This window comes from Sciurus vulgaris (assembly GCF_902686455.1).
Source record: "Sciurus vulgaris genome assembly, chromosome: 4".
In the NCBI taxonomy this organism is placed as follows: Eukaryota; Metazoa; Chordata; class Mammalia; order Rodentia; family Sciuridae; genus Sciurus; species Sciurus vulgaris.
This window is the reverse complement of record NC_136464.1, coordinates 147,864,453-147,936,541: the sequence shown is the minus strand read 5'-3', so window position 1 is coordinate 147,936,541 and position 72,089 is coordinate 147,864,453. Positions and strand designations below refer to the sequence as shown.

The 72,089-nt window shown below is 38.4% G+C and overlaps 2 protein-coding genes across 3 annotated transcripts; one reads left to right on the top strand and one right to left on the bottom strand.

Annotated features, from left to right (window-relative positions):
* Positions 1-25,590: 25,590 nt before the first annotated feature.
* On the bottom strand, positions 25,591-28,635 carry LOC306659844 (dolichyl-diphosphooligosaccharide--protein glycosyltransferase subunit MAGT1). Its single transcript, XM_079137676.1, has one exon. The coding sequence runs from the start codon at positions 28,622-28,624 to the stop codon at positions 27,617-27,619; it is 1,008 nt and encodes a 335-aa protein (XP_078993802.1). The 5' UTR covers positions 28,625-28,635; the 3' UTR covers positions 25,591-27,616.
* Positions 28,636-32,451: 3,816 nt separating this feature from the next.
* Positions 32,452-62,452, top strand: SPRYD7 (SPRY domain containing 7). 2 transcript variants are annotated; one of them, XM_079137684.1, is made up of 5 exons: positions 32,460-32,664; positions 37,657-37,773; positions 40,127-40,293; positions 44,348-44,450; positions 62,107-62,452. In XM_079137684.1, the coding sequence occupies exons 1-5, from the start codon at positions 32,559-32,561 to the stop codon at positions 62,202-62,204; spliced, it is 591 nt and encodes a 196-aa protein (XP_078993810.1). In that variant the 5' UTR covers positions 32,460-32,558; the 3' UTR covers positions 62,205-62,452. The 2 variants fall into 2 exon arrangements, with proteins under 2 accessions (XP_078993811.1, XP_078993810.1); XM_079137685.1 differs by lacking the exon at positions 44,348-44,450 and having other exon boundaries at positions 32,452-32,664.
* The last annotated feature ends 9,637 nt before the right edge of the window (positions 62,453-72,089 follow it).

Sequence of the window (72,089 nt, the reverse complement as noted above, 5' to 3'; positions counted from 1 at the left end):
AGTTCCTCCCTGGTCTGCCCTCTCTCCAACTCCCATTCAAGACCTCTCTGACTCATGCTCACTCCCCTACTGTTCTGTCTGCTCTGGACACCTGAACCTCCTTGCTGTTCCTCCAACATGCTAACCTCACCTTTTCCTTAGGACCTATGCATATGTTGTTCCCTCTGCCCAGAGAGTTCTTCCTCTAGAATCTACTTGACTCATTTCTTCTCCATCAGGTTTCTGCTTAAATGTCACCTTTCTGGGAAGGTCCTCCTGGTCATGCAGATAGTAGCCCCTCATTGTCACTTAACACTCCCTAGTTCCCCTTCCCCATCTTGTTTTCCTCTGTATGATGTGAGTTTCTACGGATTCTTGGATTTTTTTCTCCTCCTACTAGGATGTAGGGTTCTTCACAGAATCTATATGCCAGCATCTAGAAGAATGCCCAGCATACATACAGTAGGCCCTCAGTAAATGTCTGTTGAATGAATGAAGAGTTTGCACTTGGAAATCAGAAGCCAGACCCTATAGGGAAAGTCCTGGAAAGGACTGGGTTTTATTTTACATGTAAAGTCGTTATGGTTTAGATATGAGGTGTCCCCCAAAGCTCATGTGTAAGACAATGCAAGAAAGTTTAGAGGTGAAATGATTATGAAAGCCTTACTAACCTAATCAGTGCATTAATCCCCTCATAGGGATTAAGTGGGTGGTAACTAAGGGCAGGTAGGAGGTGGGTCACTGGGGGCTTGTCTTTGGGGTTTATATTTTGTCCCTGTGAGTGGAGGAGTATCTCTGTCTTTGCTTCCTGGTGCTATGCTCCCAGCTGCTTTCCTCCACCACATGCTTCTGCCATGATGTTCAGCCACTTCAGGCCCCAAGGAATGGAGCCAGCCATCTATGGACTAAGATCTCTAAAACCATGAGCAACAAACTTTTCCTCCTGTAACGTTGTTCTTGTAAATTATTCTGGTCACAGCAGTTAAAAAATGTGAGTAAAGGCACTGGAGAATACATAATCTTATTTACCATTTAAAGATATCATTCTGGCCATTGTGTGGAGAAGGGAAGATTCTATTAAGGGTAAGATTGGCATGGGGAGAAATAAGCCAATCCCAGAAAACAAAGGTTGAATATTCTCTCTGAGATACAGATGCTAACTCACAATGGGGGGTGGGATAGGGAAGAACAGAAGTTCAGTGCTGGCTTCGCAGCACAGGTACTAAAATTAAAACGATACAGAGAAGATTAGCATGTCCCCTGTGCAAGCATGACATGCAAATCCGTGAAGTGTTCCATATTTTTGAGAAACTTTAGATTACATAGAAGGAAATGAGGGGGGATATGAAAGATGATGGAATGAGACAGACATCATTACCATATGTGCACGTATGATTACACGAATGGTATAAATCTACATCGTGTACAACCATAGAAACAAAATGATGTACCCCATTTGTGTACAATGAATCAAAATGTAGTCTGTAAAAAATAAAAAAAATTTTTTAAATAATTAAAAAAAAAAAAAAAGAAGTTCTTTGGATTAGACAAAGGAGAATGAAGGGAAGTGAGGGATAGGAATGAGAAAGACAGTGGAATGAATCAGGCATTACTTTCCTGTGTTCATATATGGATACACGACCAGTGTGACTCCACTTCATGTACAACCAGAAGAATGGGAAGTCGTACTCCATGTATATATGATATGTCCAAATACATTTATTTTACTGTCATATATAATTAAAAAGAACAAAAATTTTAAAAGACTTTTTTTAAAAAAGAGATTGGCATTGGGATGGGGGCGGGGGGCAGTCTGGGGGCCAATGTAACACTGAAGCAATCAAGAAAGAATGAGGAACTGAGTTAGAGTAAAAAAGGGTTAGTCTCCCCAGACCCACCATACTGGGGATAAACCCAAGGGTGCTTTACCACTGAGCTACATCTCCAGCCCTTTTTTATTTTTAATTCTGAGACAGTTTCATTAAATTGCCCAAACTGGCCATGAACTTGCAATCCTCCTGCCTCAGCCTCCTGAATATGTGTGATTACAGGTATGTACTACCACAACCGGCAAAACGTTAAGTTGCAATCATGTATGTGTGAGTGTGTGTGTGTGTGTGTGTGTGTGTGAGAGAGAGAGAGAGAGAGAGAGAGAGAGAGAGAGAGAGAGAGAGAGAGAGAGAGGGAGATGCTGAGGACTGGACCCAGGGGCACTCTACCACTGAGCTACATTCTTAGTCCTTTTTATTTTGAGACAGGGTCTCACTAAGTTGCAGAGCTGGAATTGAACCTGCAATCCTCCTGCCTCAGCCTCTCACCTGGTATGTGCAGTATGTGCCACTGTGCCCAGCAAAAGTTTAGATTTTAAAAATATATTTTAGAATTATAGCTCACAAAACTTGTTAATACAGTGGGTGAGGAATCTAAGAGGAAAAGAGGAATTGAGGATAACTTCCAGGTTTGGAGTCTTAATACTGAATCTTTCTGAATTTGTTTTCTGTTTCATGATTGCTGTGAGAAAAGAGGCAGAGAATGTAAACAGTTCACACAGTGCCAAGCACGTATAAATCCTCAATAATCTTATTATTGCCCCAAAGGGAAATGTGTTTTCCTTGCCTCACTGGTAAATAGGATTACAAAAATATCCACCCCACCAACAGTGAGGGGGGAAAAAAAACTTTTTGTAGAGTATACACTCCCTTCCTAAGGAATGGGTTTTTATTTTTTTTAACAGAATACTTAACAGTAGTTTTGGAACATTTTTCTTGCACACACATAAATAAAAGGATTCCTCACATTTCAAAAGACTTATAAGGCTCTTTTATGTCATGTTTGTCTATTCAGTCCTTAGCAGGAGTAACTAAAAGCTGAAATTACAAACTTTTGCTGATTAAAAATCAATCAAAACATAAGATAAAGGACATCTGAAATAATGATTTTTTTAAAACAGGGATTGACTGCATTTGAATACACCAGAAGCTAAAATACCACGCTGTCCAGTTCAATACAGGACACCTGGCAACCGTGTTTGTAAGTGTAACTCAGCTTTCTGCAAAGCCAACACCCAACCCTTCTTGGCTACATTGACTTGTCCTCATTTCCCCCTGAAAAACTGTTTAAACTTAGTACAGATAACATTCTGCCTCTGTTGCTCAATTAGCAGCTTCTCTCAATAGGTTGTCTGGTTTGGCAAGGGCTTGATTAGAGTAACCCTGTATTTTGAAACTTCCCAATGGCTGCCTCTAGGTAGCATGTGAAAAGCTGTCTGTAGGGAAATTAGCAGCTATTTCAAGTCCTTCAGGGACTTTATTGCTAGCATTTTCTTCTGCCTCACCAGATCTCTCTTATTATTAATGATCTGGGACCCTCAATTGAAAAGCAGACATTTTTCTTTTCAGCCACCAGGATGTTTGGAGAGGGGTCCTTAAATCTGGGATCCCTTTCCCTGATCTTTCCATAATCCTTCAATTCTTTTACTATCTGAGAACCTGCAAAGGCAATCTTCAATTTGAACTAGAGCTGAAAAGAATGTGCCCCATAGGGGAGTCTCTAGCCTGTGTGGCCTCTGCTGCTCAGTTTTCTCTACTTGGAAATCTAGAAGACATCTTGCTTAGCCTAAGAACCAGTAGCCTTCCCAGGGAGCTTGTTGGAAATGCAGACTCTGAGGCAGTATTTTGGCCCTAGTGAATCAGAATCTTCCCTTTAACAAGACCCTAATGTGATTCTACAAGATAGCTTGACTCCTCTGTCCAGGACAAAGCTCATGTCTTGATGGAAGTACCTCTTTAATTTCTTTAAGGATGTATTGCCTCTAATTCCAAAGTGCTACCTCTTCAGCACCTCTCAAGGCTGCTTTAATCTGTCCTAGGATGGTCTCAGAGCTTAGCCTGACTTCCCTGTCCCTGGTCCTCAGTGGGCATCTTTTGAGTCAGGGTTCTCCCCTTTCCATGGCTTACCTGAAGTCAAATTCACCACCCTTGTTCCTCTTTCCCCACAAACCCAGCAGGAAACCAGATACAACGGCTGCCTTCAAATGGCAGAGATCCAGGGGAGGGGAGGGAATGCTGGATGAGGGGGGCCTTGGTTAGTGCAGTAGCACCAGCCAGAAATCTCAGCTACTCAGGCGGCTGAAATAGGAGGATCACAAGTTCGAGGCCAGGCCGGGAAGATTAATAAAAAGGGTTGGGTAGGTCACTCAATGGAGCATGCCGGGGTTCAATCCCCAGTACCACCAAAAAAAGAAAAAAAAAAAAAAGTGATACAGTCTTGGAGAGGGTCTCAAGGAAGTGAGGGCTGGTGGGGGAGATACATTAGAAGAGTTTCAAGCAATTGGTCTATGAGAGTTTGAGGTTATTATTTTCTAAACTTTACAAATTGAGAAATAGTATATATCAGATAATTTTTCAGGACTATGGAAATAGAAGCCTTGTCTGGAATCATAACTTAAGATTTTTTGCTCAGTCTGGTAGTCAGATTGATTAACCACATATTTTTTTTCTTACCCCTCCCCTTTATCATTTACATACAATTAATTTCCCCCAAAAAAAGATATATTAAAACCTTACTCCAAAATTTAAAACAAATCATTGGAATGTTTTCCTTATTTCTTATTAAAAGAGTGTTTTCTTTCTTTCTTTCTTTTCTTTCTTTTTTTTCTCTCTCTCTCTCCCTTTCTTTCTTTCTCTCTCTCTCTCTCTTGCTCTTTTCTTTCTTTCTTTTTTCTTCTCTCTTTCTTTCTTTTTTTTTTCTTTCTCTCTCTCTCTCTCTCTTTCTCTTTCTCACCTTTTCCTTCCCCAGTATTAGGGACTGAACCCACTGGTGCTTTACCACTGAGTGACATCCCCAGCCCTTTTTATTATTATTATTATTATTATTTATTTTTGAGATAAGGTTTCACTCATTTGCCCAGGCTGGTCTCCAATCTGTGATCCTCCTGCCTCAGCTCCCCCAGTAGCTGGGATTACAGGCATGCAGCACCATGCCCAGCCTTTTATTTTATTTTTGCAGTTATAGCACTTTTTGTGTACCAAGCACTGTCCTACAGCCTTTACAAAAATTAACGTTTTACCCTTAAAATAATCCAGTGAAACAAAGCCTGTTATTAACCTCATTTATAGATGAAGAAATGAATGCAGAGAGTTAACTTCCTCAAGTTCACAGAACTAGGAAATGATGAACCAGAATTAAAACCCAGATAGTCTGAATGGGTTAGAGTCATATACTGAGTCACTAGGCTGTGCTGCCTCTCTACAGGGTCTGAAAAAACATACATTTAAACATATACATGCATATTTTTATTATATTAAATATATAAAGTAAATATATTTGCATATGCATAAATTTGTACATATTTTCAAATTTTTATATATTTTGTGTGGTATTGGGGATGAAACCCAGGGCCTTGGGGCTCTACCACTGAGCTACACCCCAGCTCACAAATATTTCTATTTTAAGTATATAAAGACAGAGAGGGAAGAATCTAGTTGCCTTTCTTCCAATGGCCACCTCTCCACATTTTTTGTACAAGCTCAGTTTTGAGAGAAATATTATTTCTCTGTCCATATGTCCTGGTCAAGTCTAAACTAGTTTCGTAAACCTCAGTCTCCTCATCTGAGATAATAGGGTAGTTAGATTAGATGAGCTGGCGCGCCAACTGAATGTAAGGTGCCTTCCAATTTAAAAATTATTAAAATTTCCCGGAAACCAGGCAACATTTTTCATTTTCAGGTTTGACGCTGCAAGTTGCCATGGCTTAGTGTTTTTTAAGCTAACTCTGTACGGTTCTTATGCCTTCCAGGACTAACCATAACTCGGGTTTGCCCGGTGCCACTGACGATATCCTAATGCGTTTGTTCAGGTTTAAATTTAAATTTCCGGCCAGTTTTAATCGGTAGGGTTTGAGGAAACGCTCAAGCCCAGCGCGAGCGGCAAAAGAAACAGCACCGCAGCCACTGATGCAAGCGCGCCCTCTGCCGGCAGCACTGTGCTCCGTCCTCTTGGGCGCACCTATTCTGCTCCCCCGGCACCGCAGACACTTGTGCCCTTCCCTTCCTTCCGCAGTATTCCAACTGAGCAACGTTTGTTTAGTGCTTTCACGAGCTAAGCACAGCGTATTGAGGGCCAGAGATACAAAGATAAATAAAAGCGTCCCAGCCTTAAAGGACCTCACAGTCTAACGAGGCACATCCAAATCAGATCATTGTAATGCCACTTGAGAAGTCTATCACCGGTGCTACCCCCTGAGTCCCCATTAGCTTGCAATCCCAAGTTGCAAGAAACAGCCCAAACCAAACAGCATTGTACAATGCTCTTTTGTTAGGAAAAGAGAATTGGTAACACATGCAAGCATTTTCTCCGGCACAGAAACAGACGACCTGCCTAGAACTGTAGGATGCTCCCTGGAGAACCAAGGACCCCTGGGAATGGTCCTGACAGCCAACCCTCCAGGGCAGCAACAGGAGTTGCTGCAGAGAAAGGTCAGGGTTTCACTGGGAAAAGATAGAAGTTAAGAACAGGGGCCAGGAAGATATCAATTCATTTCAATATTTAGTTAGTAAGTGCATTTAAAATATACAACGAAAGGGGCTGGGTTGGGGTAGAGCAGTTGTCTAGCACGGTAAGCCCCTGGGTTCCATTCTCAGCACCACATAAAAACTAAATAAAGGTATTGTGTCCACCTACAACTAATAAACACACACACACACACACACACAAGGCCTCTGAAACATTTTCACAAGATTCTAACTTATCTTTCCACTCAGTCTTGTTAGATTTTGGTACAATTTTATCTGATCATGTTTTTCAAAATAGGTCAGAGGCCTCCTCAATTTTTAAAATACAAAAATTCTTTCTGCTCCTCTTAAACTTTCTCAGGTTCTGGACACAGGCAGCAACTCTGTGGCTCCTACTTAACTGTCTCGTCTAGCAATGATTTCTTTTCACTTTAGAGAAAATTCTGCTAATAACCCACGATATGAGCCAGAAGGGGAAAAAAAAAAAAAAACTTGTAAGAAGAGGAAGAACATGTTTTGCTTAATTTCTTTTCTAAACAAGTGAGGGGACCAAATAAAGGAAGAGGAGAAATATACTACCCAATGCAGCCATCACTCTGATCAAATTTCTTAGAACCATGGCCTACAGGAATATCTACCTCAGCATCAGAAGGTGGATGCAATTACCAATAGGCCTTTTGATGAATCTCCTCTAAAATGGTTCCTATAAAGGGTGCAGTTCAAAAAAAAAAATATGCAAGAGGAAAGGAAAGGAAGCAGAAAGGGAGAAAAGCCCACAAACCTCATGAGAGAAGAGAAAGCAAAAGATAAAAAGGAAGAGAGGAGAATGCTGGGGAAGTAAAGAGGAATAGGAAACAAATATGGAGTTATGGGGCACCATCATGAACATCTTAAACTTATGATTCAAATTTGGGAAACGCCTATCTTTGAAAAATGCAGGCAATGCAAGAAGTGCAAAAGGTACAAAAATAAAATTAAAAAAATTAAAACCCCACACACAATCACATAGCTACTGAGAAGTGGAAGAGGTCAGGATGAAGGTGGAAGAGTAGGCTGAGAGCACCTAACACCAGAACCTGCATGCTGCTCTGCCCAAGACCAGCCTGGACACGTGGGTGAAACTCAAGTGCTTACAGCCAGAGGCTTAGAGGAAAACCTTAGCCAGGCTTCCTGCCCCTGAAAATCCTTACCTATTTCTCAGCAAATGTAAGACCTATTGCCAAATAAAAAACAAAACTACCAAAAAAAAAGTCACACTTCCCTATTTCATTGAACTGGCCAAAATGAATACAAAATCTATATTTTTACACATATCCAAAATGTTAACAATGTACCTGTAGCAATTTCAAAGTACATTAAGCTTTGTGAAGTAACTTAGCAAAAGTGTGTGTGAAACAAATATACTAACATCACTATAAAAAGCTGACCCAAGATGATTCACTTGTGTGTGTGTGTGTGTGTGTCTGTCTGTCTATTTATACTTACTTGTCCTAATTCATAGAGGTAGCACATGGGAAAAGAAGACAAGGCCACAGAGGAGAGGGGTGGCAGATACATGTCCTAGGTCTATATTAAACAAGACTGAACTTCCATGGGTAGCTTAGAATTTTACATATCTTATAGAGCAGTTCAGACAGTATTTTCTGATACAGTTTTAACCTACACTAGTTAATCCTGAACCTGGTTAACATATAATACCTTATCAATTACAATAAATAATAATAGTGCTTAAGTGATAATTGAATATGTAATTGTTTACGTAACGTGAATATTTACGTAACAGATAAAAATGTGTATTTATATAATATTATTTATGTAATGATTAATACATATGGATAAACAGAATGCCTTCCTTCATATAATTATAAAAGAGCTCTAGCCAGGTTTAGTGGCACATGCCTGAAATCCCAGCCACTTGGGAGGCTGAGACAAGAGAATTACAAGTTCAAGGCCAGCCTGGGAAACTTAACAAGACCCTGTCTCAAAATGAAAAATAAAAAAGGGTTGGGGATACAGATTGTGGGCAAGGCCCTGGGTTCAATTCCCAATACTACAATTAATCAATCAATCAATTAAAACTCTAATACATTGCTTTGTTAATGTTCCTTTATATAATAATTCTTTATGAATTATTAAAATATCAGTTTTGCTTTTAGTCAGATATACCAGGGGTTTTTTGTTTTCTTTTGTTTCAACAGAATCTTCCCTGTGTTCCCCAGGCCAACCTTGAACTCCTAGGCTAAAGTGATCCTCCTGCCTCAGCTTCTTCAGTAACTGGGACTAACTGTGTTCCACTGTGCCCTTGCTGGCCTTTAATCAGAATATCAACTAGAGTCTAGAGTCTAGCATGGTAAGAACTAGTTCAGTCCTTTCTGTATCTCCCATATGTATCATTTTTCTCCCCAGTACTGGGGACTGAAACCACAGGTGCTCTAACACTGACCCACACCCTCTGCCCTTTTTTCTTATTTGGAGACAGAGTTTCACTAAGCTGCCCAGGCTGGCCTTGAACTTGTGATTCTCCTGCTTCAGATCCTGGAGTCACTGGGATTAGTGTGGCCTGGCCCAACTCAGTGTTTTTAAAGAGCTCTCATCAAACTCCTTTCCAAGGGGAAGGAATATGAAGTTTGCTCTTCCTAGGGAGTTAATCCTCTATAGTTAATATAGTCAACTCTTAATTAAAGTTACTTTATTGTTCTGCCTGAGAAACTACCATCAGAGAGACCAAAAATACTCAAAGAAATACTGCATCCTCTCTGCAGACCTACAGAATGTTGAGAACAAGGTGACATCTGTGCAGCCATGTTGTATGAACAAGCCATTTCGGGAAATGGCCCGTAAAACCTCCACCCAGGAAAGGGCGCGCAGGTGCTACCCTCAAGAGCCAATACAGGACAAATAGGACGTACTGGGCTCCCAGGATTTATCAAGGTTGTTAAGAGATATCTGTCCGAGAAATGGGCAGCTGCCCAGAAACCTTATCTATCAAGGACAGGGGAGGGGGCCTAGCCCCGACTCATCTCCTGCATAGTTCACCCCCTCCCTCCTCCCTTCTTCCTCCAGGACCATTCATTTTGGCGGGACCCAACCAAAAGAGAACAAATGTTTAGCTGTTCGAATGTTAACCAATAATGTACAGGTCTTTGTATGTGAATGATTGAAAATTTCTTAAGTAAAGTGCTTTCTCATCCCTCGGGGCCACTCCCCACTCAGCCATGGTAGTGGTCTGAGAGGCTGGTTGCGGTCCAGGCTCGAGCTTGCAATAAAACCTCGTTGTGTGATTTGCATTGCCGTGTGTGTACTTTGACCCTCTGGGGATCGGTCGATATTGAACCCCAATACAGGAGAATCAGAAGGTGGCCTGGTGAGCAAGGAATCATCAGCACAGAGAAGTTTAAAGAATGAAGCTGCAATGTCATTAGGTTAAGAGAGCTTAAGCATCCAGAGTTTAGACAGCCATCGAAGACTCTTACTCCACTGGAGTATTTACATTAGAGCTGGATTTTTCCTGGGACCAGAAAAGTTGGCAGTCCTTTGCAATTAGAGCTAGGAAAAAGGAAGACTCAGACTAAGAGTTCAGCGTCTATAGCCTAGGGAATGGATAGGATTTTGCAGTTTTCTTTTTTGTAAATTGGAGAATTTTTTTCAAGTATAAAACATTTTTCAGGGTTATGGTTGTAGCTCAGTGGTAGAGTGCTTACCTAGCATATGTGAGACACTGGATTCGATCCTCAGAATCACATAAAAATAAGCAAATAAAATAAAGGTATTGTATTCATCTACAACTAAAAAAAATTTTTTTTTAAATATCACACAACACCCAAAAGTTCCTAGGCCTTTCGCATGTGGTCTACAGTATTCAATGTATAACATGCTTCTAACATAACCTCAAAGATGTAGGAACCAGTGTTCTTCGTAGAATTAAGGGAGTTGGAGGTAGTGATTAGGAAGAATAAGGCATGGATGCTTTATAGGGGCAGGAACAAAATTGAGTCTCCAACACCTTCACAGGTCCTGGTTCATAGTGGGCAAAGATAAATATTTGAAAATGAATGAGCAAGTAATAGGTAAGCCAGAAAATCAAAGTAGAAGGGGGGATAAGATAACTAGACTTTAGTAAATAAAATCCTAAGAGATCAGAATTCAGGAAAGTAGACTAAGTATAAAGGGCTCTAGCTCCTGGTGAGCAGAATACAAGTCTAGTCACAGCAGTGGCTGGGACTGAAGGTTTAGCTCAGTGGTAGAATGCTTCTTGGCATGCTGAGGCCCTGAGTTCAACTCCAGAACCAAAAAACAAACAACAAATAAACAATGCTCCCCCCCAGCAAAAAAAATAGACTTGAGGAACTGGAAGGTACCTAATCATAGTGGCATTTACTATCTCAAATGCATTTACTGCTGACCTAGGGTAGCATTACATTTCTGGATACTTTTCCATTTTATTATGAAAATTTACAAACATAGAGCAAAGTTGAAAGAATTTTATAGTGAACACTATATGCCTGCCACCTAGACTCTACCATTAACATTTAATGGATTTTGTTTGTTTGTTTTTGAGAAGGGGTTTCACTATGTTCCCCAGGCTAGACAAACTCCTGGGCTGAAGTGATCCTCCTACCTCAGTCTCTCAAGTCACTGGGATTCCAGGACTACACTACTGTGCTGGTTTTGTTTTGTTTTGTTTTTGATACACTTAAAATTGTACTATGGTGGTACATACCTGTGATCCCAGCAACTTGGGAGGCTGAGGCAAAAGGATCACAAGTTCAAGGCCAGTCTAGGCAACTTAGCAAGACCTTGTCCCAAAATAAAAAATAAAAAGAGCTGGTGATGTGTCTCAGTGGTTAAGCACCGCTGGGTTCAATCCCTAGTACCAAAAAATAAAAAATAAAAATAAAAGTAAAAATAAATTTTTAGAGATCAGATTTTCCCTTAAACAATTCAGTGATTAATTAAACTAAATATTTGTCAATACTTTTATTTTCTTGAAAGTAAAATGTATATTCAATGAAACATACTTTTTTTTTTTTTTTTTTTTGCAGTACTGGGACTTGAACCCAGGGCCTCATGCATGCTAGGCAAGAACTCTACCACTAAGCTATATCCCCAGACATTTTTAATTTTATTTTAAGATAGGGTCTCACTAAGTTATCAAGGCTAGCCTAGAATTTGCTACCCTTCTGCCTTAGCCTCCCAAATAGCAGGTGTGTGCCACCACACTGGGTTGAAATACATAATTTTTTTTTTTTTTTTTTTTTCCTGGTACTGGGGATTGAACCCAGGGGCACTTAACCACTGAGCCACATCCCCAGTCCTTTTTATATTTTATTTTGAGACAGGGTCTCACCAAGTTGCTCAGGACCTTGCTAAGTTGCTGAGGCTGGCTTTTAACTTGTGATTTTCTTGCCTCAGCCTACAGAGCCACAGGAATTACAGGCATGCAACACCACACCCACCAAAATACATAAATCTTAAATGTAAATTCCCAAGTTGCAATAAATGCATACACCTGTGTATTCCAAATTTCTATTTTGTTTTAATTTTTTAGTTGTAGGCAAATACAATACCTTCATTTTATTTTTATGTGGTGCTGAGGATCAAACCCAGGGCATCATGCATGCTAGGCGAGCACTCCACCACTAAGCCACAATCCCAGCCCCCAAATCTCTATTAAGACATAAAATATTATCACTCCATAAACTTTTCATGTGTGTGTGGTGCTGGAGATCGATCCCAGAGCCTTGTGCATGCTGGGCAAGTATTTACCACTGAGCTACATCCCCAGTTTTGTTTTGTTTTGTTTTGTTTAAAAGAGGAAGAAGATATTGGGGATAAACAAAACCCCAGGAGCATCATCTTAAATAACCTCAAATTATTAGATTGAAAAGCGTGATTGAATTGTTGCTATTCTCAAACTTCAGTCTCAAATTAAAAAAAAAAAAAAAAGATGAATATAAACACAACAAAATCTGTTTTCTATCACATCCCATCTCCACTGATACACACACAGAAGGAAAAGTGCTTCATTCGCACTACCATCTTCCATACCACACCTCAACTGCGTGGGTCTGGCTGCTGGGCATTGGTTGCTTTCTGCAATTTTTCTAGTAGTGGGGCAAATGAAATTTTATCATTGTTGCTGCAATACTAAGGATTGAGTCCAGGGGTACGCCACTGAGCTACATCCCCAGCCCTTTTTTAGTTTATTTTGAGACAGGGTCTCACTAAACTGCTGAGGCTGGCCTTGAACTTGGGATCCTCCGGCCTAACTTCCCAAGTCTTTGCTACTATATGGATGGGCCACAGAACCCAGCACAAATTAAATTCTTAAAACCAATAAGCCAATAAGACTTTCCCCCCCTGAAATTGTGTGTTAGAAAGCATTTTTAAATATGTCTTAAGATAATAAAGTATTAGCTGGGAGCAGTGGTATACACCTGTAATCCCAGAGGCACTTGGATCACAAGATCAAGGTCAGCCTGGGCAATTTGATTAGACCATCTCAAAATAAAAAGCAAAGAGGCTGGGGAGAAAAAAAAAAGGCTAGAGATGTAGTTCAGTGTTAGAGCACCCTGGGTTCAATTTTCAAACTGCAAAATACATACATACATACACACATAAATTTAAAAAGATAATAAAATAAATAATTTACATTACCAGATTTGATGTTTATTTAACTGGCAGTTTGATGTGCAGCACTCCAGATGCAGCCCTTAGCTTTGGAACATGGAACTTGACTCACATCCATGGAGTAACTAGACATTGTGATGTCAGTAAAACACTATATTATAATACCCCTATAACATTTTTATTACAGAAATTTTCAATCACATACAAGAAAATGATAATATTGAATTCCTATGTACCTATCATTCAGCCCCAACAATGATCTTAATAAAATGCATTTAAGATTCACCTGGCTAGATGAATTAATAATCTGTTCCTTTTTATTGCTGAGTTGTATTCCATTATAGGACCACCACAGTTTGTTTATCCATCCATACCCTGATTGCTTGTTTGGAGGCAATTTGAATATATATTCATAGGCATGTTTTCATGTGAATGTAAATTTTCACTTCATTTACATAAATCCTAGGAGTAGGATTGTCAAGCCAGAACAGCTCAGTGTATTGGGAGAAAGCTCTCAGTTTGTGGTTTCTCCCTTATTTATGTAATGTGAATAAATATCTATGTAATACACAAACATATTATATATATATAATATTATATAATGAGTAATAATATTGATAGGTAAACACAGAATGTGCTTCTTTATACAATTTTTAAAAAAACTTTAATGTATTGCTTTTTAACACTCCTTTACATAATAATTCTTCACAAACTACTGAAGTATCAGTTTGGCTTTTAACAAGGAGTACCCACTAGATTCTAGAAGGTAAGAACTTATTCAGTCCTCCTTAAATCCTGATAATCTTATGGAAGTTTTCTTGTACATGGCAAGTCACTTCTCTTTCTCTTTCAAGATTCTCCTGGGGCTAGGGTTGTGGCTCAGTAGTAGAGCATTTGCCTAGCACCACATAAAAAAACTAAATAAACAAACAAAATAAAGGTACTGTGTCCATCTGCAACTAAAAATATAAAAAGATTCTCCCTTTGTCTTTGACAGTTTGATTATAACGTGTCTCAGTGTGGGTCTCTTTAGGTTCATCCTGGTTGGAGTCCCATGAGCGTCTTAAATTTGGGGGTCCAATTTCTTCCTTACATATCCCATTTTTTACCATTAAATTTCTTCAAATAAACTCTCTCCTTTCTCCTCTTTCTGCAACTTCCATCAGGAGCTTATTGGTCAGCTTGAAGGTGTCCCAAAACTTCCTTAGGCTTTCTTCATTTTCCATCACTCTTTATGTTATTCTGACTTGATAATTCCAAATGACCTATCTAAGTTCACGGACCTCTCTAGTGAATTTTTCAATTCAGTTATTTCATTCTTCAGGACCAGAATCTGTCTGATCCTTTTCTCTATTTTTTCTCATTGTTGATATTCTCATTTTGTTCATTCATCTTTTTCCTGGTTTTGTTTAATTATTTGTCTGTGTTCTCTGATAGTGTATTGAGCCTCCTAGAGACAGTTATATTAAATTCTTTGTCATTTAATTCATATATCTCCATTTCTTTGTTTTGGGGATTTTGGAGCTTTATTTTTGGTTTGGTTTGGTTTGCTGTTTTGTGTATATTTGAAAAACAGCCACCTCCCCAAGTCTTTAGGAACTGTCTGCAAACATGGGAAAGACCTTCACCAAAGAGCTATAGATTCTGAGATTCCAGATTCTCAAGCCTTTTGGGGGATGCATGCTCTCTGGGCTTATGTGTGTGGTCTCCCAATTAGAGAGGTTTGCTGGTTTCCTTTTCGGGAGCCTGTAATCCCTTGCACCCTCTTTCTCTGCTGTCTGGTACTGTAACATGCCACTGAGCTCTTTGGTTTTCTGCAGCCCCTAGATAGCCAAAGTGTGCTGGTTCTGTCAATGCTTAGGGCTGGATGAGACAAAAACCACTCCCTTGGGCAGTTCCCCAAAAGCTGAAACACACTGGAAGCATGTTTCAGTTTTGTCTTTCCCTCCCAAGGGAGAAGGAATGAGCAGGAAGCTTTTTCCTAATCACACTGAGCTAAACCAGCCTTCGTCTGTGACACTGCCACTTCTCCTGCGCTTCAGTAAGACAGCTCTTTGCAGCCCTCAGACACCCAAACTATTCCCATCAGCACCCTAAGTCAGATGACACAGAAACCAGTCCTTTAGAAAGCATCCTCAAATCCAGAACATTAGACATATGTTTCGCTCTTCTCAGTACCTGAGAGCCCTGGTACCCAGGGCAGTCACCCGTCCCTATTTACTGATTCTGCACCACATCAGGCAGTCCTCCAGGACTGGCAGAGCCTATCTCCCTTTAGGGCTTTCTTATTTACTTACTTAGCACCGGGAATTAAGCCCAGGGGTGCTTTACCACTGAGCTGCAGTCCCAGCCCTTTTTATTTTTTGAGACAGAATCTCTATGTTTCCCAGGCTGGCCTCAAACTTGCAATCCTCCTGCCTCAGCCTCCCAAATTGCTGGGACTACATGCATGTGCCACTGCACCCATTTATTTAGGACTTGTGAGACCATAACTCTGCAATGTCAGTGGGCCCTTCTGACCAGTATCTTTATTTCCCATTAATTTGATGATATCATGCTCTCCTTGATGGTCTTTTTTCCTTTTTCTTTTCTGTTTTGTATCGGGGGTTGAATTAAGGGATGTTCTATCACTGAGCTACATTCCCAGCTCTTTTTATTTTTTTTACTTTGAGACAGGTTTCACCAAGTTGCAGAGGCTGGTCTCAAACTTGCAATCCTCCTGCCTCAAATTCCCATGTAACTGAGATTACAAGCATGTGACATGGTGCCCAGCACCAGTTGGTCTTAAACTCTGCTAGACAAAGGATAGACATTCCTTGTAAATAGGATGGCCCTCATCAATCTGTCGTAGTGCCTCTCCATCCTACTGGTGGCAGTGTGTGGGAGGCAGGGATGTGGTCAATGAAAGAGATAATAGTCTAAGAATACAAAGATTATAGCCTAAAAGTTCAAGAGAAGACACAGAGCTGGGAGCAGTGGCACACACCTGTAATCCCAGTGGCTCAGGAGGCTGAGGCAGGAGGACTGACAGTTCAAAGCCAGCCTCAGCAAAAGCAAGGTGCTAAGCGGCTCAGTGAGATCCTGCCTCTAAATAAAATACAAAATAGGGCTGGGGATGTGGCTCAGTTGGTTGGGTGCCACTGAGTTCAATCCCAGTGCCACCCTACCCCACAAAAAAAGAGAAGACATAGTTAGAATATGAGGAGTTCCACATTATGCTAAAGAAATTCCAAACAGTAAATTTAGCATGACAAGAAAACAAAGTATCAGTCACATTTTTCTGTGTATTCTGGGTAAAACCTGTGTTTGTGATTACTATTAATGAAGCACAGTTCCAATCTGTCACAGAGTCATTGGAAGACAGTATTCTTGGGTAGCAAGATAAAGAAGGCAGCCTCATAAGTTATGATGCATCAGCATTAAACAAAAATGCAGGACAAGAAATGGTATATTGTTTCAAGATAAAAAGATTATGAAGAACTATGGCACTGTGAGTAATAACAGAAGTGCTGCCTGTTTCTTACAGTGAAAGATATGAAATTAGCAGAGAATGGTGCATTAACAGTAAAAAATGAGAGATTATTCCTAGGTCTGAAAAGGAAGAGATGATTCCACAACAAGACACAGAATCTTTCCATGCACTGATTAAGCAAATATGTAAGCACCCATTACTACCAATTATTCTGTATCTTCATCAATAAATTACTATACCTCATATGGAACCACTTTCTAATCAAATTGTTATATAGCAAGGAGCCCTGCAAAATATATTTACCCAGAATCCCATACACCCTAAGGTCAGCCCTGCATGAAATACAGTTTATATAGAAAGGAAGGAGAAATGCCTTCTTGCAGAATGAGTTGCCACTCTAGCAATCTTCTTTGGTGACCAATGAATTTGTCAGTATCATTATAAACAGTAATTGTAGATTTTTAGAAATTGATGTTTCCATTAATTGCTGCCATTAGTCTTTTTGATGTTGAAATTGTTCTTAGGTTAGTGGGAACTTGCATTCTTTTTGAAATACCCCATGACTCTTTGATAGCTTCCTTGCTTTTTAGCACAAGACTCTAGATTTATCTTGTGTGGTTCTTGCTGTCTACCTGGACTGGACTTTTTTTCAAGGATGCCTGATTTCTTTTAGACATGAAATTTTATTAGAGATCAAAATCTGGGTACTAGGGACACTCATGGAGTGGGACTGTCATTACTATAAGCCTTTTCAATGAAGAAGCTAAAATTTGGGGGGGGAGGGTACTGTGGACTAAACTCAGGGGCACTTAACCACTAAGCCACATCTCACCCCTTTTTATTTCTTATTTTGAGAAAGGGTCTGAGTTGCTTGGAGCCTCACTAAGTTGTTGAGGTTGGCCTCAAACTTGTGGTTCCCCTGCCTTAGCCTCCGGGCTTACAGGCATGTACTGCCACATCTGGCAAGAAGTTAAAATGGCAGAGGTTAAAATTGAACCCAGGGTGCTTAACCACTGAGCCACATTCCCAACCCTTTTTATTTTTATTTTTAAATTTCGAGACAGGGTCTCACTAAGTTGCTTAGGGTCTTCCTAAATTACTAAGGGTAATTAAATTACTAAGGGTAGCTTTGAACTTGTGATCCTCCTGCTTTAGCCTCTAGAGTTGCTGGGATTACAGGTGTACATCGCTGGGCACAGCAAGAAACTAAAAAAATTTTTCAAAATTTGTTCTAATTAGTTCTACATGACAGTAGAATGCATTTTGACACATTGTACACAAATGGAGCACAACTTCTCATTCCTTTGGCTGTTGTGGTCACATGGTGCAGAGGTACATCAGTAGGGTAGTCATGTATTATACAGGGTCTGTCTCATTCCACTGTCAAGAAGATAAATTTTTTTTTGTACTGGGGATTGAACTCAGTGGCACTCGACCACTGAGCCACATCCCCAGCCCTATTCTGTATTTTATTTAGAGACAGGGCCTCACCGAGTTGCTTAGCGTCTCACTTCTACTGAGGCTGGCTTTGAACTCTCCATCCTCCTGCTTCAGCCTCCTATGTCTCTGGGATTACAGGCATGCACCACCTCACCCGTCTTGGAAGCTAAAATTTTTAAGAGGACAACAATCATGTGTTGTCATGGCCTTTTCTGAATAATCTAATTCAATATAATCCCTATTCTATATACCTTCAAACACTAGAAGATTGCCATCTTTAGAATCAGATTATTCTCCATTTCTGATTCCAGCATTTATGAGTTGTGTGCATTTGGTTAACTTTCTTGACCCTTCTGAATTTGTGCCCACATATTTTAAACAGGGATCATAATATCTACAGTGTTGTTGTAAAGGTCTAATAAGATAAACTTTGCCTTGTGTTTATGATTAGCATTAACACTCATCAATAGCATTAGCCATTTTAGATCTCATGCTTTATATACCTCTCTTCTCACCCTAATTTGTTAATATATGCTTTTAGATGTTGATAGATCTTTATTTTATTTATTTATTTATTTATATGTGGTGATGAGAATTTAACCCAGTGCCTCACACATGCTAGGCAAACCCTCTACCACTGACCCACAGCCCCAGCCCCCCACACCCTAATTTTCAATCCATCACCTAGTTCTATGGATTTTACCTTCCATATCCCATGAATGTAGGAATTTAAAATTTTAAATACCTCTAGAATCTGTCTGATTCTTTCCTTTACCTGATTCTAGCAGGAACCTCTTTACTAGACTACCCATATCCTTTCTGGCTTCCCTCCGATCTTCAGCCAAAGTGATTCTTAGACCTTAAACTGTCACCTCTGTGTTTAAAACCCTTCAATGAGTTCCCATTACTCTCACAGGTTAAATTGTTCACACATGTGCACACACACACATACATACATACACACAGAGCCAACTTAACACAACTCAGGAGTAGCCATTTCAGAAACAGTAGGTATGACAGAACAGGGTTCATCTGCTAAACTGGTCTATTGGTGAAAAATGAGATTCTTCAGGCTCACCTTGTATTTTGCTATTACAATGCATAATCTCATATGTTATTTCATATATGTGCAGGTATAACAATCTGCCATCTAAAAAACATTCTAGTTAATTGATAGTTTTCCTTTCCCTACTTAAAGTAACTAAATTCAAGTTATGGTGTTAAAATTGTGAATTTCATATCTCTTCTTAATACTATAAATGAATAGATGATGATTTAGAATTTTTGCCTTGATCAGATTAAAATTTTAATTTAATTTGAAAAAATGAAAACTACCTAATTTCTCTTAACTCTACAAAATGTTTTATTTACTACCTCTACTTTAAACATACCTTGTGTACTTCTAAACATCTATAAATACTTGATGCTTCAAATAAGGACTTCAGTTTGTCCTCTATGAACACAGTAGTGCTGAATAAACTACACTTGTTAACAATGGTTGTATCTGAAAGCATCTTCTAAGTAGGATCATTCTGGCCTAGAAATCCTTCATTTCTTCCTTTTCCTTCTCTGAATTTGTTATGAATTAGTGCCAAGTAACTTAGTTTCAACTCAATCTAGAAGAACCTCAACCAGAAACTTTCAGTTTTGTGTTATTCTTTCCAATTCTGGCACTGTGCTAGGTAGATCATAGGTAGGTAATTGCTATAGTAAGACACAGACTAAATACCTGATTTTTCCCTCTCTGTTAGCTCAGACAGCAATTATATGGAGGGAAGCAACCAGACAGATATGAAATTTAAGTCAGAAAGGTAAACACAACAGTCTCATGTTACTGCTTCAGGGATTAGGAATGTAGTTTCCAGCTGTAATGATAGCACCTCCAGAAGCATTTTAGTTGTCATAATGATTTGGGGAGTGGCATATAATACTGGCATTTAAAGGATGGGGGCCAGGTGGGATAGTCCTTTCCAATAAAGAATTTTCCAATATTGTCTTGGAAATGTCAAAAGGTAAAAAACCTCTTTAGCACATCTGAGCCTAGAATTCAATTTGTTTTATATACAAATGCTCAATTCTTTTTTATATAGATGCTCCTCTACTTAGGATGTGGTTACATCCTTATAAAGCCACTGCAAGTTGAAAATAATACAAGTTGAAAATACATGTAATACATCTAACCTACTGAACACATTACCTTAACCACATATTATATGTACAGATGAGCGTTTCCTTTTATGGACAGCTGCTGGGCTGATCAGGAGCTATGGCTCACTGCTATTGCCCAGTATCTCAAAGGAGTGTACTACAGCATGTCTCCAGCCCAGGAAAAGATCCAAATTCAGACTCTGAAGTAGGGTTTCTACTGAATGCATACTGATTTCACACAATCATAAAGTCAAAAATTTTAAGTTGAATATCTTAAATCAGGTTTTGACTGTACACAATAAAGAATGTGTATATTAAAAATTTCAAGAAAGCAACATATAAATAAAAGGAAAATAGCATTTTTATATGATCAGAACCTTATCAAAAGTTTTTCACTACTTTGTAAAATCACTTCTTCAAGGGGAAAAAAAAAAAACCTGTTCATTATATTTGAATCACAAATGTAATATACCAGTATAAGTCTACCTTTGTGCTATCACCCTCAAGGGACATAGAAATATGGATATATATATTTAGTATAAGTGCATAATAAAAATAACATGTATATTAATATTTTTATTTCAAACAGTCAATATAAAAAGATGCTGAATATTTCAAGTTGTGTTCTATAACTTTGCTTACAAATACTGTACCTATTTTGCCAATGTTCTTCTAGTGAAGCAATGAAACAATCAAGCTTAAAGGTATAGAACTGCTTAAAGAAATAGCAGTTCCTCTGGTATGAGTAAAGTTGCTTGGATGCAGCAAAAGGAAGCTTCTAGTGATATGGGTGATGGTTACATGATCTATGTGTTTATAAAAACTCATTAGTCTGCATACTAATATTAATGCAGTTTATGGACTTTATTATCAGTTTCCTATTGCTGCTGTACTGAATAAACACAAACTTAATGGCTTAAAATCAAAGAAAATATTATCTTAGATTTCTAGATGTTAAAAGTTTAAAATAGTTCTGTGAGGATGCATTCCTTCTGGAGGGTCTAGAAAAGAATCCTTTTCCTTGTCTTTACTTGTTTCTAGAGGCAGTCTACACTTCTTGATTCGCATCACTTCAACTACCATCACATCTCCTTCTCCAACTGTAACCCTTTGGCCTTCCTAGTATTGGGACACTTGTGATTACACTGGATAATCCAGGATACTCTTCCCATCTCAAAATCCCTAACGAAACCACATCTGCAAAGAATAGTTCCTAATGAGGTCAAGAACAAAAACAGAATGAAGAAACGAGGTAAGTGATGAGCACACATATGAGGAAGATAAAGACCAACAAGTAGGGGGGCCAGGGAGATAGCTCAGCTGGTAAAGTACTTGCCTCACAAGCACAAGGCACTGAGTTCGATCCCCAGTACCTCAAAAGAAAAAAAAAAGACTGACAAGTTGGGGGTTCCCCGGAAGGTTTAATGAGGGAATGTGGTTTTGCTACTCACTTTTACAAGTCAATATAAAAACTCCCAGGAATCTTTATAATCTTATATCATGCACACAGGTTACTTCAAAATGTTGGTATTTGACTTCTGACTACCACTATTCGTAAAGATTAAGCCAAGCATGATTATTCTTTGTAGTCAAATAAAATCTTTGTTAATCTGAGTTGTAAAGAAAACGTTGAATAATTTTTGACACAGGCGAAAGACAATTTAACCAGGGAAAAACAGACCTTTCTTCAACAACTGGATATGTACATGCAAAAGACAAAACCGGAACAACTGGATATGTACATGCAAAAGACAAAGTTGAACCAGTACTTTAACCCATATACAAAAAGTAACTCAAAATGTATTAAAGACTTAAATGTAAGAACTAAAAGTATATAATGTGGAAGAAAGCATAGAAGTTTGGATTAGACAATCGTTTCTTAGATATAACACTGTATTAATCAGGGTTCTCCAGAGAAACTGAACCAATAGGATATAGAAAGAGAGAGATACAAGAAGGGATTTATTATAGAAATTGGCTCACTCAATTATGGAGGCTGAGAAATCCCACAATGTGCTATTGGCAAGCTGGAAAATCAGAAAAACTGTTGGCATAATTCAATCAGAATTTAAAAGCCTAAATGAGAACCAGGGGAACTAAAAGCATGGGTCCCAACACAAGGTCACTTGGGTACTGGTATATATGTGGGAATGTGTGTATGTGCTAGTGTAAATCCTGGGTCTGAAGGCAAGAGAAGATGGATGTCTCAGAAGAGGGAAAAAATCTACCCTTCTCCACCTATTTTCTATCTGGGCCCTCAACTTACTGAATGAAGTCCACCCACCTGGGTGAAAGCAGATATCTTTGCTCAGCATACTGATTCAAATGCCAGTCACTTCCAGAAACATCCTCATAGGCACACCCAGAAAGAATGTTTTACCAGCTATCTGGGCATCCCTTAACCCAATCAAATTGACACATAAAATTAACCATCATAAACACAAATGACAAAATCAAAAATAGTAATAAGGTTCCATTAAAATTAATTTTTGTGCTTCACAGATGTCATCAAGAAAGTAAAAAACAACCCACAAAATGGGAGAAAGTATTTGCAAATTATGTATTTGATAAGACTTGTATTTAGACCATATGAATAACTATTACAATCCAAGAAGAAGTAACCCAATTTTAAAATGGGTTAAAGATATGAATATATATTATTAAAAAAATACACAAATAGTTAGTAAACACATGAAATGCTGGCAAGTATTACTAGTCAATATGTAAATGTAAATCAAAACCACAGTGAGACACCACTTCATACCTACCAGGATGGCTAAAATAAAAAACAAAGATGGTAACAAGTACTAGCAAGGATGTTGAGAAATTGGAACTCTTGTACATTGCTGGTGGGATTTTAAAATGGTGCAACTACTTAGGAAAAGAATTTGACAGGGCTGGGGATTTAGCTTAGCTGGTAGAGTGCTTGGCTTGCAAACACGAGGCCCTGGGTTCAATCCTCAGTACCGCAAAAAAAAAAAAAAAAAAAAAAAAAAAGAATTTGACAGTTCTTGAAACATTTAAATATGAAGTTACCAGCAATTTGGCTCCTAGGTATACAACCGAGAGAATTTAAAACACACGTTCACTTAAAACACCTATACAATGATTCTTCAGAACATCATTATTCATAACTATTGTACATACCTTACATTGTAATGTTGGATACTTGCTTTTTTTCTCTGGTACTGAGAATTGAAGCCAGAGTTTCATGCATGCTAGGCAAATGCTCTATCACTGAGTTACATTCCTAGTCCTGTAAACATTTTAATAATCCATGTGCCCATCTTCATTATTAGAAACATTTTAGAATCTCAAAATTTCAATGAAATATATAATTTTGTTTTGTTGCATATATATGTATATATACTAAGAACTAATTTTTTCTTTCTTTTTCTAGTCCATTCTATAAATATTGAATTTTTAAAAAATTTTATAACATGGATATGGTGACTTCTTACTCCCTGGCCCTACTATAGTCAAAGACACAGTCACTTATATGTTTGAGATGCTTTGAGAAATTTTTATTTGAACTATTTGGCATAGCTAAGTGTTTTCCAATTTCCTCCTGTAATACTTAGTAAGATAGGCTAGATAGTAAAACAGGCAGTTAAGGAAATGCAACCCACAATCACTTCTCTAAATGTAAAGGCCACTCCATGAAATTAACCTGCAGAAGCATTCCAAACATTCCAGCCAACTCCTTAGTCAGCAGTGGAAAAAAGAAAGCAAGACAGACCTGAGTGAAGGCTACGGGACTCAGGGGTTAGCCAATCAGAATGTTGCAGGCTAAACCAATCGACTTAACACATTTCCAATACCTGATTGGCAGATTTTGACCAATAGCCTTGACACTTTTCCAATACCTGATTAGAATAGATTGACCAATAGCATTGGTACTTTTCTAATTCCTGATTAGCTCAGCTTTCAGCCAATAGCACTGGTACTTTTGCAATATCTGATTAGCATAGAAATTAACCAATGCCCCTACCCAACAGCTCTATAAGCCCACAGACTAGCACGCTTAAGTGGTAATCCCAAATGGGTCTCCCCTTTCACCCTGCAGGAGTTCTCTTTTCTCACTTGAATAAATACTCTTTTATGCTCACTCTTCCTTGTCCATGGATCTCATTCTTTGAATTCGCAAGACAAGAGCCCAAGAAGGTGGCACTGGCAGGAGGCTGGGTCCACTACAACGCTATAGTAGCAGAGGCTGAGAATCCAGTTTCAAATACCAACTTATGCATTCTGATCTTTGGCCATGAAAACGTTTTACAAAACACTTCTTATCAGTTCTTGGTAGGCAAGCCACTAGTTTAAGTGTCCGCTCTACAAATAGATAAGGAGTGCAGATCCAAGAACTGTATTTAACCTTATCTTCCTTCATATCTCCTAAGAATGCAAAATCTACTTTGATAATGACCTTTGCTTTGCCTCCTTTTTGTATCCTCAATGTTCCTTTTCCTAATTATTGCAACAGTAGTATTTGGAATCTAAATTGGTGAGGAAAAGGTATTTAGATATTTAGGAGTTGGGAAACATTTTGAGTAGGGAGTAGACATTTTGAGTAGGGAAACTTGAGGCTGGGCAGAGATCTGCAGAATTTCCCTTGGTTGATGACTGCCTACTTTATCTTCCACTGGACGGAAGCAGGAACAGCTGTTTGGCTGAAAATTTTTGGTGGTATATCGTGCTTTTTTCCCCCAGGGCCTTACAGAGCACTTGCTATTGGTTTCTTTATTTCTTCTTTTTGGGTTCCAGGGATTGAATCCAGGGGGCACTGAACTACTAAGCCACATCCCCAGTTCTTTTTTTTTTTTTTTTTTTATCTTTACCACTATAATGTGTCATTTTTATTTTTTCAGAGTAAAGTAACAGAATTTATCTTTGAAACAGAGAGAGAATGGAAGTCCCACAAGGGAGGGGTCCCAAGAGGGTTGCCCATGTGTCATTTTAATAGTATCTTAAAAATGCATTAACAAATCATATTTAAACCATTACTAGAAAAATTAAGAGTCTACTTAAGGCACTTCAGACAAAATCTAATTTCAAAATTTCCACCAATGTAATACTACTTTAAGTGTAGAAAATCTGCTTTCCACAGATTTTAGCCAGAATGCTACTTTTCCCCTTACTTTCTCCTTAGAGGAGAATGTGCTCTTAAAGGGAGACAAAAGAAATACCAAAAAACTGTCATTGTTTCAATGACCGTGGCAAATTATCTGGAGCTATATAGATTACATGGCAGTAGTATTCCCTGGTCAATCTGTGAAAATTAGGGCCAACTTCATACAAGTCTCATAAGAAATCACAGCATAAATTATTTGGCCTGAGACAAGTACAAGAACAGCAGATAAGGAATCCAGAACCACCAATTTACAGAGGAGTAATTAATAAAAAGTGGCTCCATAAAAGATCATTAGTATCCCCCATCCACCAAATCTACTAACAAAATAAAAACAACTCACATATAGCCTTTCCTCAGAGGCAAGTATATCCATCTCTTTTCACAAGACTCTAAGTCTGTGTGTGTATGTGTGTGTGTGGTGGCAGCAGGGGTAGGGAGTAATAGGGATTGAACCCAGGGATGCTTTACCACTGAGCTACATCCCCAGCCCTTTTTATTTTGAGACAGGGTCTCATGAGGTTGTCCAGACTGGCCTAAAACTAGCAATTGTCCTGCCTCAGCTTCCTGAGATGCTGAGATTAGAGGGATGAGTCACTGTACTCAGCCTGTTATATAAGACTTTTAGACAACATGGGGGGGGTTGTTAGAGAGTAAATAGCAGGAGAGGGCCACAGTATCTTCTTAATACTGCCAAGATTTCTTTAATTTTTTTCATAATTACAATTCTCAAACTTTCATAATAGTGGCATTTTAGGCTATTCTTCATGAGTATGGGGGGGCTATAGTTAGATATAATGATAGCTACGAAAATATAACTCACAGAAATTTGGTTAGCACATATGGTTATTTCTACTGTCAGAAAAAAAAAAACAAAATTCAGACAAAATCCATCCTAGTTTTACTGTTTCTTTACATTTTTTGAGATAAGGACTCACTATCTTGCTCAGGCTGACCTTGAATTTTTTTTTTTTTTTTTTTTTTTTTTTGGTACTGAGGATTGAACCCAAGGGTACTTAACCAATGAGCCACATCCTCAGCTCCTTTTATATTTTATTTAGACAGGGTCTCGCTGAGTTGCTAAGTGCCTCACTAAGTTGCTCAGAATGGCTTTGAACTGTCTATCCTCCTGCCTCAGCCTCTGGAGCTGCTGGTGGGATTACAGGCATGTGCCACCATGCCCTGCCTGACCTTGAATTTTTGGACTCAAATGATCCTCCCATCTCAGCCTCCAATTACTGGGACAGGCACATGTGACAATACTAGCTTCGCTTGTTTTCTTAAAGGAAGAGAATAAAGGCTAAAATAATAACAAAAACAGAAAGCTCTCACAAAACAATTTCTACACACAGGCAACAACTCAATATTTCATAATTTTCTTCTCCTATTTTAAGGGAGCCCTTTTTCTAAATACAACTGAGCCTATTTTTTGTTAGGTAAAAATGAAATAAATGACAATTTCTATACTTCATAAACATTTTAGACCAGTTATAAATTACACAGATTTTTATCACTAAACTATATTATTATTAGAGATGGACCACCTTAAATAAAACTAAGGAGATAAAATGAATCTGAAATCTTTCCAAATACAAGGTAGTTAACACCACACTCATACAGAAATCATGATCCTGTATTTAGAGATACTTTAAAAGTCTACAGCTGTCAAGAAGCATAGATAGCATTGTATTTCAGTAGAAAAAAATGTAGGAGGAAGACTAGTCTTTCTAAAAGCTAGACCTGTATGCTGAAGAATCATATTGCATTTTCACTAGACCATGTAGCACATATGATTTCTTGACCCAGAAGGAAGTGTTTGTAAAATATACACATCCATGCAAAGATGGAAAAGCTAAGAATGGCTTTCTGATGCAGTTTATCTTTAACAGGCCTATGTGGGAATACCTGGTCACAACTTTCATTCCCCATCTTTGGATGAAAGAATATAAAACCAGATGACCAAAAGTAACTAAAAGTAACTAACTAAAGTAGTTTTGAGCTTTCTTCTAATTAAAATGAAGTAGTAGTTTTAAAATTTTTATAATGTACTTAATTCTACAAAATTAAAAATTCCATAAAATTCACTGGGAAGGGAAGGTTAAAAGGAGAATAATTTCCAAGTACTTCATGATTTTGACAAGAAATTGATTGTTAAGGCACTACACATCTTTGGTTAAATGATTAACTATTTAAATCACTTGAAAATAAGAGGTAATACAAAATACACAAGCTGCATTCTTCTTTTCAAACACACACATTTCTCATTTTTTCAATTTCCATCACTGCAGTGTCTACATATCTCTGGAATCCTCAACTCATCAGAAAGCTGTATGGATATCCATGATATTTAGATCTGAAAATAGACAACATCCAACTGAAGAATAATACAACAAGTCCAATACCAGCCATACACATTATCTTTCGCTTTCCAATATCCATGTCAGAGGTAGCAGCTTCACATAAAAGCACCATCCCTAAAGTAACCCCACCATTGAACAGAAGAACGATGTGTGTTTCAGCTACAAACTGGGCTTGGCTACTTCCATGGATATAATTCACATGTCCTGTATGTGGATTCTTATGAGCATATGGTGGTCCTCTAATATGGTTCCACATTTGACCAGAGGTCATAGCAAGCACAAAACACAAAGCTGCAAAAGCCCATCCAGTTTTATTAAAGAGAAATTCCATATTGCTTCTTCGAAGATACACAAGTCCACCAATAACAGCCAAGAGTAATCCCAACATAAGGGGACCAGCATAATTTGGGGGTCTAATTACTCTAATATTGACATCAGTTCTGTCTGCAATCCACCGGGCAATCTGCTCAGCTGAAAAGCCCCGAACCTGTAACTCATATGTATCACCCCGTTTGGGTTTCCCTTTTGCAGGAAAGTTGATGAAAGTTGGAGCTGAATTCATGTTTAGCATCTGAAATACATCAGAGCCTTCATCAAAATCCACCATGGCAAAAAATATTCTGTTGGTAAATGCACTGGAATATCGCCAAGAGTTTGCTAGGATCTGGAATTCTTCATCAGCTTGCTTGCAAACAACACACTGTCTATGAAGTTGGAGAGCAGTGAACATGACAATAACGGAGTAATTTCTTGGTGGGGCTTTAACAAGGCGACGGAACTTGTCTCCATTCATTCTTATTACAGGTCTTTTATTGGTCCACTCCATCAGCTGACTAACCTTTTCAGATAACACCATCTCCTTCTTTCTTTGAGCAGACGCCGAGGGAATCTCGTAAATGAGCAGCAGCGCCACCACCATGGTCACAGACACACACCAAAACCACCTACGGGCTGCCATGTTCGCTTGTCTCCCCCAGTTCTTTTTTATTATTATTATTTTTTATTTAGAAACAGAGTCTCACTAAGTTGCTTAGGGCTCCCTAAATTGCTAAGGCTGGCTTTGAACTTGTGATCCTTCTGCCTTATTCTCTCAAAGCACTGGGATTTCAGGCATATGCACCACCATGCCCAGCTTCTCTTCTTTTTCAATATAAAAAAAAGTTTTTGCTCTATTCATGATCCTTCTTATTTTTCTGTATATTTTTTTTCAAATTCCTTTATTTTTACACCATCTTCTCTTTTCTTTCTAATGCTGAATCTCTAGTATTTTCCAAGTCTCCTACCTGGCTTAATTGTCTTAGCAAATAAAGTACTAAATATCCTTTCTTTCAAATAGTTAGAAACACCCTTTGAAGGACAGTCCTGTCAAACAGTTCAAAGGGGCTGCTAACAGAGCAGAGCTGCAAGCTGACTAATGGCAGTCTATGGAAGTACAGAGTTCTTGTGTTACTTTTCTCACTTATTTTTGGTTGTTGAAGTAGGTAACACAATTTATAATTCAGCAATCCAGATTAAATGTATGCAATTAACACCATTTTTTTTTTTTTTTTGGTTTATTTTTGTTTTTAGTACTGTTCTCTTAAACCCAGGACCTCACACATACTAGTCATGTGCTCTGAAACACTGAGCTACATCCCCAGGTCAATCCCAGGTACATTTAAATGTCAATTTCTGAGGTAAGGAACTAGAAAGAAGCAAATAAAATTAGAAATGTATTCCTAAATATAGCACCCAAGGCTTGCCTTGCATACACAAGGCTCTGGGTTCAATCAATCCCCAGCACACACACACACACAAAAAAAAAGAAAGAAAGAAATATATATATAAATACACACACACACATACACATACATACACCCCACACACACCAAGAGCTAGACCTCCTGGTTTTGAATTCAGTTTCATCCTTCACTGAATGTGACTGGGTACATCTTCTGTCTTTACTTCCTTTCAGTTTCTCTTCTATAAAGTGTAAGATAGCTTTTCCCTCACGAAGTTGTTACAGGATTAAATTAGTTTATACAAAGCACTTAGATCAGTGCCTGGCAATAGAAAGCACTACATAAATGTCAGTTATTATTTCTCCAAACTATAATAATGACTAGATCAATTTTTTTGGAATGTTTTTTGTAACGTTTATGACTTTAAGGTATTAAAAATGTGATTTAGATTACAATAAGAAAAAATGTTTGGTTTAATAACTGATTAACAAGTTTTTATGAAAGAAACCATTTTGTATGACCCAGTACAGAGTGTGAATGGAAGATGTCTGTCTGCCATAAAATTCACTAAAGAAAATCCTGAGTATGATGATAAACTACACTGTGAAATATATGCTGTACATTATTGTCCTATCAGTTTCCTGGCATGTCACCTAAGCAAACTTTTCTCCCCCAGTAGTCATTCTCTGTTATTGCTTTTGACTTAGATAAATGACCTGCTAACTATTAAGAAACATTTTGTAGGCTTCGTGATTGTTAAAGTGATAGCTGTGAAAGACTGTGCTTTTTTTTTTTTTTTTTTCCAAAGAGAAAGGATAACTCATTCGAAAGTAATAAAGAGAGGATAATAGAATCCCAGAAATATGAAGAAAAACGTCCAAGAGCTCATGGATGGCATTCATCTGCCAAGACAGGGAATCTGTTTCAGGATCTAACCAGTTTTGCTTGCTTAGTTCTGCTGAGTACACTTGACTTGTGACAGGAGGGCAAAGTGCAGTGGGCAGTGCCCCAGCAAATTACTTTTCCAATCAGAAAAGACTATGGCGCTTTTGCCTCTCTACATTAAGGGCCAATTCACTGCCATCTACTACTGTGGCTTTTCATTGAAGATGTTACTGACTTGAATGGCCTAAATGTTTAATATATATTTAATGTATACACTACTTTTAATCATATTTCTGAACAAAAATTTTACCTTACAACTAATTTTGTTTTATATATTGTCTATACACGAGTTATGACTGTTTTATGGAGAATGGAAATGTACAAGTTAAAACTTCAGAATCTGATCTGATGGAACAAAGGCTTAGGAGTCAGCCTAGTGAGTTCAAAATCCTACCTTGTATATTTCTCATCCATCTGAAGATGCACAAGTTATTTAATTCCTCTAAGCTTATTTCTTCATCCACAAAATAAGGATAATATTGATCTTCAAACCTGGCAAAAATTCAGTTAGATAAGTATGTGAAAAGAGTATAAAGGCTAAAAAAAGTTTGTTTCTCCAACATTCTATGCAGTACCCTCCTCCCCCTGGAGGAGGAAAAACAAAAACAAACAAACAAAATAAAACAAATCACAAAATTTCCAGAAAGGTCAAGGTTTTCAATTAAAAAAAAAAATTCATGTGTAAAATTATTACCAAGAACATACTCCATATGCAGGGGAGTGGGGTGAGGGTGGGAACCCTCAGTTTGGCAATCAATTCTATGGGAATTAAATCTCAAAGTACAAAACTTGGAATTTCCCTTAGTACTGTAATGAAACTACTATTTGTATATATAGAAAAAGAGACTCAGGGGCCTGAAAAATTTCCCTTATTCAGTGGATAAAAATCCTCCATAAAGGATATTTGTACTCAGGTGACTAAAAAGTTATATATGGGTATCCATTACTTAAGTAGTGAAAATTTATGTACAGTTCCTTTCCTAGATCTTGATGAACCTTCAGGATGGAAATCTGATCTTCGAACAGGTTTTTGCCCTCGGTTAATTCTAGAGGCCTCCCCAGACCATCTCCAGATGCCAAGTGGTATATGAAGGTGTAAAATCTACCAAAGAAGAATGGTCTAAGGGGGAAGATGACAAGTGACAGCCACATAATCTTCTACGTGGAAGAAAGGAGCATAAGGAGCGATGGGAGGAACCGAGGGGTTCCGTAGGAGACCAAGCAACCTTCCCACAGCTTCCAGGATTCCCTTCCTCGGAATCTTCAGTGCACCTGATAGGTGAGCTTGGGAGAGGCCAGTCAAGAGTCGCCCTCCCGCCGCGCCCCAGTGGGCCTCTCTTAAGGTGGCCTCCTGTACGCCCCGGATCATGCAGCACCAAGGGGCAGGGAATGTACGTCTCTGAACCTAAAATGCAGCGGGGCCCTCCAAAGGGCCCCGGTTGTAAACCACAGTACAATCACCAACAGGCATTGTATCCTGGCACCATGTTCGTCAGTTAGGACGTTCTGAAATTCTTCGGAAACCAGCCACTGGAGAAGTACAGAGGCTCTCCTTGGAGGCACAGATCACTCAGGCCTGGGTGAGCTGAGAGAAACCTCGGGATTCACTTTTATTAGCCCCCCCATCCCCCAGGCCTGTTTGTGTCAATTCGCGCATTAAAATAATGGTGGAGCACAAAGGCACAGTTTTAAAAACACAACATCCAACCCAGCCGACGGCGCGTGCCTGTAGTCCCGACTACTCAGGAGACTGAGGCAGAAGGACCGCTTGAGCCCAAGAATTCGAGACCAGCCTGGGCAATACAGCTAGACCCCATCTTTAAAAAGTGAAAGAAAAAAAGAAAACCAAACCCGCCTTATGCAAGAGCCCCCGATAGTGCAGTGGGACAGTCTCACTCACCGGTCCGCGGTGGCGGAGTGGGCGTGAAACAACCGGGGCGGGGGGGCGGGAAACACCCGATGCGCAGGCGCACGCCGCCTCCCGCCCTCCCGTCACGCCACTAACCCCGCCCACCTCCCCGGCCCCGCCTGCCGACCCCACTCCTTCCAGGCCCAGCTCGCATCCGCCTGCGTTGCGCCTCCCGGCCAGAGGCGTCGCTGTGCCGGCCTCCGCGCCTCATAAGCCGCTTGCGCTCGGGCGGGGACGGGAGGCGGGGTGGCGCGGTGAGGGGCGGTGTAGCTGCGGTCTAGGGGTGGCGTCGGCGGCGGAGCGGTGGTCCCCGCGCGATGGCCGCCTCGGTGTTGTGCTGCCTACGGTGCTGCAGAGACGGCGGGACCGGCCACATCCCTCTGAAAGAGATGCCTGCTGTGCAGCTGGACACGCAGCACATGGGTAAGGGCCCTCGCTTCCCCATACCCAACGGCCCCGGGCTGGGGGTGGCGAGCTGGGGGCAAGGCGGGGGTCGGGGAGACCACGCGCCGCCCAGCCCTCCGACCCCGCCTCGCCCGGCGACGCCTTCGCTACACCCTATGGTCTGGCGGAATTCGCCTGCCGCCGGCGCCTCCCCTCAGGCCGGGCTGGGTCCAAGGCTACGCAGCCGTCTCTGGCTGGCGTCGCGAGTGGGTGTGTTGACCTGCTCATCGAGTTGCCTCCTGCTGAGGTGTCAGGTGTCCCCAGGCGAGGGGAGCGGAGGCGCCCTCCACAGCGTTCTTGAATGGCGCGCCTGTCAGGATCTCACATTTCCAGGATGGTTCTTCTACCCTGACAGTCGGTTGTTTCACTTTAGCCCCATCGCGTATAGGATGAAGCTTGGGGTTTTTTGGAGTAATCCTCCCTCTCTTCCCAAAGTCAAAACAAGGCTGATTGCAGAAGCCTGAAGTCGCACCTCAGTCAGAACATGCTGTTTCACCTAAAACCTCCCTTTGCTGGATTCTCCCTTAGTCACTGTTGGAAGCACTGTAATTTTATCTAACTGGCCTCATCCCAACAGGTTAGGCTGTTGCAAAATAAATCAGCACTTTGCTTCTTTGCTTCTGTGTTTTTTTCCTGCCAGTTACAAATCACCTCGTAACTTCTCATCTAACATTTTTCCTCTCCCCTGCGCAGCCTCTTTTACCACCTACTACTTCTTTTTAGGTTTTTCCAATATAGTTCAGTGCTTCTAGAATATGGTCCAAGCAGGAGAGATTTCCCAATATAATGAATTTAGTTAGAATACTGCCTTCTTATGAATTATTTTAGTCTAAATATACTTATGCCCTTTTAATTTTTTCTTCATTTCATTGTGTACAGTGCAAAACAATGACAAATAATACAATTCTTAATATGTATAGCAAAACTCTTCTGCTCAGAAGAGTTTTATAATTCTTTATAATTCTGGAACCATTTTTCCATTATATTTCAATAGCACATACTGTATGTGATAATTGTTTACTACCTTGTATGGATGGCATTACAGAACTTCCAGTTTCTCTCACATGTAGTGCAGAACTTCAGTATATACGATAAATATCTAAGTTATTTATCAGTCATTATTTATAGACAGTGGATATTCAGATCCTGTAGTTCTCTCAGAAAACATTTCTATTTCACTTATTGATTTGCTGAAGTAATGTTCATTGAGTGACTAGTGGCAGACATTGTTTTAACTATTGGCAGTATAGTAAAAGACAACCATATATTGCTCCTGGAACTTAGGTGCAGCCTTAGCTCTTCTTCCTTTCTCTCCTGTCAGACTCTTGAATCCCAGCAGTCTACCCTAGAGCATTTCTTTTCTCTGGCATCTATCTTCTCTAGGGGAAACAGATCACTTATACTCATTCCATTGTTTGCCTTTGCCAACTATGTCCAGTCCCTTGAAGCTGCTAAGTAAATAGAGTGATCCCATTCCCAAATTTTCTGCTTTCATGGAAGTTTTTTTTAAACTTGTCTTTCAGTAAATTCAAGTTCTCTAATCCCAAAGAAGCCTGATTTGAGAACTTGAATAAAAAGAGAGGAGAGAGTTGTTGAATTAAAAGAAGAGTTTCAAGCACAAGTTGATCTTCATTTAAAAATAGGAGCAGTACACTGAACCAATGTGCATGTATTTGAATGTGTTATGTAGATAACCTAAAGATTATAATTGCTTTTTTTTTTTTTTTTTTTTTTCTGAAGTGGGGTTGAACTATGTTGCTCAGGCTGGTCTTGAACTCCTGGGCTCACGGGATCCTCCCACCTCAGCCTTCTGGGTTGCAGGGACTATAGGCATATGCCATGTGCCTGGCTTTGATTTTTTTTTTTTTTTTTTTTAAGAAAATAGTCCATACATATCATATCTAAATGATACCTCTTTCAGAGTTGTCACTTATTTTGATGATGATCCTCTTTTGGAATTTTTGTGGCATAGTTTTTGTAAATATCTTCTTTGATGCCCTATTTGCTGCTTTTAATTATGATTGACTTTTTAGAAATGAATGTCTCCCATAAATACTACTTAGAAGGAAATGTTACATGCTTGAAAATTTCTAATGCTCTGAAACATATTCTATGGCCACATTTCTATGATATTCTGAACTTGATTTTCCAAAACTACACATATCGCATAGATCCAAATTTGGAGTATCTTTTTACTTAGTAAAGAGAAATGGAATAAGCTTAAAATAATTCCCTAATGATTCACAAACAACCCAGAATGTTCTCTGAATATATTCATTTTTATGTATAAAACATATCAGTGCCTAACAGAATGCTGTGGAGATTTTAAAAAATTGAAATAAGAGAATAATATCATGTTTAGAATTGTTTCTGTGATTCCAACTCCAAGAGCAGACTATATTATTTTGTTTTGTTTTGTTTTGGTACCAGGGATTGAACCCAAGGGCACTTAACCACTGAACCACATTCCCAGCACTTAGCCTTGCTTAGTTGCTGAGGCTGTCTTTGAACCTCTGATCTACCTCAGACTCCCAAGATGATGGAATTACAGGCATGCACCACCACGCCTGGGAGACTGTATTGTTTTGAAAGTCTTGTATTTCCATTAACTTAGCAAGGATGAAATTCAGGATATAAGTTATATATTATAGAAGCTGGTTATTAGAAGGTTTTAGTATGTGTGGGAGAACCACAGAGCATGCCAGTTAAGAAAAAGAAAATACCATTTATTTTGCATAATCTTTGGAAATATGTTTTATAAGGATGCTTTCAGTTGCAGGTAGTGAAAACTCTAAGAATTGTTTAAATAGTGAAGGAAATTTATTAGTTCTTGTAATTGAAAAGTACTAAGGGAGCACTGGCTTCAGGAAAACTCAGTGCTGCCAAGAACTTGGTTTCTTTTCATTTATTTCCTCTGTCTTCTGTTTGTTCCTGAAGACTAACTTCCAAGATCACTTGAAGCAACTGCCTGGGCTGTAGGCTTCCTCACTCAAATACAGCAAGAATGAGAGTGTCTTGTCTTGTTTTTATGGTACTAGGGATTGAACCCGCTGAGCTATATCTCCAGCTCTTTTACTTTTTATTTTGAGACCAGGGTCTCCCTAAATTGCTGAGGCTAGCCTAGAACTTTTGATCCTCCTGCCTCAGCCTCCAGAGTAACTGGGGCCTAGATGAATGAAAGTGTTTTTATCCCATGCTTCTCTACAAAAATCCTGACACTTTCTCTAATTGTTGTTTGTTGGATCACATAGCCACTCTTGAATTATCACTGTGATCAAAAAAAATTGGATTTTACTGATTGACTTAATCTAGATCAAATGCTGTACCGTGAAGATAGAGATTAAGTCAGCTTCCTTGGAACTGATTGATCCCAGAGGGAAGTATATCCGGAAAGGGAAAGCAGATGCTACAAGTCCTCTATAAAGTGCTTAGCAGCAGCTTATTCATTCATTAATTGAACAAATTTGCTGAGTGTCCACTAGATGCCAAACACTGTGGGGTCTTTGCCATCAGGGAGAATGCTCTCCACTTGCAGCTACTAGAAGTATATAGGGTAGACAGGTGTGGTGACCCAATCTTATAATCCCAGTGACTTGGGAGGCTGAGGCAGGAGGATAGCGAGTTCAAAGCCAACCTCAGCAACTTAGCAAGGCCCTAAGAAACTTAGCAAAGCCCTGTTCCAAAAATAAAAAGTAAAAAGACTGGGGATATGGCTCAGTGATTGAGCATCCCTGGGTTCTATTCCTGGTACCAAAAAAAAAAAAAAAAAATGTATGTAGGGTAGTCAGATACAAATTATAAGATTCTTTCCCTGAATTTGGTCTTAACATTTTTTAATTACAAAATAATGGATGTTAATGTTAATGTATTTTTAATAATCATACGATAGAATCGAAGTATTAACCTTAAGGAGTATCTCTCTTAAAACAACCAGTTTAGAAGTATGATAGAATCTGATTTTTTTTTTTGCATTTCTCTTATATATTTGTCCCACATAATTTTTCTTTAAATATAAATTCAGCCTTCTAAAACTGTAGTTTTATTTAACCCTTCCAGAGGAGTTCCACACAGTTCTAATACCTAAATGTGCTTGGCTTTTGCACTTTTTGCTAGTGGAGTGGCAATATTGGCCATAGGCCATGGGAGTCACATCCCTTTGTGTTTAAAGGATGTATTATTACGTGTTAGAATTATGTTTTCTCTTCATGTTCTTTGATATACATGCTTTCCTAAACCAAATTTCTGAACAGATCCGTAGTGGGGTCACATATGAAGACACAGCCTTTTTCTTGCTCTTATCTATAAATATTATTTGAGCTAAACTAAAATTTTCAATGACAAGAAATAGTATTTACTGATGTTCAGATCTGTTTACATACAGCTATGTAATGGACAGTGGCTATCTAAAAAAACCTTTCAAGATCCTAAAAGGAGCATTTTTCAGTGTCAGCTCTTTCAACATAGATGTGTGTTCCTTTCCATTTTCTGTGTACTCTTCATTGCTTATTTGACTGACACACTAGTATAGTGTCTTGTCCTTAGTAGACATTGTTGGTATTAGTAGATTTTCTGGATAGAATGAATTAAAAATTGCACTAATTTGCTAAAGTTTCTTGTGTTTATGTCTTAAAAAGATTTATGAAATCATCAAATTTGTTTATTGGCCAAAACCTAAATGAGGTAGTCTCTTTCTACCTTATAAGTATTTTAAATATTCAGCACAAATACAAAGTTATTATAGTTTATTTGAAACAACTTAATTAACCAAGACTTATAGCTACAAATGAATGGTATATAGAAATGTCCTCTATGTAGTAACACAGTGAATTAAGTATTTAAAGTAATTGATGGGTATTCCTGTATTTCAGAGTACTTATAACATCCCTATTTTTTGTGGACTAAGTGTTACAAGTGAACAGAATAACCCTAATTAATACAAAACTTTATGTAGTATCTGCATTTTTTGTTTAGGAACAGATGTTGTCATTGTAAAAAATGGAAGAAGAATATGTGGCACAGGAGGTTGTTTAGCCAGTGCACCTTTACATCAAAACAAAAGCTACTTTGAATTCAAAATCCAGTCTACAGGTTAGTATAATGGCATTTTACTATTTCAAGTCCTAATTGTTCTAAATATTAAAAGTAATTTTAAATATATGAAAAAGATTCAGGAGGTAATAAGAAAAAGTTTCAAACTCTTAGAATACTTGAGTCTTCCATTTCTCCTTGGGTGATCCTGGTTAAAATAGTCGAATTTGTTAAATTAGATTCAGTTTTCTCTTCTACAAAATGGGCACTACAGGAGCTGTCTTCTTTTCCTCACAGAAAGTGAGAAAAAGTATGAAAGGGTCTTAAGGACAGGATATGCTGAGTAAATATAAGATATTAGCACTATATAGGGTTTTGAAATTCATCATTTTATTTGCTCAGGCATATGATAGGACTCTATAAGAGTAGGAATAAATGAATCCTCTATTACCCAATTCCTTTAATAAAATAAAATAATATGAATATACTTCTGGGCCTTGTTTTCTTTCTGTTTTTCTTTTTTTTTTTTTTTTTTTTTTTTTTAATTTTTAGACAGGGTCTTGCTAAATTGCTGAGGCTGGCCTTAAACTTTCAATCCTCCAGCCTCAGCCTCCCAAGTAGCTAGGATTACAGGTGTGTACCATCTTGCCTATCTTGTTTTCCATATTAGTTTTAAATACTGATTTTTCTTTCTCTTTTTTTTTTTTTTTTTTTTTTTTTTGGCGGTGCTGGGGATTGAACACAGGGCCTTGTGCTTGCAAGGCAAGCACTCTACCAGCTGAGCTATATCCCCAACCTCAATACTGATTTTTCTTAAGGGACTGTAATAAATCTGAATATGTCATCTGTTAACTCACTGGCTGCAAAATGTCTCTGGTTACTATAATATTCTCAAGCATAACATACCTATTTCTCAAGAGAACTAAGTAATTTGAGCCTTAAATCTAATAAAACTTTTTATGTGGATTTTCTGTAAGGGATCCTATCCCTAATGATATCCTGAAAATAAATGGATTGTTGGAGTTTATAGCATTGATCCTGTATTGAAAGCTTGAGGCAATTTTGTACATTTGGGTTTTTTGTTTTGTTTTGTTCTGTTTAGTTTGTTATTGTTTTGATACCAGAGATTGAACCCAGGGGATGCTTCCCAGCCCTTTTTATTTTTTATTTTAAGACAGGGTCTCACTTAGGGCCCTTGCTTAGGGCCTTGACAAATTGCTGAGGCTAGCCTCAAACTTGTGATCCTCCTGCTTCAGCCTCCTGAGCCCCTGGGATTATAGACATGAACCACCACACCCAGCTATGCACAGTTCTTTAGGAGTAAGGAGACTGTAGAATCCTGTCTGCAAGTGTTATCCTGTGAATTTAGTATTGGCACCTACTGTCACTCTTATAATTGTCCTGTTTGGGAGGATGAACCATATGGTCGATTACTTCAGAGGCCAGGATGGTGAAGTTCAGACGTAGATGTTTCTGATGGCCTCACTCAATCCAGAAATATTAATATGTTGAGAACATGGTTTTTAAACCTTCCATGTATAGAATTTCTCCTGGTTTATTAAAAAATGAGAAGGAAGCAGTTCGAGAAAAAAATTCTAGGTATTCTGTGTATTCTGTTTGGCATGTTAAGAGGAAAACTTTCAAAAAGTCAACTTAAATCAAGAGTTTTAATTCACTGACTTAAACTTTTGATAAGAAAATGATTTTATCCCTTATTGATTTTTCTTCTCTCCATTATATTGTTAACAACATACATTATTTGTCACTTATAGATGGAAAAACTGGAGACAGTAATCTTTCACTGAGAGGCAGATCTTGAAAGAACTGCAGACCACTTAAATTCAGTGTGTACTTCAGTGTGTAGCTTTCTTGTTGTTTTTCCTCAGTGCTGGTGATCAAGCCCAGGGCTGGGCAAGTGCTTCACCACTGAGCTATAGTCCCAGCTCGGTAGCATTTTAAAAAATCTTTTTAAGAGAAGAATAATGTCATAGCTAGCATTTTTTTTTATATGTAGTACTTGATTTACTTGCCCTTTTTTTTAATACTTTCACTATTTCAGTTGCTCTATTGGATTATATCTTTTCTTAACCCTATAAAGTGAGTACTTTTAGACTCCACAGTTCACAGATGAGGAAACAGCAGTTAAGTAATTTGCCCAATATAACAAAGCTAGGTCAAGATATGAACTTTAGCAATACAACACTTTTCTCCTAGGCTGTACCTCATCTGTAGAAAAGATCATACACTTTGCAAACTACTTTTAAAAGGTTTTCCTTTTTGAAGATTCAAACAAAAGAGTTTCATTATAATGTGATACTTTTTAATAAAAAACAGCTTATACTCCCTTTTAAAATAACTCCTTTATATTTGTATTCTTCAGATTTGGGGGGCATTCAAACTATTGTATTTTTAGGAATCTGGGGTATTGGTGTTGCAACTCAGAAGGTTAACCTGAATCAGATTCCTCTTGGCCGAGATGTGCACAGTCTAGTGATGAGAAACGATGGAGCCCTGTACCACAACAATGAAGAGAAAAACAGACTGCCAGCAAACAGCCTTCCACAGGAGGGAGACGTGGTGGTGAGTCTAGTAGAGCTGCTGTTCCCTGTAAATTGTTATACTTGAGCTGCTTTGAATAGGTAACAGTTTTGCCTGGGAGTTTGTAATTTGGATTCCAAAGCCTGGGGATTGAATCTAATGAGGTGGAAGAGTTTCCAGAGAGTTAATGTAGATGCCACTGCCTCACCTCACTGCCTTCTCCCTTCTACAGCTGCCATTGGCCGGGGACATCAGGAGAAGCTCTTGCTTCCTTTCAGAAAGATTAGTGACAGATTAGCTACTGAGCACTATTTCCTACCTCTAGAAGTCACGTTAGGGAATCCTTGGCCCCTAATTTGAAACATTTGCTGACCTTGTATTAAAAAATTGCAGATATTTTTGAGGCTGGAGATATTTAATACGTAATTTGTTATGAACATCTGTTTGAGATTTACAGCATTTTTGAATTAGAAGTGACTATCTTCATTAAACATAATCTAATTAAACTTTCTCCACATTCAGAAATCTTCAAAGAACTGTACTCAAAATCCTAAGACACTGTAGAAAAGGGTTTTTTTTTTTTTAGAAAGTAAGAGTCACATGTTATTAAGAATTCTTTCTTTTTTTCTTTACCAAAGCCACCTGTTAAAAATGTAGTTCAAAGACCCCATCTGTTTTTCCTAGACAATTCTTCTCAACCTATGTTAGCCCAGAACCCTGTCCACAGAGTCAAGCTATTAGCTCTTAATTGAGAACAGAGTCCTAGGGTCTCATTTAGCCAACATACCCTTGTACACAGAACCTTGGATTCCTGGCTTTAATTATCAAGGTGAAAGGAATCTGAATAATGAGGGAAAGTTTGTAAGAGTGAGATGACCTACACAAGACAAATGCAGGTTATTGAATTAAAAATATATATATATACAGCACTTTAGAAAGACTGAAGAAAAGTATAGGATTTTTTTTTTTTTTTTTTTTTCATTTCGTGGCAGTACCAGAGATTGAATGCAGGGGTTTGTGCATGCTAGTCATTCATTCTACTACTGAGTCACATTCCTAAACTTTTTAATGATGGTCCAATCTTCTCTTTTCTGCAATTTAAAAAAATGTGAAAAACAGATAGTTTTTAATTGTTTGAAGGTTTTTTCCCTAAATTGACTGAAGAAAAGGAGACAAAAGGCATAATCCATTTTTAAAACCTTTCTTTCCCTGTTCTGTTTTTTTTAATAGTCTGTTTAATATTTGTAGATCATTGCCAGATGTCTATAATGTAGAACATCCTTGTTCAAATGGTTATTTCTTAAAAGAAAAAAAAATCTTTGGAGTTAAGGTTTTCAACCTGTTTAACACTAAAAGATGAAATTCAAACATAAGAAAGAATAATCAGTAACAAATGTTTTTCTTTGTTAATATACTGAACTTCTGTATGTTACTCTTGCCTTCGTATCTTATTCATTCATTGAGATGACTGATATCACAGATTGACAGATCTAAGAATGTCATTTTCAGCCTGTCAGCATTATTAAATTACATTTTAAATTTTCATACCCATTCTGATAAAAGACTTAAAAAATAAGAAATATATGCAGGTCAAAAAGTAATACATTATCCTTTTTTTTTTTTAGGTTCAAACACTTGAGAACAAATTTTGCCAAATTGTTGACAGTGGCATAGGAAAAGCAGAAAGAATTATAAGACAGGAAAAACATTCTCATGTGCTTTTGGCATCATGGCAAAATCAAACTCAGTTTCTAGAACATATAAAAGAAAATATTAGGTTAGAAAATATTTGAACTAAACTTTGCCTGATATTCTTCCTTATTTTTTCCTTTGGTACTGGGTTTTGTTTTTATCCTGGAGACTTGGATTTAAAACTCACTTGCTTGAAATAGATTATGTTGCCACTGGGTAGTGAAGGGTGCCTGGATTACAACCTACTTTTCTGAACTGCTACATTTCCTATAGTCCCTTAAAAAGAACAACATATTTTCTTTTGTTATGTAGTTAGGTTTTTGTTTTTTAAATAAAAGCAGACCTCTTCATTAAAAAAACTAACCCTGGGCATTCAGTTAGCTTTATTATTATGTTTAAATACATAAACTAAAATGAAATAAAGGAATGTATATACTCTTGTCTTTCTCAGTATTCCTTAACTGTTAATAAATCATTGTTTAATCTATTCCTAGCTTTGATAAAATTTGAAGAGAAACTTTTATAGCACTTAACACAATGACTTTTCTGGGTCTTTGCTGTCTTACATGGAAAGGGAGAAAGTTAAGACTTGATCTGTAAGATCTGTTTCTACATATAAAAACCTTTTAAGTTGATATAATTGATCCATATTCAGAAATGCTTGAAGTGCTTTGCTTTTTGGTTTGCAATGATTTGTCAATTGAAAGATCTCTGATGTCTGTTCTTCAAAGGAAAGCTCTCTTTTTGTCACTAGTAGTAACTTCAGGTTGAGTATCCCTTATCTGAAATGCTTGGGACCAGAAGTGTTTCTGATCTCAGGTTTTGGTGGATATTGGAATATTTGTATATACATAATAAGTTATCTTTTTAATGTGACCCAAGTCTAAACACGAAATTCATATGTTTCATTTGTACCTTATATGCATAGCCCGAAGCTAATTTATATAACATTTTCAGTGTACCTGTGTTTTGACTACAGCCCATGGTAAAAAGTCAAGAGTAGAATTTTCCCCTTGTGCTGTCATGTCAGCCCTCAGAAAGTTTCAGATTTGGGGATTATTTCAGATTTCAGATTAGGGATGCCCAAACTATATTGTATAAAGTTGTAAAGAAAGGTAGTATAGCATGGTGATTTAAGAACAAGTATTCTGAAGCCAACATGAATAAATTTAAATCTCAGCTCTGCCACTTCCTAGTTGTGCAAGCTCAGGCAAATTGTTTAGCCTTTCTGTTCTTTAGCTACCACATCTATAAAATGGCACTAATAATACCTATCTTGTGAGGATTAAATAAGTACATATGAAGTACCAAGGCTGTCTTGAGTGTTTTCCACCATTTTAGTAATAATTGTTATTATTACTAGTTGTACTATTTTCTCACCATCAGTAGTGTATAAAAATAATATACTTTTATTCCATTATTTCTTTTAAATTATATATATATGTATGTATATTTTAGTTGTAGATGGAGGCAATACTTTTTTTTTTTTTTAATTTGTTTATTTACTTATATGTGGTGCTGTTGATTGAACCCAGTGCCTCATACATGCTAGACAAGCACTGTGCCAGTGAGCTACAACCCCAGCCCTGTTTTAAATCTTTGGTGTTATTGTTTTTCTACTTTCAGTGCTGCCAATATTATTTAATTACAGATACTAACTTTACCTTAATAATACACTGGACATTTTTTAGGCCAGGGTAGAGAAATTCAGAAATGTATGATTATTTTTTTTGTAAATAAGTTTTATAAGACATTTCTTTACAACTTGAAAACACCGATAGGTAATAGACCCTAATAACCAAAACCTCAGTTTTCCTCCCTTAAGATCAAATTCTACAGAGAACCTGGGCTTGTTTTTTTTGTTTTTGTTTTTGTTTTCTCTTTTCTTTTTCCTTTATGCAATTCTGGGGATTGAGCTCAGGGGCATTCTACCACTGGACTACACCCACAGTCCTTTTAAAAATTTTATTTTGAGACCAATAAATTCCCGAGGCTGGTCTCTAACTTGCTATCCTCCTGCCTCAGCTCCTCAGTAGCTGAGATTACAGGCATGCACCCAGCAGAGAACAGTGTTTCCTTTATGAGTTTAAAAAGTCTCTCTGTGGCATGCAGCACTTATATCACATATGTCACTTTATTTCCAAAGTATAAAAATCAGATTATGCAAATAATATTAAGATTTAAACTGTCGGCTGTTTTACCTATACTGTTGACTCTGGGTATTTTACCTGAACTTTTCCCCCACATAATCACTACTGATTTTTATATTCAGTGTAAGTGGAATTCTGTCCAGTTGTAAACCCTTAATGGAAACCACTGTGACCCTATGCTTAGTTTTTTTGTTTTAATGCTTTCATAATTTCTAACATTTATGTTTTCTTTTAATTTTTTTTTTCCTTCATAGGGTATTACATATGACCATGTAGAATTAAATGTATATTTGAATGGAAAAAACATGCATTGTCCTGCATCAGGTATACGAGGGACAGTGTATCCAGTTGTTTATGGTAAGCTAAAGTATTTCTCATATTATTAGATATATGTTAACCTTTGTTTGACATTCACACTACTTTTATAACATACGTTTGGACAAGTTATTAATAAGGACTTTTTACATAGAATATATGCAGTAGGCTCTTAGATAAAAAAAATTCCAAATACAGTGATTATAGTTTAGTATGTAATAACCATATTCTCTTTTTTATCATGTAGCCTTTTGTCCTAGAAAGTTACAATTTATGGAACTTTTTTTTTCTTTTTCTTTTTTCTTTTTTTTTTTTTTTTTTCAGAACTTTTTCTGCCAGTTACTAAGATGAATTGAATGACCTGAAAATATAATTATAGAGAATACTTTGGAACTAGATATGAAAATTTTATGTAGAATGAACATTTTTTACTTTTATAAAATCACCTAAATGTTAACACTCTTCTGAAAGAAATTGTGACCTAGACAAGTTTCATATTGATTGCTTGCTTTTGGTAGCCATGGGTGTATAAGTGCTAACATTTGTGTGCAGGTATGTCCCTCTAAGAATTGGGTTGCTTAAGAGATGATTCTATACTACTTAATTACTTTAAATATTTTTTATAAAAAATTTTAAACATCTATAGAAGAGACTAGTATGAACCCTCATGTACCGATCCCCTAGCTTCAAACACTTACCAACTTGTGCTAGTAGAGTTTTAACTACCCCCAACACTTTTCCAGTTGTCTCCCTCCTTGAATTATTTTGAGCCATATGCCAGACATTTTATCATTTTGTTCATATTTTGTATTTATCTCTAAAAATAAGATGTCTGTCTTTTTTTAGAAAAAGATAACAATAGTGACTTTATCACTCATTTCTGCTTCATTTTTTTGTGTTTGTCAACTTTAAATCAATAAACATGATTTTTCTGTGTGACTTTTAATAAGTTTAAAATGTTTTCTTATTTAATTTAAATTCTTAGATTTGGGTCATACTAAAAACTATTAACTTTCTTGGGATAATTTACTATAAAGATAGTAGTGCTGGTGATGACAGACTAGCATGTCACAGAAGTATACAATAACATATCCAAATATTTGATAATATAATAATCAAAGCTTGTGTTTTACTTTTTAGTTAAGGTTTTACTCTCCTTTTCTCCTAAAAATTACTTTTCAGTGATTTTGCCATCTGTGTCTGCATGTAAAAGCGTGTTTTAAATTTTGATTTCAGTTAGTGTTTTTACATAATGGGTAACCTATAAATATAAGTAATTCCTTCATTTACTTAATAAGTGGAAATATAGCTTAATTTTTTTGTTGTTGTTTTTTTTTTATTGTAAACAAATGGGATACATGTTGTTTCTCTGTTTGTACATGGCATAAAGGCATACCATTTGTGTAATCATAAATTTACGTAGAGTAATGTTGTTTGATACATTCTGTTATTTTTTCCCTTCCCCCCACCCCTCCCACCCCTCTTTACCCGCTATACAGTACTTCCTTCCTCCATACTTGCCCCCCTCCCTAACCCTAACTCTAACCCTAACACTAACCCTTCCCTCCCCCCCATTATGTGTCATCCTCCACTTATTAGCGATATCATTTGTCCTTTGGCTTTTTGAGATTGGCTTATCTCACTTAGCATGATATTCTCCAATTTCATCCATTTGCCTGCAAATGCCATAATTTTATCATTCTTTATGGCTGAGTAGTATTCCATTGTATATATACCACAGTTTCTTTATCCACTCATCAATTGAAGGGCATCTAGGTTGGTTCCACAGTCTGGCTATTGTGAATTGAGCAGCTATGAACATTGATGTGGCTGTGTCTCTGTAGTATGCTGATTTTAAGTCCTTTGGGTATAGGGAAGGAGTGGGATAGCTGGGTCAAATGGCAGGTCTATTCCAAGTTTTCTAAGGAATCTCCACACTGCTTTCCAGAGTGGCTGCACTAATTTGCAGCCCCACCAGCAATGTATGAGTGTACCTTTCTCCCCATATCCTCGCCAACACCTGTTGTTGCTCGTATTCTTCATAATCGCCATTCTAATTGGGGTGAGATGGAATCTTAGGGTGGTTTTGATTTGCATTTCTCTTATTACTAGAGATGTTGAACATTTTTCCATATGTTTGTTGATTGCTTGTAGATCTTCTTCTGTGAAGTGTCTATTCATTCCTTAGCCCATTTGTCGACTGGATTATTTGAATTCTTGGAGTAAAGTTTTTTGAGTTCTTTATAGATTGTGGAAATTAGTGCTCTATCTGAAGTATGATTGGCAAAGATATTCTCCCATTCTGTAGGCTCTTTCTTCGCATTGCTGATAGTTTCCTTTGCTGAGAGAAAGCTTTTTAGTTTGAATCTATCCCAGTGGTTGATTCTAGCTTTTATTTCTTGTGCTATGGGAGTCCTGTTAAGGAAGTCTGATCCTAGACCAACAAGGTGAAGATTTGGACCTACTTTTTCTTCTATAATCTGCAGGGTCTCTGGTCTGAGGTCCTTAATCCATTTTGAGTTTAGTTTCGTGCATGGTGAGAGATATGGGTTTAGTTTCATTCTGTTGCATATGGATTTCCAATTCTCCCAGCACCATTTGTTGAAGAGGCTATCTTTTCTCCATTGCATATTTTTGGCACCTTTGTCTAGTATGAGAAAATTGTATTTATTTGGGTTTGTGTCGTGTCCTCTATTCTATACCATTGATCTACCTTTCTATTTTGGTACCAATACCATGCCGTTTTTGTTACTATTGCTTTGTAGTAGAGTTGAAGATCTGGTATTGCAATACCCCCTGTTTCACTCTTCCTGCTAAGTATTGCTTTAGCTATTCTGGGTTTCTTATTCTTCCAGATGAATTTCATGATTGCTTGCTCTATTTCTGTAAGGTACATCATTGGGATTTTAATTGGAATTGCATTGAATTTGTATAGCACTTTAGGTAGTATGGCCATTTTGACAATATTAATTCTTCCTATCCAGACATGGAAGATCTTTCCATCTTCTAAGGTGTTCTTTAATTTCTTTCTTTAGTGTTGTATAGTTCTCATTGTAGAGGTCTTTCACCTCTTTTGTGAGATTGATTCCCAAGTATTTTATTTTTTCGAGGCTATTGTGAATGGGGTAGTTTCCCTAATTTCTCTTTCTGAAGATTCATCACTTATGTATAAAAATGCGTTGGATTTATGAGCATTGATCTTGTAACCTGCTACTTTACTGAATTCTCTTATGAGTTCTAAGAGTTTTCTGGTGGAATTTCCAGGTTCCTCTAAATATATAATCATGTCATCAGCGAACAGGGATAGTTTGAGTTCTTCTTTCCCAATTCGTATCCCTTTAATCTCTTTGGTTTGTCTAATTGCTCTGGCCAGAGTCTCAAGAACGATGTTGAATAGAAGTGGTGAAAGAGGGCATCCCTGCCTTGTTCCAGTTTTTAGGGGGAATGCTTTCAGTTTTTCACCATTTAGAATGATATTAGCCATGGGCTTAGCATAAATGGCCTTTACAATGTTAAGGAATGTTCCCACTATCCCTATTTTTTCTAGTGTTTTGAGCATGAAGGGGTGCTGTATTTTATCAAATGCTTTTTCTGCATCTATTGAAATAATCATGTGATTCTTAACTTTAAGTCTATTAATGTGGTGAATTACGTTTATTGATTTCCTGATGTTGAACCAACCTTGCATCCCTGGGATGAACCAACTTGATCATGGTGCACTATCTTTTAATATATTTTGTATGCGATTTGCTAAAATTTGTTGAGAATTTTTGCGTCGATGTTCATTAAGGATATTGGTCTGAAATTTTCTTTCCTTGATGAGTCTCTGTCTGGTTTAGGTATCAGGGGTGATATTGGCTTCATAGAATGAATTTGGGAGGGTTCCCTCCTCTTCTATTTATGGAATACTTGAGAAGTATTGGAATGAGCTCTTCTTTAAAGGTTTTGTAGAACTCGGCTGAGAACCCATCTGGTCCCGGACTTTCTTTGTTGGTAGGCTTTTGATGACTTCTTCTATTTCAGTACTTGAAATTGGTCTATTTAAATTGTTTATGTCCTCCTCGTTCAGTTTAGGCAATTCATATGTCTCTAGAAACCTGTTGATGCCTTCAAAATTTTCTATTTTGTTGGAGTATAGATTTTCAAAATAGCTTCTAATTATGTTTTGTATTTCAATCCTGTCTGTTGTGATATTTCCTTGTTCATTCCGAATTTAGTGATTTGGGTTTTCTCTCGTCTTCTCTTTGTTAGTGTGGCTAAAGGTTTATCAATTTTGTTTATTTTTTCGAAGAACCAACTATTTATTTTGTCAATTTTTTGTATTGTTTCTTTTGTTTCAATTTCATTGATTTCGCTCTGAGTTTAACTATTTCCTGTCTTCTACTACTTTTGGTGTTGGTCTGTTCTTCTTTTTCTAGGGCTTTGAGCTGTAGTGTTAGGTCGTTATTTGTGAGTTTTACTTCTTTTATTAAATGCGCTCCATGAAATAAATTTCCCTCTAAGTACTGCTTTCATAGTGTCCCAGAGATTTTGATATGATGTTTCTTTGTTCTCATTTACCTCTAAGAATTTTTTAATTTCCTTCCTAATATCTTCTGTTATTCATTCCTCATATAATAGCATATTGTTTAATCTCCAGATGTTGAATAGTTTTCTGTGTTTTACTCTTTCATTTATTTCTAACTTCATCCATTATGATCTGATAGAATACATGGTAGTGTCTCTATCTTCTTGTATTTGCTAACATTAGCTTTGTGGCATAATATATGGTCTATTTTAGAGAAGGATCCATGTGCTGCTGAGAAGAAAGTGTATTCACTCTTGGTTGGATGGTATGTTCTATAAATATCCGTAAGTCTAAATTATTGTTGTGTTATTGCAGTCTATGCTTTCTTTGTTCAATTTTTGTTTGGAAGATCTGTCCAGAGGTGAAGAGGTGTGTTAAAATCACCTAGTATTATTGTGTTATGGTCTATTTGTTTTCCAGAATTGAGAAGGATTTGTTTGACATACATGGATGAGCCACTGTGTGGGGCATAGATGTTATGATTGTTATATCTTGCTGATTTATGCTTCCCTTAAGCAGTATGAAATGACCTTCTTTATCCCTTCTGACTACTTTGGCTTGAAGTCCACATTATCTGAAATGAGGATGGATACTCCAGCTTTTTTGCTGAGTCATGTGCATGGTATGTTCTTCCCATCCTTTCACCTTTAGTCTATGGGTACTTTTTCTATGAGGTGAGTCTCTTGCAGGCAACATATTGTTGGATCTTTCTTTTTAATCCAATCTGCCAGTCTATGTCTTTTGATTTATGAATTCAGGCCATTAACATTCAGGGTTATTATAGAGATATGATTTGGTTTCCCGGTCATTTGGTTCATTTTTTAAATTTTATTTATTTATTTGTTTGACACAACTTGTTTCCTCCTTTATTTGACAATTCCTTTAGGATAATTCCTCCCTTTGCTGATTTGCTTCTTTTTTTTTTTTTTTTTTTTTTTTTTTTTTTTTTTTTATTGTAAACAAATGGGATACATGTTGCCTCTCTCTTTGTACATGGCGCAAAGGCATACCATTTGTGTAATCATAAATCCACATACAATAATGGTGTTTGATTCATTCTGTTATTTTTTCCCCTTCCCCCCACCCCTCCCATCCCTCTTTACCCTCTATACAGTACTTTCTTCCTCCATACTTGCCCCCCTCCCTAACCCTAACTCTAACCCTAACACTAACCCTTCCCTCCTCCCCATTATGTGTCATCCTCCACTTATTAGCGATATCATTCGTCCCTTGTCTTTTTGAGATTGGCTTATCTCACTTAGCATGATATTCTCCAATTTCATCCATTTGCCTGCAAATGCCATAATTTTGTCATTCTTTATGGCTGAGTAATATTCCATTGTGTATATATACCACAGTTTCTTTATCCACTCGTCAATTGAAGGGCATCTAGGTTGGTTCCATAGTCTGGCTATTGTGAATTGAGCAGCTATGAACATTGATGTGGCTGTGTCTCTGTAGTATGCTGATTTTAGATCCTTTGGGTATAGGCCAAGGAGTGGGATAGCTGGGTCAAATGGAGGGTCCATTCCAAGTTTTCTAAGGAATCTCCACACTGCTTTCCAGAGTGGCTGCACTAATTTGCAGCCCCACCAGCAATGTATGAGTGTACCTTTCTCCCCACATCCTCGCCAACACCTGTTGCTTGTATTTTTGATAATCGCCATTCTAATTGGGGTGAGATGGACTCTTAGGGTGGTTTTGATTTGCATTTCTCTTATTACTAGAGATGTTGAACATTTTTTCATATGTTTATTGATTGCTTGTACATCTTCTTCTGTGAAGTGTCTGTTCATTTCCTTAGCCCATTTGTCGATTGGATTATTTGTATTCTTGGTGTAGAGTTTTTTCAGTTCTTTATAGATTCTGGAGATTAGTGCTCTATCTGAAGTATGATTGGCAAAGATATTCTCCCACTCTGTAGGCTCTTTCTTCACATTACTGGTAGTTTCCTTTGCTGAGAGAAAGCTTTTTAGTTTGAATCTATCCCAGTTATTGATTCTTGCTTTTATTTCTTGTGCTATGGGAGTCCTGTTGAGGAAGTCTGGTCCTAGGCCGACATGTTGAAGATCGGGGCCTACTTTTTCTTCTATAATCTGCAGAGTCTCTGGTCTGATTCCAAGGTCCTTAATCCATTTTGAGTTGAGTTTTGTGCAGGGTGAGAGATATGGGTTTAGTTTCATTCTATTGCATATGGATTTCCAATTCTCCCAGCACCATTTGTTGAAGAGGCTATCTTTTCTCCATTGCATATTTTTGGCACCTTTGTCTAGTATTAGAAAGTTGTATTTATTTGGGTTTGTGTCCGTGTCCTCTATTCTGTACCATTGATCTACCTGTCTATTTTGGTACCAGTACCATGCCATCTTTGTTACTATTGCTTTGTAATAAAGTTGAAGTTCGGGTATTGCGATACCCCCTGCTTCATTTTTCCTGCGAAGGATTGCTTTAGCTATTCTGGGTTTCTTATTCTTCCAGATGAATTTCATGATTGCTTGCTCTATTTCTGTAAGGTACGTCATTGGGATTTTAATTGGGATTGCATTGAATCTGTATAGCACTTTTGGAAGTATGGCCATTTTGACAATATTAATTCGGCCTATCCAAGAACATGGGAGATCTTTCCATCTTCTAAGGTTTTCTTCGATTTCTTTCTTTAGTGTTCTGTAGTTCTCATTGTAGAGGTCTTTTACCTCTTTTGTGAGATTGATTCCCAAGTATTTTATTTTTTTCGATGCTATGGTGAATGGGGTGGTTTTCATAATTTCTCTTTCTGAGGATTCCTCACTTATGTATAAAAATGCATTGGATTTATGAGCATTGATCTTGTAACCTGCCACTTTACTGAATTCACTTATGAGTTCTAACAGTTTTCTGGTGGAATTTCCTGGTTCCTCTAAGTATATAATCATATCATCCACAAATAGGGATAGTTTGAGTTCTTCTTTTCCTATTCGTATTCCTTTAATTTCCTTGGTCTGTCTAATTGCTCTGGCTAGAGTCTCAAGAACGATATTGAATAGGAGTGGTGAAAGAGGGCATCCCTGTCTTGTTCCAGTTTTTAGGGGGAATGCTTTCAGTTTTTCACCGTTTAGAATGATACTAGCCATGGGCTTAGCATAGATGGCCTTTACAATGTTAAGGAATGTTCCCACTATCCCTATTTTTTCTAGTGTTTTGAGCATGAAGGGGTGTTGTATTTTATCAAATGCTTTTTCTGCATCTATTGAAATAATCATGTGGTTCTTGACTTTAAGTCTATTGATATGGTGAATTACATTTATTGATTTCCGGATGTTGAACCAACCTTGCATCCCTGGGATAAAACCCACTTGATCGTGGTGCACTATCTTTTTAATATATTTTTGTATGCGATTTGCTAAAATTTTATTGAGAATTTTTGCGTCAATGTTCATTAATGATATTGGTCTGAAATTTTCTTTCCTCGATTTATCTCTGTCTGGCTTGGGTATCAAGGTAATATTGGTTTCATAGAATGAGTTTGGGAGGGTACCCTCCTCTTCTATTTCATGGAATACTTTGAGAAGTATTGGAATGAGCTCTTCTTTAAAGATTTTGTAGAACTCAGCTGAGAACCCGTCTGGTCCTGGACTTTTCTTTGTTGGTAGGCTTTTGATGACCTCTTCTACTTCATTACTTGAAATTGATCTATTTAAATTTTGTATGTCCTCCTCGCTCAATTTAGGCAATTCATATGTCTCTAGAAACCTGTTGATGTCTTCGAAATTTTCTATTTGCTTAGAATATAGATTTTCAAAATAGCTTCTAATTATGTTTTGTATTTCAATCGTGTCTGTTGTGATATTTCCTTGTTCATTCCGAATTTTGGTGATTTGGGTTTTCTCTCGTCTTCTCTTTGTTAGAGTGGCTAAGGGTTTATCAATTTTGTTTATTTTTTCAAAGAACCAACTATTTATTTTGTCAATTTTTTGTATAGTTTCTTTTGTTTCAATTTCGTTGATTTCAGCTCTGAGTTTAACTATTTCCTGTCTTCTACTACTTTTGGTGTTGGTCTGTTCTTCTTTTTCTAGGGCTTTGAGCTGAAGTGTTAGGTTGTTTATTTGTTGATTTTTACTTCTTTTATTGAATACGCTCCATGAAATAAATTTTCCTCTAAGTACTGCTTTCATAGTGTCCCAGAGATTTTGATATGATGTTTCTTTGTTCTCATTTACCTCTAGGAATTTTTTAATTTCCTTCCTAATATCTTCTGTTATCCATTCATCATGGAATAGCATATTGTTTAATCTCCAGGTGTTGGAGTAGCTTCTGTGTTTTACTCTTTCATTTATTTCTAACTTCAAACCATTATGATCTGATAGAATACAAGGTAGTGTCTCTATCTTCTTGTATTTGCTAACATTAGCTTTGTGGCATAATATATGGTCTATTTTAGAGAAGGATCCATGTGCTGCTGAGAAGAAAGTGTATTCGCTCTTGGTTGGATGGTATATTCTATAAATGTCCGTTAAGTCTAAATTATTGATTGTGTTATTGAGATCTATGGTTTCTTTGTTCAATTTTTGTTTGGAAGATCTGTCCAGTGGTGAGAGAGGTGTGTTAAAATCACCTAGTATTATTGTGTTATGGTCTATTTGGTTTCTGAAATTGAGAAAGATTTGTTTGACATACATGGATGAGCCACTGTTTGGGGCATAGATGTTTATGATTGTTATGTCTTGCTGATTTATGGTTCCCTTAAGCAGTATGTAATGTCCTTCTTTATCCCTTTTGAGTAGTTTTGACTTGAAGTCCACCTTATCTGTAATGAGGATGGATACCCCAGCTTTTTTGCTGAGTCCATGTGCATGATATGTTTTCCCCCATCCTTTCACCTTTAGTCTATGTGTATCTCTTTCTACGAGGTGAGTCTCTTGCAGGCAACATATTGTTGGATCTTTCTTTTTGATCCAATCTGCCAGTCTATGTCTTTTGATTGATGAGTTCAGGCCATTAATATTCAGGGTTATTATTGAGATATGATTAGTATTCCCGGTCATTTGGTTCATTTTATTTATTTATTTATTTATTTATTTATTTATTTATTTATTTATTTATTTATTTATTTTGAGACGACTTGGTTCTTCCTTTATTTGACAATTCCTTTAGGATGGTTCCTCCCATTGCTGATTTGGTTCTTTGTTTTTCATCTCTTCCTCATGGAATATTTTGCTGAGAATGTTCTGTAATGCTGGCTTTCTTTTTGTAAATTCTTTAGCTTTTTGTTTATCAGGAAGGATTTTATTTCATCATCAAATTGAGGTAAGTTTTGCTGGGTATAAGATTCTTGTTGGCATCCATTTTCTTTCAGGGCCTTGAAAAATGTTGTCCAGGCCTTCTAGCTTTTAGGGTCTGGATTGAATAAAATCTGCTGATATCCGTATTGGTTTCCACCTCCTGAATTGTAATTTGATTCCTCTTCTTCTGCGGCCTTTAAAATTCTGTCTTATTTTGTATGTTGGGCATTTTCATTATAATGTGCCTTGGTGTGGGTCTGTTGTAATTTTGTATATTTGGAGTCCTATAAGCCTCTTGTACTTGATCTTCCATTTCATTCTTCAGATTTGGGAAATTTTCTGATAGTATTTCATTGAATAGATTGTTCATTCCTTTGGTCTGTTTCTCTAAGCCTTCCTCAATTCCAATAATTCTCAAATTTGGTCTCTTCTTGATATCCCATAGTTCTTGGAGATTCTGTTCATGATTTCTTACCATCTTCTCTGTTTGTTCAACTTTGTTTTCAAGGTTAAATACTTCATCTTCAATGTCTGATGTTCTGTCTTCCAGGTGTTCTATTCTATTGGTTATGCTTTCTATGGAGTTCTTAATTTGGTTTATTGTTTCCTTCATTTCAAGGATTTCTGTTTGGTTTTTTTTCAATATCTCTAACTCTTTATTGAAGTGATCTTTTGCTTCCTGTATTTGCTCTTTTAACTGTCGATTGGTGCGATCATTCAGTGCCTGCATTTGCTCTTGCATCTCGTCATTTGCTTCCCTGAGCATTTTAATTATGTACATTCTGAACTCCCTTTCTGTCATTTCTTCTGCCATGCTGTCGTTGGGTTTCATTGATGTAACATCTAGATTTGTTTGCAGCATTTTCTTTCCTTGTTTTCTCATATTGTTCAGGTATCAGTTGACCGCTGTGATATTGCAGATTTCCTCTATTGTCTTATAATATCCCTGAAGATTTCTATTATATCCCCTCTTAGTCTTCAGTAGCCTGAAATCTTGGAGGAAGTTGATAATGCAGTGCTCCACAAGGGAGCTGACTCCCTAGGGGTGGTGGCCTTCTGGTGGGGTATATTCCCTGCTAGTGGGCAGAGGTACCTTCACTTGCTGATGAATGGTCATCCAGAAGGGAAGTAGGTTGTGGGCTGATGCAAGACCAGTTTGGGCCTGTGTCTCTGATTTTACGGTCCTTTTGGGAGAACCTCACCCAACAGGGAGGAGTCACCCGGTGGGGAGGTCTCGCTGGTCAGTTTTCCTCCCAGAGGTTCCGTTCAATTCACAACTACCGCCTGGGCTGGGCAGCCTTCTTCTGCAATGATCCCAGGGACCCGGACCTACCTCCTGGGCCTGGAAGCCTCACCCTTCACAAACGAATCTCCTTCGGCTACCTCTCCTCAGAGAAGCTGCCTGCAGTCCTGGAGCCTTCGCTCCGCCCCTCAGTTTGTCTGTGGGGCCCTTCCACCAAGAAGCCGTCTAGGACCCTGCTCTGCACTTTGCGCCTGGCTATGCGGCCCCTCCTCTGAGCATCCACCTGGAGCCCCTTACAATTCTCCGAGTCCCAGTGACCCGCCACACGCCTTTTCCTCCGGCAGCCACCTGTTGTTCCGTGCTGTCGCTCTAAGACCAAGTGACCCACCACGCACCACTTTCTCCACCAGGCAGTTACCCAGAGATCTGGTGCGTCACGAGTCCCAAGAACTCACTGTGCACCTTCTTGTCCCGACTGCCTCCCGTAGCCCTGGTGCAGTCACTTCCAGCCCAAGCACCCCGCCGCGCTCCTCCTCCTTCTCCAGACAACCCCCCTATGTTCAGGAGCGGATGCTCTGGGACCAAACCACTCACCACGCTGTTCCACCGGATAGCCGCCCAGAGCCCTGGCGCAGCTGTTCCAATTCCAAGCGACGTGCCGAGCCCATATTTCTCCTTCTCCTCTGGGCAGCCCCCTGTGTTCAGGGGTGGTCACGTTCAGTCCAAACAGCTCACCAAGCACCTTCTCCTTTGGGCAGCCTCCCAGAGCGCGGGTGGGTTGCGCCGAGTCTAAGCGCTGTGGTGAACAGCCACCTCTTCAATGCTCCCAGCTGTCTGCGATCACTGCTCCGGCGGGGGGAGGGGCGCCTCGCCGCCAGTTCTACTTTGCAAAGATCCCTGCTTTCGGGGCTACAGCCCTGTCCGGGGGCTACCGCCCCGTCCGCCTGCCCAGTGGGAAACACTCACCCGGCTACTTTGAGTTGGTCCCAAGTCTCTCAATATCTCCTTTTCTTGAGTCCTGAACCCACGCTGCTCCTCCGGATAGCCGCCCGGAGCCCTGGCGCAGCTGATCCAATTCCAAGTGACGTGCCAAGCCCGTATTTCTCCTTCTCCTCTGGGCAGCCCCCTCTTCAATGCTCCCAGCTGTCTGCGATCACTGCTCCGGCAGGGGGAGGGGCGCCTCGCGGCCGTTCTACTTTGCAAAGATCCCTGCTTTTGGGGCTATCGCCCCGTCCAGGACTCCTGCCCCCTCCGGGACGTCTGCCCAGTGGGAGATTCTCGCCCGGCTGCTTTGAGTTGGTCCCAAGGCTCTCTATATCTCCTTTTCTTGAGTCCTGAGTCCTGGAGCAACACGAAACGCAGCCACCCTCTAGTCCGCCATCTTGAATGAATCTGATTTGCTTTGTTTTTCATCTCCTCCTCATGGAATATTTTGCTGAGAATGTTCTGTAATGCTGGCTTTCTTTTTGTAAATTCTTTTAGCTTTTGTTTATCATGGAAGGATTTTATTTCATCGTCAAATTTGAAGATAAGTTTTGCTGGGTATAAGATTCTTGGTTGGCATCCATTTTCTTTCAGGGCTTGAAAAATGTTGTTCCAGGCCCTTCTAGCTTTTAGGGTCTGGATTGAAAAATCTGCTGATATCCGTATTGGTTTCCCCCTGAATGTAATTTGGTTCTTTTCTCTCACAGCCTTTAAAATTCTGTCTTTATTTTGTATGTTCGGTATTTTCATTATAATGTGCCTTGGTGTGGGTCTGTTGTAATTTTGTGTATTTGGAGTCCTATAAGCCTCTTGAACTTGATTTTCCATTTCATTCTTCAGATTTGGGAAATTTTCTGATATTATTTCATTGAATAGGTTGTTCATTCCTTTGGCTTGTTTCTCTAGGCCTTCCTCAATCCCAATAATTCTTAAATTTGGCCTTTTCATGATATCCCATAGTTCTTGTAGATTCTGTTCATGATTTCTTACCATCTTCTCTGTTTGTTCAACTTTGTTTTCAAGGTTAAATATTTTGTCTTCAATGTCTGAGGTTCTGTCTTCCAAGTGTTCTATCCTATTGGATATGCTTTCTATGGAGTTCTTAATTTGGTTTATTGTTTCCTTCATGTCAAGGATTTCTGTTTGGTTTTTTTTCAATATCTCTAACTCTTTATTGAAATGATCTTTTGCTTCCTGTATTTGCTCTTTTAACTGTCGATTGGTGCGATCAATCAAAGCTTGCATTTGCTCTTTCATCTCATCATTCAGTGTGTGCATTTGCTCTTTCATCTCATCGTTTGCTTCTCTGATCATTTTAATTATGTACATTCTGAACTCCTTTTCTGTCATTTCTTCTGCCATGCTGTCACTGGGTTTTATTGATGTAACATCTAGATTTGTTTGCAGCATTTTCTTTCCTTGTTTTCTCATATTGTTCAGGTATCAGAGGACCGCTGAGATATTGCAGATTTCCTCTATTGACTTACAATGTCCCTGAAGATTTCTATATATATCCCCCCTTAGCCTTCAGTAGGCTGAAGTCTTGGAGGAAGTTGATAATGCGGTGCTCCACAAGGAAGCTGCCTCTCTAGGAGTGGTGGCCTTCAGGTGGGGTATAATCCCTGCTAGTGGGCAGAGGTGCCTCCACTTGTTGACCAATGGTCATCCAAAGGGGACCTAGGCTGTGGGCTGAGGCAAGGCCTGTTTCGGCCTGAGTCTCTGGTTTTACCGTCCTTGTGGGGAAACCTCACCCAGCAGGGAAGACTCACCCGGTGGGGAGGTCTCGCTGGTCAGTTCCCTCCTAGAGGTTCCCCTCAATTTACAGCTACCGCCTGGGCTGGGCTGCCTTCCTCTGCAAAGTTCCCAGGGGCCCGGCCCTACCTCCTGGGCCTGGGAGCCTCACCCTTTGCAGATGACTCTCCTTAAGCTGCCCTTCCTCAGAGAATCTGCCCGCAGGCCTGGAACCTTCGCTCCACCCTAAGCCTGTCTCTGTGCGGCTCTTCCACCCAGAAGCCTCCTAGATCCTGGGACCCTGCTCTGCACCTAATCGCCTGGCTATGCGGCCCCTCCTCTGAGCAGCCACCTGGGGCCCTGTACAATTGCTCTGAATCCCAGAGACCCGCCACACGCCTCTGCCTCCAGACAGCCGCCCAGTATTCCGGTGCGGTCACTAGGAGTCCAAGAAACTCACTCCGTGCCTCCTCCTCCCACCAACCCCCCGTAGCCCTGGGCAATCAATCACTCTGAGTTGAAGTGACCCTCCCCGTTCCTCCTCCTTCTCCAGATAACCCCCGGGGTGTTCAGGAGCGGTCGCTCTGAGTGGCTCTGAGTCCACATGACCCGCAGCACAGATCCTCTGGGCAACCGCCCGGAGCTCTGGTGCGGCCACTCAAGACCAAGCGTCCCACCACGCTTCTCCTCCAGGCAGCCCCCCTGTGTTCAGGAGCTGTCCCTTTAAGTCCAAACAACTCACCACTCGCCTTCTCCTCTGAGCAGCCGCCTGGAGCGCTAATGCAGTCACTGCGAGTCCAAAGGACCCGCCGCGCTCCTCCTCCTCCTCCTCCTACTCCTCTGTGCAGGCCCCGGGGTTCAGAAGTGGTCTGAGTCCAAACAGCTCGCTACGCAGCCCCTTCTCTGGCAACCGCCTGTAGCTCTGGTGTAGTCACCGAATCCAAGCGGCCGCGCTCCTCTTCCTCCTCGTCGTCCTCAGGGCAGGCCCCGGTGTCCTGAGTCCACACAGCTCTCCTCGCCACTCTTCCCCTGGGCAGCCGCCGGAGCCCCAGTGGTTGCTCCGAGTCCCAGCGCTGTGCTCTAGCTTAATGTTTTAAATAGTTTAGTCTGAGAAATGAAATAAATACCAGTAAAATGATTGAATCGAACAAGTGAGTATATCAAATAAAATTATTCTAAAGTACTTCTTTTATTCAGCATTATTTTTAATGAAGCAAAGTTAAAGATTGTAAATTATATGTAGTGAAGTACATTTTACAACTTGAATTTGATAACTCAAGTCCAGTTAAACCAAATATTTTGGGGCTGGGATTGCTGTAGCTCAGTGGTAGAGCACTTGCCTAGCATGAGTGAGGCACTGGGTTCAGTTCTTAGCACTATGTATTTATAAATAAAGGTCCTTTGATAATTTTTAAAAAATTTAAAAAATTAATATTTTAATAAAAATAAAACAATTCCCTTTCCCTTTGCCTTTCATCTCATCCCATTCCTAGAAAATTCAATCATTCTTTCTCTGTGTTCTTAAATTCACTCTATGGAAAGAAAAAAATGCTTAGCACTGAAGGAGTGTTGTTGAAAGTCAGGACTTCCAGCCTAATTCAAGTTCTTAATTGTTTGGGCAGTTCTTTTACATATCTGTGTATTTTAGACCATCACTACATTTCTTGAATTTCCTACCCATTCTCATAAATGCCCTTGCCTTCTTTCTCCTTATTAAAAAACAGACTATCAGTAGTGAACTCTCAGCTTTCCTCCCTTCCCTTCTGAAGTTTTTGGGGATGACCAATCTTGCTGTCTTTCCATTCATCTCAGAAGAAATGGTCCCTTTCACGTGGAAAATTTGTGTGATCTGGATTTCAAATTCTCCAACTCTAGGACTTCATTTTGTCAGTTATTTTGTCTATATCAGCTGTCATCAACTTTTCTTCTGTGCTTATAAACATTCTGAGTAGCCATGCTTCTTTTAGAATGGCCTGAACCCAATGCCTTTATTGTTATCATTCAATTCCTCTGCAACCCTGTCTGGCTGCCATTACCACCGCTTCATTGAAACTACCTTTGTTAAATCACTGGTGACTTCATGAATGTCAGTGCTAGTACTTTTTTCTGAGTTTATTTTCTGAACTATAAAATATATAGTAATGTGCATTAAACATATACATGCAGTTTAACAAATAGCTGTGAACACTCATATCATTACCACTTAGGTCAAGAAATAGAACATTTTCAGCAGTCCAGTCTACAGCCCCTACCACAGCTGCATTCCTCACTTAGTGCCAATTGTGTGCTTGCTTTGCTTTCTAGTGATATTTTGCCTTTTTTTTTTTTTTGTCATCATCATAGTCAAGATAATGAACACATTCATCACCCCAAAAGTTTCTTCCTTCCCCGTCATACTTCCTACTTACCTCTCCCCACCTAGCCCCAATCATACCCTAACCAGGCAACTATGGATCTTCTTTCTGTCATTACAGATTAACTTGCCTTTTCTGAAGTATTATATAAGCAGAATCATACAGTTTGTTCTCTTTCTCTGTCTGGTTTCTTTTTTTTTTTTTTTTTTTTAAGCATAATTAAGATTCATCCTTATTTTAGCATATATCAATAATTCGTTCATTTTTACTGCCAAGTGATATAGATCATTGTGTGAATGTATTAAAATTTGTTTATCTCTTCACCAGCAGTGGATATTAGGGTTGTTTCTAGTTTTGAACTATTTCAAATAAAGTTGGTATGAACATTCATGTTTATGTCTTTGTATGAATGTCACATTCATTTCTCTTGAGTAAATGCTGATAAGAATATGTAGAAGCTAGACACAGTGACGCACGTCTGTAATCCCAGTGATTCAGGAAACTGAGGCCGGAAAATTGCAAGTTGGAGGCCAGCCAACCATGAGCAACCTTTGCAAGAACCTGTCTCAAAATAATATAAAAGGGGCTGGGGTTGTGGCTCAGTGTAGAGCACTTGCCTAGCATGTGTGAGGGCACTGGGGTTTGATTCTCAGCACCACATATAACTAAATGAAATAAATAAGGCAATTCGTGCCCATTCTACAACTCTAAAAAAAATTAAAAAATAAAATAAAATAACATAAAAAGGGATAAGGGTTATAACGCAGTGAGTGATAGATTGTCCTTGGGTTAACTCCCCGCTACCGCAAAAAAAAAAAAAAAAAACACGCAAAAGAAGCTAATAAGACCTGTTGTCTAGTTCACAGTAGTGTATCAGTTGTCAGTTTCCTGGTTGGGTATTATAGAGTATGTATGATTTTACAGGGGCAAGCTGAATGAAGGATACATAGGACTCCTTATAGTACATTTACAACTTCCCCTGAATCCATAATTTTTCCCAAAGAAAGCATTATGAAGTAATATATCTTAATTGTATAAAATCAAGAAAATACAGATAGGCAAATAAGAAAAAAATTCAAATTACCCATATTCACACTGCCTGGAGTTTTTTAGTTTTGTTTTTGTTTAAAAAACAGGTTTTTGCTTTGTTGTCCAGGCTGGGCTCAAACTCCTAGGCTCAAGATCCTGCTGTCTCAGCCTCCTCAGTAGGCAAGTGCCACTGCAGTGTGCATGGGATAATTATTAATAATAATGTTCCATTGTTTTTGACAGATTTTGCTTTTTGTTTGAGTGTATTTACTAAAAATTAATAGATGTTATAGCCTGGACAACAGAAAGGTTTATTCTTCTCACCTATTATTAAGAAAACAATTTATTTCATTTTTATTTTTAAACTTTTTTGTGGTGCTGGTGATGGAACCCAGCTGGGACCTCATGCATGCTAAGCAGGTGCTCCCGCTGAGCTACATCCCTAGTCCAAAAACAGCTTATTTGGTAATTATGCATTCATTCCAATTAAGGTGTTTGCTTCTAATTTATTTTCTTTCTTTCTATTCTCTAGTTGATGACAGTGCGATATTGGATTGCCAGTTCAGTGAATTTTATCATACTCCTCCACCCGGTTTTGAAAAAATATTATTTGAACAGCAGATCTTCTGAATGTATTCTTTTTGAAACTTGTATTTCTGCACTGTTACAAGTGTTTACCATTTAATAAAGCTTTACCTGACCTATAGATGAAACTATATTCTTAAAAATTTGCTTGTTAATGTTGTCTAAAGAAGCATAGTATTCAATATACCACCCCAAGATAAAATAATTATGCTTTGTGCTATAAAAATCAGCATTTGGGGCAATTTATTTAATTCTTATTTAAATAAATATATCTATGAGTTTGATTAACAGTATTACATGGTAATATGTGTATAAATATTTAAAAGGTAATTTTTCTTATATAAAGTTTGTTTTGATAGAGATATAGAGTTGGGTGATTTTTTTTTTTTTTTTTGTCATTCTGAAATTAAGATCTCCCTAATTGTTTTAAATAAGATGCAGTACAATATGCTGTACTAGAAAAACATGGGCATTAGAATTGGATGGACATCTGAATTATAGTTTTGCTGCCTGATCTTGTTATCTTCTCAGGTGGGTTTCTCAGTGCTTCTGTGCCTCCAGTTTCTCCACTTAAAGTAGGGAAAATCATACCTACTTGTTAAGATCCTATAACTTGTCATTTAATAAGATTGTGTATGTAAAATACCTTAATCATCATAGGCACTGAATAAATGTAGTTTCTTCCTCATTGTGAAGCAATGGTTTTCATAGCATGCCTCTGGCCAGTAGCCATGGCATTTCCTGGGGATTTGTTAAAATATTGGATATTCTCAGGTCCCAGCCCAGACCCCAAATCAGAAATTGCTGGGAATGGCAGCCAAAAATCTGTGTTTGAACAAGCACTCTGATACATCTGATAACACTCTACGGTTTGAGGACCACTGCTTAGAGACAATTCTTTGGGAAGGATTGCCTACTGAAATTTTTCTACAGATTAAGACAGGCTATTTTTGCCCCATGAGCTAGAGAATTCTGCAGAATGCTTATTTATTTATTTGGTAGACAAAAATGTGACAATGTGCATTGAAAATATAGATGTACATAAACCCTACCATTTACCTCTGAAGATAAATAGAATTGAACTTTCTGGGTGTGGTGGCTCTCTCTGGTCATCTCAGCAGCTCCAGGAGGCTGAGGCAGAGGGATTGTAAATTCAAGGCAAGTCTTAGCAATTTAGTGAGGCCCTGAGCAACTTAGTAAGACCTGTCTCAAAATTAAAAAATAAGACTTGGGATGTGGCTCCAAGTTAAGCACCCCTGGGTAGTAGGGGTACATTAAATTTAATGTAGTACATTAAATTCCTAGTACCATGAAAAAAAAAAATGGAACTAGCTATGTGTTATTTATGCATTTTCATCAGAATTTCACAGTGATTTTAGTTTGTAAAGAAAATGTTTACTTGGGAATGTGAACTAAGATGACTCCTGTTTGCTGTCTTTGTAATATTATCTACCTCTTCTTTTTTTTAAATGCAGTCTTTTTTATCATCACAGTCTTTTATACAGGCATAGTACTAAAAATGATATATATGAGTTATGTCCATGGTAACAATTTGATGAAACCTAGATGTGTTTTTAATCTGTAGATACCAAATTCCTCTTAAGAAAATTACATTGAGCTGCTCTTCCTTCCAAAACTCTTAACCTTAGTCTAACCATGAAGAAAATATCAGACAAATTTCAAAAGGGGATTATTCTACAAAATATTTGACAGTGTACTTCAAAACTCATGGTCATCAAAAACAAGGAAAGTCAGAGAAACTGCCACACCCCAGAGGAGCCTAAGGGAACATTATATGTCAACGTAATTATGTCCTAGATAAGATCCTGGAAATAGAAAAAGGACATTAGGTAAAAAAAAAAAAAAAAATGAAGGAAGTATAGATAAGCCATGGACTTTAGTTAATAATATATCAATATTCCCTCATTCTTTATAACAAATATAGTTTACTAATGTAAGATGATCATAATAGGAGAAACTGGGAGATGACATAAGTGGGAACTCCATATATTTCAATTTTTCTGTAAATCCAAACTTTTTAAAAATTATCTTCTTAAAAGTACATTGAACTAGGGGAAATTTTAAAATAAAGCCTTTTGTTAGGCCAATAGGATAGTGCTAGTACAGTACTTACACATAACTTACATGGTAGCTATGTATAAACATAGGACATAAAACATTCTTGTATTTTAACACACACTCGGATTTATTCCTAACTGAAGAAACATTGTCCACTGTCTTAATTATGAATATTGTAATAGTCCATTTGTCCCCACTATGGTAGCTTTTCCCAGTCACTGAAAATTAATCAGTGGCTTACCTTCCATGTTATTTCAGTGATTTAAACAATGCGAGTGATATGCGGTGTTAAATATGTGAGACGATAAAAATGTGAATCATCAGTTTACATGTTAACCAGAAAAAGAATTTGGCTTTCAGTTGCCTTTGGATATTCAGATATGACTGGAATATGTTTTCAACTTGGATTACAGACTATTACAAGTTAAGAATGGTAAGATTTTAATTTGAAACTAAGGCTTTTCTAAATCATTAACAAAAACAAATGTGTATTTTTGCCCACATTTCTTTATTTTGTTTACTTGTTAATGTAAGTCTATATAGACCAGAAGCACAGTTGAAAATGTGAGTGAAACCTTGGATGTAGTACATTAAATCAATAATTTATTTTACATAATTAAAAACATTCAATAAAATTGTGAGATGGAGAATCTGTAGTCCAGGAGGCAAAAACAGCACCAATCATTGGAAGGTACAGAGTAATAGGTTTCAGCTTAAGGTAGAAAAGAATTTCCCTATTAGTTCACTACTGAAATTGCTGCTTTGAAAAGTAAGATCTTCTGGTCCCTAGAATTGTTCTGTTTTGAAATGTAGATTGTATTATCACTTGGGCATGGACCTTAATCCATTTTATGCTGCCATCCCAGAATACCACAGGCTGGGTAATTTATGATGAACAGAAATTCATTTCTCACCTATCTGGAAGGTGGAAAGTTCAAAATCAAGGTGTAGGCATCTGGTGAGGGACTTTTTGCTACATCATCCCAATGTTACCAGACAGACATCTGAGGAGGTCCCTCCAAGGGGTTGGTGGCTTGGGTGGGTTCTTGACTTACCCTGCTAAGAAGTTTCAGGGGCTGGGGTTGTGGCTCCGTGGTAGAGCACTTGCCCAGCACAGGTGAAGCAAGGCACAAGCAAAGATTAATTAAAGGACAGCAAAACAAAGGTTGCACACCCCAAAGACATGGTGTGCATGCCCCTTGCCTCTCGGAAGATGAGTGATGCACTGGAGTTGAACTCTTTGAATATATATATATTATATATATATATAATATATATATATAATTTTCCTGGGAAGAAAAATGCAGTTTCTCAGGCAGGTTTTGTGAAAATCAAATCTCATCAATCATTTGATGCTTTGGGTTCAAAATGTTTCTTCTTGGTTTAGTCTAGCCATGCATCAGTCATGGGCAGTGTGTGGGTCTTTGACTCAACATTAATTATGTTTTTGTTCTAATTGATCCTGTACAAACACACACTAGAGATTTGGTTCATCTAGCTGAATAGACAAGTATGGCTGGCCCAGCTCCTAGATCCAGGTCTCCCTCTAGTAAGAGTCTTTTTCTCTCTCCCTACGAGCTTACTTACTTCACCATGACTAAAGAGAGGATGATGGAAAGAGTAAGAGGGAGCAGATCCACTCCCAGTAACAGCATTAATCCATTCATGAGGGTGCTGCTCTCATAATCCAAGCACCTCCCACTGAGCCCCACCTCCCAATGCTGCCAAGCTGGGGATCAAATTTCTAACACATGAACGTGTGGAATGTCTGCCATTGAAAAATAGTCTATAACTCACAGTTCTCAAGAGAAGGGGACAAAACAGACTGGTAAAATTCTAATTCCAGGGAAATGAACAATGCAGGCCTGGGAGTGTAGCTCAGTGGTAGAACATTTGCTAGCATGCAGGAGGTGCTAAGTTTGATCCCCAGTACTGCAATAAACAATGCAGGGTCACACAAAGAACCACCAGGGTGGATCAGGAGGCAGAGGGAACAAGGGGAAAACATGGGAGTGAATTTTTATTGTGGCTTCCATAGGCAAGGCAGAGTAAGCCGACAGGATTGGCTAGTTTGAATAATGTCAGTGAGCTCCCGGACACAGGGTCTATTCTATCCCTACTTGTCTGACTGGTACATGGTTCTGGGTGATCAAGACAGAGGAATATTGGCTTGTTAAAAGCCTAATACAGACAGTAGGGTGTGCATATGGATAATGTCCACAGCTGCCCGCTTGCCTGGTGTTCATTAGGACCAACTGTTTCAGGAGCAGTGCAGGTAGGCGAGAGGGGGTGATATGCCTATTCATAAACTCAGGGAAGCGGGGCTGCCTGCAGCTGTGCACACACCTCCCCCTACCTGCATCAGCATCCCAGCTCCTCAAGGCCCCTTCCTCCCTCTTTTCTCTCAACTCACTCCTCTGCCAGATCTGGAGGCTTCAGGGTAGGAAAGGGCACTGGGGAGTGAGTCAGGGTGAAATCAGGGCTGAACCCCCACACCATAGGAACTGGGTGAAGGGGGGGAAGTTGGACTGGTTTGGGTCCCTTGGCCCCAGAATGGGCTGTTGCTGACAAACCAAAGCTTCTTATCCATTTCTTTCAAAAAGCTATCTGTGGCATCGTCAGGATCACTGCTTTGGCTGTTATCTGGAAGCACTAGGAAAGCTCCATTCATATTCCAAAGCCTGTTCTGTGCCCCCAGATAGAATTCAAGGGGGTTGGGGGCTGGTATGCAGCCTGACACGGGCTTCAACCCCCCAGACTTGGTATCCAGGTAGGATTGAGAACTAGATGGGGGGTGGGGTGCGAAAGCCAGGCCCAGGGAGGGGTCTGGCTTGGTATAATAGTTGAGGCCACCACTGAGAATGGGGGTGGGGAGGTCCTGGGTTGTTGTTTTGTATAGGAAATCCAAGCTGCCTGGCAGGATGAGCCGTGGGATATCTCTAAAATTAGCTAACAGTGGTAGGGGCAGTCCCTTCTTGGTCAGCAAGGGCCCAAGACACCAGAGCACAAAGAATACAAAACAGAAGAATATACAGAGACTTCACCGGCTACATGACTACCCCAGACATCTTATAACTGTGGGTCCTGCTAGCTTAGAGGCCACACTAGATACCTTGTCCCAACTGTGGTTCTGATTCATTCGGGATGTTGCCAAGTCCTAAGCTAATTAAACTGAATCAAGGAAATGGAAGAGGTAGGATCACTAGGGATCTATCAATACTAATGTTTGTCATATTAAAATTTATGCTAAATCTGGAAAGAGAAGATGATACAGTTTATTTAGTAATGTAGTACTAGCCCAGTGGGATAAACAAGTTCTCACAGTTTGTGAGACGTGATCAACAAGAAATTCTGATATTATGTATCTAGGGGCAAACAGTCAGCACTCAGTATGATGGTCTCCCGTGTATTATTGAAGTTCAGAAAGAGGTCTCTGAAGTTGTCGATCCAATGTATGGTCACCATCAAAAGTACAAGATATTTATAAAACTCTATTATTAGAAAGGTTTTGAAATTAATCAGAGAATTTTCCCAACCATTTTAAGAAACAAAACACAAAGCTTATCTTTCCTTACCTATATAAGGAAAGTTTGCTTATTGTACTTCAGGTGAAAAAAATGACTTGAAGAAAGCCCAGGAAAAAATATAAAAGGTGATGGAAAGAAGGGCAGGCTGTTAGATAGGCCTTTCAACCTGAAAGTCAAAACTGAAGAACTCATATGCAAATTTATAAAATCATAGTGAGTATTGATGGGTAGGATGAACTTGGACTTTGCTTATAAAATTTCTAAAACTAATAAAGTAGCAACACTTGAAACTTAAAAAAAGGAATACTTAGTAGCAAAAAACTTTGTTATTTTTATGCTGTGTTAAGATATAGGGATCAATCCACTCAAAGAGGTTATAGAAACACATGGGTTTTGTTGTTTGTATTTTGCTTTTTTTACAGGGGAATCAAATCTAGAGCTTCGAGCATGCTAGGCAAGCATTGTACTGCTAAACTATGTCTCTAGCACAAGACATAGTTTCAAAACTGAATTGTGAAGCAAGAAGACAACTTAGAGCCATTTCTTCAAATCCTTACTTCACAGAAGTGAAAGTGAAGGCTTGAGTGAGGTTAGGTGTCTTGGCCAAGGTGACAAGGTTAGCAAAATCCAGGTATTTCAATGTTCACTAAATAAACAAAAACACTTACTCTGCTATGTGATTACAGAAATCCGTCAACAACTTTTACAGAGTTTTGATGGAAGCTAGAAGTATAGGAATGCATTTTTTCCCTAACACTGACAGCATGAAAGACAGTTTTTCAGTCTTACAGGACACGCCCTCAAATAACTGTCTGAGCCAGAACACAGGCCAAGAGAAACCATTAGATTGATTGATTCACGTTTGATAACTCTTATGTAGTAGTTGGTACTTGTAGAGGCGCCAAAAATGATGAAACAAATAACTAATTTTTTGGTTATCTGTGTGACAGCTCTCCATTAGCACCAATAAACAGCAGTTAATTACTCACCCACCAAAATCCCTGTGCTCTCTGAGGACAGGGAAATGTGGCCTAAAGGCAGGTAATGAGACAACATTTGGTTTGAGGCCTGATATTATATTTTCATACTTAGATTGAATCATATACACTAAAGATATCAAACAATTCATGGTAAACTAATGAGGTTACTATAATATATCTTCAGGAGCTGGCATTCTTTAATTTTTTTCTTGAACCTATTTTTCCCAAACCTATTTTTCCCATTAAACTGATTTTTAGAACAGGCTTGTTATGTGCTGAAATTTACCAATTCTTATTCAGACTCTGAAGTGTCTTTTAGTTTTTGAAAGATACTTTAATGCAAATATTAACAATATACATTATAGGGAAAATGTGCCAAATCCCTCACAAAAACAATTTTGTGAAATTTTCGAAGCATGTATGTATGCTCTTTAAAAAAGGACACATACCTTAATTTAATTTTTTTTTTTTTTTTTTTTTTAATGGTTCTGAGAATGGACCTCAGTGCCTCACACATGCAGGGCAAGTACTCTACAATCTCAGCCCAGCATTTATGCTCTAATAAGCAATTATCACACCAATTGCAAAACTGCTTCTGCCAACTTGATAGGGATCATGAAAAGTAAGAGTGGCATAGTTAGTGGCCTAACTTAATGATTTCATAGCTGTTCTCAGACAATGGTGGTAGGAACAGAGTAAGCTCTTAAAATGCCAACATGATACAGTGGTCTTTATGGCTTTTAGAAGAACTGAATGAATCATTCAATAAATATTTTTCAGTATCTCCTATGTGCTGTGGGCTGAAGATGCAAAACAGGGTCAGATACAGTCTCTGCCTTAAAAGAAGTTCAGAACTCTGCCCATAACCGCAGCATGTTCACTCTACCAGCAGGAAATTAACACACACGGGCTTGTCTTTCTAGCATCTTAGTGAAAAATATTTCAAAGTAGCAATAAACACCTAAGGATTTATTTTATATGCCTTGTTTTTGGAAATTTTGATTGGTAAGGAAAATATTCCATTTGAAGATTTCTTTTGTCTCTACTGCAGAATTAAATTTTAAAGGAACAGTCATTCAGAAGTCTTTATGTCTTTTAAAAAAATGGGAAAAATAAGATTGAAAGCCCACAAATGGCAGCTCAATACAAGCAAAATTGCTTTGGTAGTTATTGCAAAAACTTGTTTTAATCACTTGAGTAATTACTTCAGTCTTTATTACATATTGATAGTTTAAAAATGGCTACTGATTTGGGTCTGACAGATATGCTTTGAACTGAAAAATCGACCTAATCTGCTAATACAAACAGGCTTGAATATGTTTTAATGACTATTTAAATATGACCCATTTGGGATTTTGAGATAATTTGTAGTTTAACTTTATCTCTGATTTAGATCTACCCAATACAGCGTTTTCCAAAGCGTGGTCTATAAAATACCAGTTCAAGAAGGTGTTAATAGATATGAAGCAAAAAGGGGTCCAAGGGTGAAGTGCTTTTGGCAACATTACATCTCTCTGCTTAAAGACTTCCAAGAACCATCCTGGTAATGGTAATGGGGGGGCGGGGAGGGAGAGAGAGAGAGAAAGAGAAAGAGACAGACCAAAACATGAATGAAGAGCTCTTTTTCTAAGGTACAGGGTGCTGAGCAACACTGTGGTAGTAAACGCGAGGCAAGCCTAGGAAAGCTTGTTGTTCCTAGTAGCGAGATGAGGACTCCAAGGAATGTGATAGTGGAGGAAACGGAGAAGGGAAACTGCCCACTTCCCTTGTCTTCAATCTTTAGGTGGGGGTCCAAGCAGAGCAAGGTTGGCTGTAAAGTAAAAAAAGATACTTATAAAACATCTGAAGAAATCCATCCACCCAATGGGCACGCAGCTTCACCTATGAATTCCCTCCATTTTTAGACACAGGGTGACACTCCATGAGGTCCTGGCCACTGCTGAGGAGAATGTGGGTAATAAAATGTCCAAACCCTCTCTGGAACCCTCCAAGTTCTTTCTTTGGGATGGGGAAACAGTATGCTGGGGTTTTTGCAGCTGTGGGGTTGAATAAGCATGTATATGAACATTTATTTAACACATTTAAGAAGGAAAACAATTCAAAGTGCTTGCAGGCATGAATGCTATCACTTGCATCTGCATTTCAGATCACAAAAGAAAATAAAAATTGATTATGAACTATATGCTAAGCACTGTTTTCAGAACTTTATGTGCTTTAGTTCATTTAATATTCAAATAACTTTAAAAGGTGGGGGTAATCACCCCATTCTACAGATGCAGAAACTGTCCAAGTCCATATGACTTTAGTAGTAGCAGGATGAGGGTTCCAATCAGGTAATGTAACACAGACTCTTATGAACTATTCCACTATGCAGCACTTGTACTATCAGTTATAGGTCCAACCTTCTCTTATCTTAATGTTGCACCATTGTTAACTGATTTGATTACTGTCACTTTCAGGAATGTTTTCATTATCTGTAAGGTTGGCATCTTCTCTATTCTATTCTCCTCTTCCTCTTCCTCCTCCTCCTCCTCCTCCTGCCCCTCCTCTAGCTCCTTCTCCTTCTCCTTCTTCTTCTTTTTGTGGTGCTGGGGATGAAACCCAGGGCTTTGAGCATGCTAGGCAAGAGCTCTACTACTGAGCAACACCCCTAGGCTGTGCTAGGCTGTACTCTTCTAAAATTCTGGTAGCTAATTTCATTTGCTTATTCTCCCAGTAACCTAAAGAATAATTTGTCAAGTTCCAAAAATAAGATAAAAGTTCTATTTGGACTTTGCAATTGTGTTAAAACTTAACTTTAATATGAAAAGAATAATATTTGATGCTATCCAATCTTCCTACACAGGAGTATGTTCTCCTGTCAGGCTTCTTTTAAGCTTAGATATTCTTCTATTTCTCAGGCAGTTTTATAGTTTTATTCAAGTACATTTTAACTAATTCAAACTTTTTTTTTTTTTTTTTTTTTTTAAGGAAAAGATTACCTTTGAGGTAGGAACATTTCTTCAAAGCCATCTCAGCTCCCCCTGCCTTTGGCCCCTCTCATTCTGATAGGCAGCACACAGACATGAGCAGTAGGAACATGAGGGTAAGAGGATAATTTTATAGACTGGGCCTATAGTGCTGACTACCATGACTTTTTTTTTTTTTTTTTTTTTTTAAAGCAGTTATCTTTTTAAAAAGTTGCCTGAGACCATGCTGACCCTGCCTGGCATAAGTCAATAGGATATGCCACATTCCCCAGAAAACAACCTTTATCTGCAGGAGAAATGCAGGCCTAAAAACTCCTAAAGGGTAAAGAGTTACCCTGAAAAGGTGGGGGGGGGGCGGATTTTGTGACCTTTACA

What these genes read in the sequence shown, in the direction of transcription:
- LOC306659844 (XM_079137676.1), bottom strand. Translation starts at nt 28,624, where the DNA reads ATGGCAGCCCGTAGGTGGTTTTGGTGTGTGTCTGTGACCATGGTGGTG.
- SPRYD7 (XM_079137684.1), top strand. Translation starts at nt 32,559, where the DNA reads ATGGCCGCCTCGGTGTTGTGCTGCCTACGGTGCTGCAGAGACGGCGGG. An exon ending in ATTCAAAATCCAGTCTACAG is followed by an intron (nt 37,774 to 40,126) that starts GTTAGTATAATG and finishes TTGTATTTTTAG; the next exon opens with GAATCTGGGGTATTGGTGTT. An exon ending in AGTGTATCCAGTTGTTTATG is followed by an intron (nt 44,451 to 62,106) that starts GTAAGCTAAAGT and finishes TCTATTCTCTAG; the next exon opens with TTGATGACAGTGCGATATTG.